Here is a 72,089-nt window from a genome sequence, read left to right as displayed (position 1 = left end):
TCCTTATTTACAGCCTAAATTTATCTGAACCAAAGTTCAAATTCTATCTCATCCAGAGATCCTTCCTATGATTTTTTGATAAGTTTTCAGTCAACCTTCAGAGCTGATGGTCAAGATGGAATGCCCACAACGTTACATTTTAATTCCCTCAATTGCAGATGAGCTTTGCAGGAGGGATTAAAAGGAAGTCAATGGCATAACCTTTAAGGGATCAGCAGGTAATACAGCAACCCAAGTATGTGAGGACTGTGCGGCAGGAACCCGTGATTTCCCCAAAGTCTCTCAGACAGTTACATCTTTTGTCCTGATGCATCTTCGTCCGAATGTTGCAGGATACCCGGTGGTTCTGTGCTGGTAAGAAACACAGCTCAGGTAGTTCGCTGAAACATCTAAAAGTGACTCTTACTTTGCAAAAGATTTCTGGAGTTAGACACCCTGAGATTCATGGCTGTCTCTCGGTCAGTGAGACTATTTGCTGAGGCAAAAACGTAGAACTTCTTCCTTAAATGCAGCACACCTGCAGGAAGACAGTGCACCCTCAGTCAGGTGATGTTACCTTGACCGTGCTGGAGGCATATGTCTTCAGCTACTAGGGGACTTTGTGATGTGTTACAAGTTTCACTGCTGAAGTGGCCGGGCCGCGTGTGCACAGAAGCTAAATGAGCCCTTTGTGTGTTACTCTCAAAGCCTTGTGGCAGTGCCGTGGCCTTACATTTTAATTCAGCAATGACATTTTCTTTTGCGATTGGAGAAAATTTTAGATGTAGCTTCGCCCTATCCTTCCACCCAATATTGTCAAATACTTAAGTATTACTTAAGCCTCGAGATGTAAAAACAACTTCATTTTGGAGGGTTTTTTTTTTCTCTTTTTCATCTAGAAAGCCTTATTTTTTTTTCCTCAGAGGCAAATCTCTTGTTGCCAGACATCACATTCAGAGGGGGGCACTTTGAAACTGGATCCCCGTGCCTCCCCGTCACCATGAGCCGTCTGACCTCTGCTACGCTTTTCTTTCTTGGGAATTCCTGGGGAAAAAAATGGTAATGGTTGATTCTGAAAATCTGAACCATCCAGTTTAATCATTGTAATCCTTCCACCAGTCATGGGTGCAATAGCAAGTGTTATTGAAAATGCACTAGCCTAAAAAATGTGTCACTGAGACGTAGACAGACCCTGGTCAAGGGGACTGTCCTCCCAAAACTCTCCACTGAGAGGGATGAAATCGTAGAGAGTGTGTACTTCAAAGCACAATTTTTCTGCACAATTTTTCAAATTTTAAACTTTCTGATTTTTAGATACATTATTAAACAGAGTATAAATAGAGCACAGAGCCTTCTATTAGTGTATCACTTGGATGAAATTAGTTTCCATTCACCTCGGTGTTTCTTCCTGACATGCTCTTAGTTCTGTTCTGATGCAAGGCTCCCTCAGGGCAATGGGTTCCCTAATGACAGTTAATGGATAGAACCAATGAAGTTGTGAAACGAAAACCATCATCATTTTTACCCCCATTCCAAAATACGTCCTCATTCAGCACGTGCAAATTGCTCGTGAGGTTCATTCCCTTCGTCCTGTGTCGCTGTAGTTCGCATTTCTTAGTGTTCCATTCCATTGAGTGGCATGTTCCATTCTTAACAAAAACATATAAAAGCCAAATATAAGTCAGTAAAATAAAACACATCTGTTATATCCCAAAGAAATTCCAGTCATTTATTTAAAACATAATTCTTGGATGGGGTCTTGAACAACAATGATGTAGATGTCATTGTGTTGTTTTGTCCGAGTCCTGAGATCAACTTCACATGCCTGCAGAGAAAGTGAATCTTGAATGGTGCTGATGACAAATGAAGGTCATTTTAAACAGGCTGGAAAACGGGGCTTCTCTCTCAGCAAGGCAACCATGCCAGAGCAGGAAGCTGCATTTCTCTGTAAGGAGAGTCACTGAGGAGCTGCGGGCAGGCTACAGAATTCCACCAAATGCTAGTAGTTTTGCTTTTAGCAAACAAAAAGACTGCAGCCTTCCCTTCATATTATAGAAGAAAGAGTAAGTACGGTCAGACTGAGGAAATAATTCAGATCTCATGGTGCCTACCTACTTCCTGATAAAGGATAGTAGCAAAAATCCATAGTGCCATATTTTTCCTTAGGGACCAGGAAAGGTCATGTATTCGTTCATTTTTATATTTGAAGAGGCAATATGGAATGCCTGCTACCTCTCAGATACCACGAAGGGTTAGAGGGACAGAGGAGCCTGGGTGGTGGATGTGAATGAACATGATGAAGACAAGACCTTGAGAAGTTCCCAGTAGGGTGGGGAAGAGAGCTGTGCATGTACATATAATAATTTGTAGCCACAAGTGTGATAGTAGAGCCCGGTGCTATGGGAGGAGGCATTTTGCCTGGGAGGCAGGGAGGGCTTATTGAGGATGTACGGCCATCTAGTAAGTCAATGGTGCAGTATATATAGCTCTTCTAGAATTTAAATTTCTCAAACTAATTCATTTTCATGCTATAGATGTGTTCTGCCTGCTCTGAATGGCCCCTAAATGGAGTCAGGAGTCAGAGGAGCAGCTGAAACTTGGCAATGCAAAAATAGGGGCTAGTACGCGGTGTGGGGTGAATGACCTTTAATTTCAAGTGTTCCATGAGTTCTGGTCTCTGGCAGCTGAAGTTAATTCCATGGCATAAGAGGGGTTTAAATGCACCAAAAGCTTGTCCTTTGGAAGTAGGCACAGTTTAACAAACAAAATTTCATCTGCATTCACAACTTCCTCTCCATCGTTATAGAGGTTTCTCGTGAGGTCACAGTGGCCGCCAAAGCAGGAAGGTCTGTGTGCATGTGTGTGTGTTTTATGTTCAACCTAGACCTCAACCAGGAGTTTGGGAGGTTTGGGAGCACTGGCCGGGAGAAGAGAAAGACAAGATGGAAAGTTAGTTTAAAAAGGGAAGGAGCAAGAGAACAGCTCGAGTGTAGAGCAGATTCTGTTCCTCTGGTCTTCCGCACTCCTCCTCCCTCCCAGTTTTGTGCTGCTCCCTGACGGTTTGTAACACCGGGCTTCCGGTCACAGCGCTGTAAAGAAGAGAGCGAACTTGAGTGGCTCTAGAGTGGAACCAGATTACATCTAAGTGGGAGTAGCTTGGAACAAAATTCGTTGGTTTTCTGACCTTCCTCTGTGAAGACCCTGAATAATCAATTGTATAGACAGAATTTTTTTAAAATGAATTTCTAAGTGACTCTCGTGTGCTTTAATGGGTTAATATATGACAGTCCTTTGTATTTTAAAAGCAACCTTGATATATGGATTTCAAAGTATTTTACCTAATAGCTAATGATAAAAATACTATCACATCTTACTAAACTCAGATAATTACTTTGACTTGTAATGTAAATGTTAAGTGTGTTCTTTACTTTCAAGGTGATAATGAATGACTTTTCTTGTTCTTTTTTAAAATTACTGTTAGGATATTGAGGTTGCTGTCTTTATGGATTTTTAAAATTTTTTAATTGAATTTATTGGGGTGACATTGGTTAATGAAATGATATAGATTTCCGGTGTACAATTCTATAACACGTCATCTGTGCACTGTATTGTGTGTTCTCCACCCCAATTCAAGTCTCCTTCCATCACCGTTTATCCCTCTTTACCCTCTTCTACCTTCCTCACCCCTCTTTCCCTCTGGGAATCAACATACTGTTGTCTGTGTCAATGAGGTGTTTTTTTGCTTAATCCCTTCACCTTTTTCACCCAGCCCCTCACCCGCCCCCTTGTGACAGCTGTCAGTCTGTTCTCTGTGTCTATGAGTGTGTTTCTATTTTGTTTGTTAGTTTATTTTGTTTATTAGATTCCACATATAAGTGAAATAATATGGTACTTATCTTTCTCTAACAGGCTTGTTTCACTTAGCATAATACTCTGTAGGTTCATTCTTGCTGTCACAAAGGTTAATATCTCCTTTTTTATGGCTGAATAGTATTCCGTTGTTTTTTTGTTTAATGATTAAGAAAGAGGCCCATGACCATGCAAATCAGATTTCTTACAGCCATCTACCTGTGTGCTTCCATCTGCTTTTGAATAAAGGGAACTCATTAAAAGGATGATCAAATTTTGTTTATTCAGAAATAAATTCATAAATCAGAAACATATTCTGTTGGACCACATATCCTGATTTTTCCCCCACAAAATTCTATCTGTGATTACAATAACAGAAAATGGCATAGCTTGGAAAATAATATAAAGAAAACTTTCTAGTGAGGTTTAAAATGTGGAACGGATATTATTTGAATGGTAGTCAGTCTCAGGGGTGTCACCCAAAAGGATTATGAAACATTAAAATATAGTTAAGGAACGAATGCAGTTGGGTAACACTTTCTGTAGAATTTGAAGTAAAGATGATCATATTCTTTCAACTTGATAATTTTGTCTTTGCTAAGATCTCAAGTTTTTAAATATCAATTTGCTTATAATATAAAATGAAAATCCCATGAAGGCAATCTTATAAAACCAGTTTGTTACTTTCTCTGTCTACAGTTAAGTTGTGGTTCAGGTGTTTACAACATCCAGGAACTTCCAGATCAGTATCTGCTTCTAGGAAATGAATAAAGAGCCCAGTTGGACCTCTAGTAAGTGTGCCTGGTTCAAGAGAGCTTGGTGATTACTCACAACAACCTTGAATATCACTTCTGTGCCCTGGCCCATGTGGCTCAGTTGGTTGGACGTCATCCCGCAAAGCGAAAGGTTGCTAGTATGATTCCTAGTCCGGGCACATTCCTGGGTTGCAGGTTCAGTCTGCAGTCAAGGTGTGTACAAGAGGCAGCTAATCAATGTTTCTCTCATCGATGTTCCTCTCCCTTTTTTTCTCCTTCCCTTCCAATCTCTCTAAATAAATAAATAAATAAATAAATAAATAAATAAAATCATGTTTAAAAGGAAAAAGAAAATCACTTCTGTGACAATGTAAACCATACTCTAACACTCAGAGGAAAAATATTTTTAATGAAATGATAAGAATTCAAGGGAGAGAAGTGGCTAAGACGGCATTTTGGCACACTCATCGTAAAGGTGAGACCTGGAAAAGCGTGTGGCATATGCCACTTTCCACCTGCTTTCAGATAACTGCGACATCCAAGACAGGTAGCATCCACTCAACACCTGGGCTCTGCTCATGCACATTTCCCTCCTTGTAGAATACCTAGAAGTAATCAGTTTTAATTCAGAGGAAATTTCTCATTTAGATTAAAACTGACAAGTTCACTTGAAGTCTGCCCCAAGTACCATACGCAAAAGCATATGGATGGGAGGAAGGCCAGGGAGGAGAAGAACCTGGAGCCCTTGCAGTCAGCTTCTTCAAGGTGCAGATTTTTATTCACAAAATGGGAATGATAATTTTATGTTGATTCACAAGGTTATAAGCATTAAGTGAGATAACACACCTGAAGCACTGAGCACACTGCCAGACCCCCAGCAAACGCCACACAGGAGAGAGCAGGTACTACCTGCTCGATATGGTTGTTTTCTTGCAGATTTTCCCCCTGCACCGACTCTCTCTTACCTATATTTCAGTAATGCGTTTGTATCTATGTGGAGGGGAATAAGGGCATTCCTTTGTCATGATGTAAGCTTTTCCTCAGAGAATACTCAGAACGAGGGCAATGCAAATGCATTATGAGAAGGCTCATTATGTATAAATGGTTCTCCCACTGTGGCAAAGACCAAAAGAACCTTGGCAGGGCGTGTTACTGTTTTCCTTGGTTTACTAGGCTTACGGGTGAATTCTCATGGTTAGAATTAGTACCATTCACATAGAATTACTATAATGGTTAGGGCTATCTCTGGAGAAAATTCTGCTCCCTGAGAGTGGGTACTTTGCCTTCCCAGTGAAAGAGAAGAAGATGGCTCTTTCTGTGACTCTCTAACCTAGCGACTCTATTCTACTCATCTTTGGTGTCTACGGAGGCTGGCCGGAAGTAGAGCGATGCCAGTTCCTTCCACACACAGCAGGAGCTGCGCTTTCTTTCTGGAACTCAGATGGATGACAGTACCGCATGTCTGAAACCCCCAGGAGCACATGGATGACACTTTCATGGCTCAGGGAATTTCAGTCTGTTTTTGGCACTGTCATCTTGCTGCATGTGGCACTTAATCAAACAATTCTCAGGCTTCCCTGAGCTTATGTTTTCTATCTGGTTGTCTTGGAACAAGTCCCTTTGTCTACTTACCAACCCAACAAATAGTAAAGAGTCAGGAACAAAAATGACCAGGATCCAGGTGCTAGAATGTATGTGTTTCTATGACATAATCCTGCTTTGTTCTGAGTTTTTTTCATAGCTCTGAAAACAACTACCACCATCCCAGTCCAACATAGGGCAGACTAAGGGAACAGGCTCCATGTATAGGTTATATGAGGTCTGTCCAGAAAAAGTCCAGCCATTGTTAATATAATGAGAATGGTTTGCACAACATCAATGTAATCTGGCAGCCAAAGAGAGTGGACTGGAATGCACATGGGTGAACAAGGAAGACTTCACTGTACTAGTCAGTGGGGGCAGTAGATGCCATTGAGTGACCATGTGTACAGTGTGGTCTGTCACATTCAAAATGACTGAGCGAGTAGAGCAACAAATCTGCATCAAATTTTGCATTAAGTTTGAACATTCCTCCATGAAAACTATGCAGATGATTCAGAAGGCCGCAGCTATGGGCAACTGGTGATTGGCAGCTTCATCACAACAACATGCCCACTCATACCTCATGTCTCATGCAGAGTTTTTTGGTGAAACATCAAATCATCCAGGTGACTCGGCCCCCCTACAGTGCAGATTTGGCAACTTGCAACATCTGGCTTTTCCCAAAACTAAAATCACCTTTGAAAGGGAAGAGATTTCAGACCATCAGTGAGATTCAGAAAAAAAGGATGGGGCAGCTGATGGCCATTGGGAGAACTGTGTGAGGACCCAAGGGGCCTACTTTGAAGGGGACCAAGGCATCACTGTCCTGTGTACAATGTTTCTCGTATCTTGTATCTTCTTCAATAAATGTCTCTATTTTCATACCACATGGATAGATACCTTCTGGACAGACCTCGTGTACTCTTACTTAAAACCACTTGTACTCAAACCCAAAAGATTTCTAACTCGATCAAGAGACTGTAGTGTTTGTTGTAGAGAAAACTTTTATACCTGAATCACAATATACAGATTTATAGCTCCATTTTCAGATATAGGACTGACTAGCACGTCATAGGCCCGAATATCAGAATTACATATTACACAGTCACCTTTAAGGTGAAAAACTTGGCTTATGTTATTCAAATCCATTAAATTAAAAGCCATATGATAATTGTGTTGTATGTTAAAAAGTAAGCAAAGGAGTAGTTTAGATCTCATAGAACAATAAATTACTAATAAAGTAGAGGAATGTAAAAACAACTTATCTGAGAATCTTCTGTTCCACTTCAGTCATCTTAATTTGACAGTTGAGAAACTGAGACAAAAGGAAGTTAAATGACATCTCAAAGTCACCCGTCAGTGAGGGGCAAAGCTGAGACCACAAGGCAGATCTCTCAATTTTAAGATCAGTGGTTTTCAGAATGTGTAATCAGATGATGTCTTCTCTTTAACATTATACAATTTAACAAGCCCCTACTATTTTCCCACACCAATACCCTCTAAAACACAGGGCTTTAAAGAGATTTCATGAAATGAAGCCAAATTTACCTTGTATTTTATTTTGGAAGTCATTCCCCCAAGAGTTATAGTTTATAGTTTACAAAACAAACTATATACATATACATAAAGTAGTTTAACATTTTATTCTGGGACAGCTGACTGGGGGACGGGCAAGCTCCCTCCGTGTATCACGTGGAATGAATCATACCACATGCCGTTGCCACGAGCCCCAGAGGTGAAATGCCCGGTACCCTCTACACACTTCATTCTGCACAGAAGTGTGCCAGGGCAACGCTTGTCAGTAGAAGCCGTTTCGTCTGTTCCTGACTAATCTGAGGGATGTGGGAGCAACTTGCTTCCTCTTATATCACGATCCTTGGGGATTGGGACTGTCACGTCTGTGTGTTCAGATGACTCAACAGTTAGACTCTGCCAAGTCAACTCATAAATACACGGTCTTACAGATATATTTACACTGCCAGCTACGCATCAGGCACCTCACCTGTGCTCCCCAGTCACACTAGGGTTTTCCTTTCATAGGCCCACATGCAAGTACAAAAAATTGTGATGAGCCAGGCTTGCTTTGAGGGATTAACCTGGTTCTGGGACTAACTTATTTGAAAGGGAGGGGAGGCACTGATTGAAAATATGGTAACAGGAAAAAAGGATGGAAAATTCACCCTCTATCTGGTCAAGTGTTAAAGTGCTAGGCGACCAGCCAATAGGTGGAATATCAGTAGATTTCAGGTAATAGCAGCAAGCAAATCATTCAAGATCACAGTATCCAAAGCAGAGCTCAGAAAAGCTTACCTGTGAGAGGTATCAGTACCTGAACCTGAGTGTGCGTGGGGAAATTAGCAGTTAGCATCCATGTGCATATCTAATTAAACAAATAAATCTACTGAAGTAGAAGTGATGAGCACTCCTGGGTCTATGTATCTTCAGCAGTTGTAGCCTGTTTCTTTTCCTTTATGCTCAAATAACTTACACTTACGTTTGGGAGTTCTAACTGGCTCTTCCCACCACTGGACCCTTCTCATGTCTTGCGTTCTCTCCCCCAAGGATCTGCACATCACGTCACCTGTCACAAGCTTAGAACTGATCAGACGAGTGTTTTCAACTGATTACTGTTCTCTGCTCTCCTCCAGTTACTGATATCTGAGCTGGGCCAAGTCAGTGGACTTGAGACTATGTGACAAATTGAATACACCACACAGTTCGGTTTCTGGCCGCTCAGTCCCTATGGTTCATTCATCTGTAGGTGTCTCTCTCTCTCGTTTAAAATAAATCTTCGGCGCTGTGATAGGCCATATTGCCACACTCTAAAAGCACGGTGATGTTGGCCGCTGCAGCCATGGGAGAGAAGTCTCTCTGACAGAATCTGACTACAGGAACCCAGTAAGAGCAGAGCATTGGTAGTTTGAGTTCCTGCTTTAAAAAGAACCTTTTTTTTTTTTTTTAATGTTTCTCTTCTCCGCTTAACACTTCAGAAATCTAGTGAACAATATTGGGAGTGTTGGGACAGTTACACAACATTCAAACTGCAGCCTTTGATGAGCTCTGATCTCTAGGAAAAGAAAAATAGAAAAGTCACTCCCAGCCATGTATGGTTCATGGACTTATAGCAAAATACATGAGTTCCATAAAGGAAATGGAAATACTCATCTTCAAAAAGTATAAGTAGGAGGATTTAATATCGTCAATTAAATCATGTTTTCTGTATAAAACACATGCTGATTTCCTTTTAGCTTGAGCAAACAGATATTGTTTGCATGCGGTATCCCTACGTGGTGTGTGTAAGCAAAGTTCCCAGGAAGGACCTGACATTGATTGATAGATAGATATTTACTTGTTTATATTTAAGGAAATGAAGAAAAACATCTTCTTAAATGTGGAAAAGTTTTAGAAGGTCTCTAACATTTCTACTTTCTTTAAAAGTATGGCAAATGAGTCCTGTTTAGCAGGTTTATTAGCATTAAGAATCCATTTCCTCTGGCTTGCTTTGTTTTTTTCATTGTAATCCTAGGACTGGCTCTTTCTCTGGGTTCTCATTTGTCATCCTGTCCAGACCAATACACGGCCTTTGTCCCTGGACGGAACAGTTTCTTGTTGCTTTTCTGTTTTTTGGCTTGCAGAAAAAATATCACGAGATTGAGACCTTCAGTGAATCTTTTAAAACTCAACTTTCTTTTATTTCCAGAAGTCTGCATCCATTCAATTCTATGGAGTTGGTGGGGTTTTATTCTCGTTTTAATCTTGGCTCTGTTTCTGGTTTGACATAAAAGAGGTTTTCTTAAGTGGCTATAAAACTAATGCATATTATTAACACAAAACATTCTCCGGGGCACAGGAAGTTTTGGAAATGACCTTTGGTGCTGGTTGTCCGAGCCAATTCCTCAGGAATCAGTTTGACCGTAGAAGGGATGTTTACAAGAAGATCTGCAGTGTGCATACGTGTGTGCATGCTTTATAGGTCGTTTTCCTGGATTAGCATTAACAATGTAATAAGAAAGACCAAGCACAATGTGGGTGTTCCTGTTACTTTGTATTTACATTGGATCCTTGTAAATCCTTTCCAAAGAGTGAGACTCCTAGACGGAGAAGATTCAGAACTCTGGACATTGTTGAAAAACCAGATGAGATATAGTGAAAAGCATTTGCTTTGGCTATTTTATGTAAGTGGACTAGTGTCACAGAATTGAGGGAAAACCCCACAGAATGATAACAAATTCCAACTTTAAATGAAACAAGAAAAGAACATTTCAAGGGTAAGAAATTGCTGGGTAAAATTTAAGAATGTATCACTAATAGATAGATGTGCTATAGGAATCCTGTGATTAACATCTGGAACAAATAGAAGAATTTAAAAACCAGAGCTAGACTAGACTTATTGGGATGATCACTTTGTAAAGTATGTAAATGTCTAATCACTTTGTTGTACATTTGAAACTAATATAATGTTGTATGCCAACTATAATTGAAAAATGAATTATAAAAAAAGTTTAAAACCAGAGGTAGTATAAAGATGGAAGATGAGCCCTGGCTGGTGTGGCTCAGTGGATTGAGTGTGGTCCTGAGAACCAAAGTGTCTCTGGTTCGATTCCCAATCAGGGCACATTCCTGGGTTGCAGGCCAGGTCCCCAGGATGGGGTGCACTAGAGGCAACCACACATCGCTGTTTCTCTCCCTCTCTCCCTCCCTTCCCCTTTCTCTAAAAATAAATAAATAAAATCTTTAAAAAAAGATGAAGATGAGCTGGAAGGATAATCTAATCAATAAGGCACTCCATCTTGTCAGAAGGAAAGAGGCTCTTGAATAAGTTCTTTGCCTTCACCATATTTACCGTCTCTCAGGATGAGAAGGTAAGTGGTATTATGAAGGACACATGAAAAATATAGAGGTAGAATGATTTACTATGTCAGCAAACACTGAACATCTGGAACTCACCATGGGGTCAACAAAAAGTTTAACTCTTCATTTGACTGTTTAGGTATTAAATAAGTATAACTTCAGTTTGGAAAGTACAAATTAGTTTTCCCGGGCATTTAACATACAAAGGAACAATTTGAACACAACCTGTGTTTGCTTGAATGTAAAGTATAATTTGAGCAAGCATCGTGTTTGCCCATATGTGACTTTGTCCACAAGATACACTAGGTGAATGAGAGAAGTGGCACCCAACTCAGCCGAGCTGCATGGGAATGCCCGAAACACACGTGCCCAGTCTCCGAAGAGCTGCTCAGCTCACTGCGTGTGTTAGGAGCTCCCTCACCTACACTTGCTGCTGCAACTTCCCATCGGATCTCAGACCAGCGTTCTACCACTTCACAGTAACTCACAAGCTGTCTTCTGATGCCCACCTCTACAAGTAAACCTCAGGCCTTTCCCAAGGTAAAGCGCCATATGTATTGTTGTACTTATGTATTCCTTAAGATCGTTCATGTATAAAACTATGCCATCCCTTTTAGCAGGTTCCTCTCTTTCTTAAAATTGTGCGTGTGTGTATATATACACACACGCATATATATGTATATTTCTGATGAAAATTTTGAGTGTTATGCTGCTAGCCCTATTTCCCCTGTAACTCCTATTTTCTTTTTCTAGATCATGCATAGCATGGCAATTTTTAAAACACATATGTCATATCATAGCAGAACTGCTTCACCACAGGGGAGAACTCATGGGTGATGGAGTGAATGTAAAGCACTGGCCACTTTATGTGCCCGGACTCCGAGTCCTGGAGGTTCTGTTTCCTACAGATGGCATCTGTTCGGTACCCTCAGTCATTGGCGAGGAAATCTGAACACGTGACTCTGTCTTCATTTTCAGACTTGCCCTCTGGTCCTTTCATTGCTAGTGCCCCACGGCTTAGCTTACCTAGGATGAACCTAACCAGTTGGCAGTGGCTCATACTCTGCGATGGGCTTTCCAAAGATCAAATGGACCATTTTGCTGCCTTTTCAAAGAGAGCCACACAGGAAGGAAAACAAGAAATTCAACTTTTAAGCTGGGCTATTCATGGCCTTTGCGAAATCCTGGCAAAGAATTGTGGTTTTTCATTACGATTCATCTCACTGATTTCCTAATGGAATGAACTGGTCTTTTTATTAAGACCCCGGGAAAGTAAAGTTGAGTTACCCAAGTCATTAAGTGTTGTTATCTGATGAGTGAAAAATGAATTCATTTCAATATGCATTTGGAGATTCCTATGTGTTTTTCCACTGGGTTCTATTGTGTGAAAATTGGTCCAAGGGAAAGCAGAAGGTCAGTCTTGCATACTCTGCTCTGCTAGAACAATGTATGCCTTTCTGCTCTGTGCGCAGGCAAAATAACACAGATGAGCCCGGTAACTGAAGATGTAGTAGGAACAGTTCTATTTCCCACTTGCAAGAGATCCCAGCCACTTCACCCTCTCTAGAATATTCTATCCCTACAACCAACAAGTGTGTTATTTTTTGCTTTCTTAGCTTTTCACTGAGAGCACACACACACACACACTTGCATGCATAGAAACATTTCTTTTTCCTACTAACCCCAACTCCATTGAGACATCCCTTTGTATAAGGGAGAATGAAAGAGAATATATATTAGTGTTTAGCAATCTGTTGGTGAACTACATAGATCGAGATAAGAGAAATCATTATTGCAAAGTAAGATTTCTGGAGTACTCATACGCAGAGGTTTGCCTACATAATTCTGCTAAATTTTGACTCCATTCTTCTTCCTTATGTATAAAGCAAAGCAAATAGTTGAAATGTGAAATATGCTGCTTTCTAGGCTGAATGTGGTTTACAAGGTATTGAAAAACTGGGCAATATAATATAGTCAATATATTGCAGAAAAATATTTCAAGATGTATTTTATCTTCAGACAGCATTGTACAAACCCAAAACCAAATGCCAGATTTCAGAGCCTGTGAAATCTCTCAGTAACTACCTCCACATCAGCCTTCGCTAGGTCTGTATTCTATACTCTGCAGTAATGCAACCTATAGAGGTGGCAATGGAAATAAGAAATGTACAGAAATGTATAGGGATCTTCTATTTTGAAGACTAATAATTGCTGGGAACATTTACATGAGAGCAATAGCAAATAACTTTTAAGATTATAAGACTATATATATGACTATATTTTTTGTGTGTCAAATAGAATCTTTCCACATGAATCAAACTCAGCCACTTACACTGAAACTTCAAATGACTGCTTTGATTTAAAAAAAAAATCAAACAAATTGAATTGTTTTGTCCCTTTGCCTTGATATGAACACATAATCTTCTGTTGATTCATTCATTCGATTATTAAACGTGTGTTTATTGAGCACATGTTATGGGCCAGGTACTATGTTGAGCATTGAGTAAGCAGCAAGGAACAAAAAAAGACATAATGCCTGTTTTTATTTAAGTAGCTTCATTTCACTATTATATGGGCAGATGGAAAAATAAAGTGATATACCTAGAAGAGATAATAGAACCAAACAACTCGTTTATTTCATGTACTTAAAAACTAAGTTTCAAAGGAAGAAAGTATCTAGACAAGGGGCATCCCCCTGATTAATTGCCAGTCCAAAAGCAGAATCTGATTTTCTGACTTTTTCTTTAGTGATGTTGTCCCTACAATAAACTACTTATACTTAGTTGGTGAATATTCTTCTCTTTAAGCAATGAAGAATCTTCAGAAAAATGCCCACCACATACTCAGATAATGAAAATTCAGTATTTATCTTTGACTCCTAATTTCTTCTCTATTGCTTGTTTTTATCAGCTGCTAAATAGCATAAAGGCAAGCTATTCCATTTATGTCTGCCTCATTCTATCTCTGTCTGCTAACCTCAACGCTCATTACTAACTTATTCTTTCTCATTTATTTTTCCCTTTTGTACTCCCAACCCCCACCGGTCTTTTTCCACTCAAACTGAGCCACCTATGGGCCAGATTCACAATTCTGACCCTGGCCTTCAGGGGCTCACCATTGCCTACCAAATCAAGTACATGAGTCCCATCTGGTGATCTAGCCCCCGTCACTGTTTTCTGTCTGCTTCGTAATAGGCGTCCCAAACCATGAGCAATCTGCAGCACCATGCTTTCTCCAATCGTTTCTCTGTTTTGTCTTTGTTCCTGCTTTTCTTTAGGTTCAGAGTGCATTCATAAGCTTCTCAACCTCTTGAAAGTTTATTGGCTCATTGTGAAATTACCACTTGCGTGGAACTTTTGCTGATTTCCATCAGTGGATGGAATTATCCTTACTCTGGTTGCATAGCAAATGGTTTGTGCTTCTTTCAATCATTCCTATTACCTAAAATCCAGCAGTTTTGTTGTTTTTTTTAAATACTTATTTTATTGTCCTACTAAACTAGTAACTCCCTGAGGGCAGACTGGGAGCTACGTCTTCTCCAAGTTTGCAGCTGTGATGTTTAGCATATTCCGTGGATTACAGCAGGTGCTTCGTCAATGTATTTAAATCAAATTCTAATGTATGTATACATATCCGGGCCTAAATTTTAAAAGATGAGGATCCTTTCCTATCTCCTTCCCTTCCTGTTCCTTTTCCCTGCTCCCTCCCTCCATCCTCCCTGCCTTTCTATCTCTTGTAGAAAAATGCAGAAATTCTAATTCTGTATCTACTCTACTACATAACAGATGTAAGGATCAGTGAAATACTTCAAGGAGTTGCTGTAGTTTAGCGATGTTTGATTTTTGCTGTGTGACTGACCCACACATCCTAGTAATTTGAGTGTACTTGAACAAGTTCATTAAAAAAATAGGCAGAATGGACTTGCTTCTAGGAAGAAGATGCATAGTATGAAACAGTCAGGGGCTGACAGGACCAGGAAGAAGGAGATGGCAGTCAGTGGTCTTCGCATCAGATCTATTGGAAAGTCCAGAGCTCAGGCGAGGACATACACCACTGTGAGTACAGCAGAACGGGTTGGGGCGGGGGCCCTGAAAGACAGGGAGCATTCTGAGTGGGGCAGATACCTTAAGCACACACGAAATAGTCATACAAGATATTACACCAAGAAATAAAGTTACTAGATGTATTTGTTTGGCACCGAGCTCTACATCGGTCAAAAAGAGACATTGTTGGAGCTTCCTGGGTGAAATTGGAAACTGGGCCCCATAAACAATGGGCAGGGAGATACTGAAGGAAGAGGCAGGCCGCTCCAGAATGGTAGGCAGCAGGTTTAGTAAGCAAGAGAGCTTGCTTACAGGCTTGGCTAGGGTGCCACAAGACAAATAGTCTCCCTGCACTGGCCGGCCACGTCTTAAAAGTTGGCATAGAGGCCCTAAAGTTAGTATAGAGTGGTCAGTCCCATAGCCAGTCCAGAGAGTTGCCTCGCCACATTTTTGTCTCCTGGCTGTGTCCTTGGGTAGTTTCCAGCTCGGGGAAGGCAAGTGGAACACCCAGGTCCGGCTTGAGGGTCAAACTGGTGGCCACATCTCCCTGATGACCTTACCCAATAGGTGAAATCTAAACTTCAGATTTTGAGATTTTCATATAATTTAGTTGTATTTAGTTATTTCATTAGCTGATGTTATTAGGAACTAGAGGAGCCCAAATTAATCTGTCGTTGCCATAGTTTGAAATGGTTTTGCTTTTGCTTGGGGGTTGATGAAATTCAGTCTGGGGCTCTTTGGCGATATCTAGTCAAGACAATACATACCATTAGACCAAGGACAGATTTGTTTGGCTGACACGCAGGCAAAAACGAGTGGTGGTGAGCTCTGGTTCAGCAGCCGGACCACCTGGGTTCATATCCTGGGGCCATTATTTGTTAGACGTGGGGCCTTGGGCAGATAACATAAGATGCTTGTCCCTGACTCAGTTTCTCCATTGGTTAGAGATGAAAAAATGAGTGAGGATACATAAAAAGTGTCTAAAACAGTATCTGCTCCTAGTATACACTCAGTAAGTGTTTCTTGTTGTTTTTATTTAGGTTCTAATTTAATCACCACAGTAAAATTATACAGTTGGAAAATTTCAGAAAAAATCTACTTCAGTTTTTTAGTTACTTATACGGAAACTAGCATGATGCAGTAGACATCATCTTAATTTAATTGTCTCATTTCAAATGACACCAACTTACACATATACATTTGATTCACATTTTGTACGAATCACCACCTTTAAGAAACTGTAATTTCATCATTTAAAAAATAATTTACTGCAATATTGTGCATTATCTTTCTTATGAAAGTGCTGAACTGGATTACTGTTTGAGGAAGCAAATTCAAGTTGATTCCTTTCCCCCTGCTTTTTATCATATACATTCTGGTGGACTCGGAACGTCATAATATGCAGAGAGCCCTTGAGTATTTAAACAGAAAAGAAAGGAGGAAACAAAGGCAGGCAGGCAGGCAGGCAGGCAAAAGACAGTTGAGCAGAAACTTTGAGTCGGAGTTGTAGTTATTATGATATGGGGCTTTTTGATTTGTGGTTTGAGAGACTAGCTGTGTGAACTTGATCTTTACCAAGGAAAAATCCCATCTGCATAAGCAAAGGCATCACATTTCAGTTATATTTCCTTAGGAGATTCAAAAGTTCTCAAGTTCTCCCTTCTCCAAATACAAACATCAGCCCAGTCAGGTTTCTCCTCCGCACAGGAGAAGTGGAAGAACACGTGACTCCGCTAGACAAAACAAGAAGCTATACAGACTCCTGGAAATGTCTAGATTTTGAAAAGTACCTGATGTGGAAAAAAATTAGAAGAGACATAGGAATGGAAAATTCCTTTGCTGGCTTCCTGTTCTCCTTCCTGCTAAGGTGGGATTAGTTACCAGCTGTCAAAAGAAATATCACTTTTAATTCTTATTGGGGTGGGGGAAAGGAAAGTGTTAGGGGAAAAAAAAAATCTCTTGGCAGAAAGGGAGGCAACAAGGGCCTCCCTTTTTACCATTTATCCCTGTAGTTTGAAAGAGTCTAAGAGGGGCAAAAGGAGGAGAGGATTATGCCTCCATATGAACATTGAAGAAGAATTGAAAAACTTATGCAGGAAAATTAATCTCCCTCAAGTGTTTCCTCATGAAGTCTTCAGTGTGGTAATGTAGTAAGTTAGGGGTTTGGGGCTTGACCTATTAAGGTAAAGATAGAATTAAAAGTAACATAGTCTTTCAAAAGAGGGCACCTTTTACATTTTTTAGAAGTATTTCAATTACTGCTTGCACTCAGTGTTATTTTATATTAGTTTCAGGTGTACAGCATAGTGGTTAGGCAATCATATTCTTTCCAAAGTGGCCCCCCAGACATTTCCAGCACCCACCCGGCACCACACACAGTTATTACTACATTCCCTATGCTGTGCTTTCCGTCCCCATGACCATTTTGTAACTGCCAATCTGTACTTCTCAGTCCCTTCATCCTTTTGCCCAGTCCCCCAATTTCCCTCCCCTCTGACAGCTGTCAGTCTGTTCTCTGTGTCTATGAGTCCATTCCTGTTTTGTTTGTTCACCTACATTGTTCTTTAGATTCCACAAATAAGTGAAATCGTATGGTATTTGTCTTTCTCCTACTGATGTATTGCTTGGCCATAAAAAGGGCATCTTGGCATTTGTGACCGTGTGGATGGACCTGGAGGGGGCCATGCACAGTGAAATCGGTCAGTCCAAGGGCAGCTTCTGAAATCCAGTCAGCCACCTTCGGTGCCTCTCCCGTTCCCTGGAAAAGATACTTCCTTCAGGAGGGTGGCAACTTTTCAATGTACAAGCGCTTCTTACAGAGGACTGGGACATGTACCGAATGTTTAGACACCCCTTTCAGTGTCTCATCACACCTGTGGCATGCTTGACAGTTCATAGAGCTCTCTTAAGGCACGGTTTTGGGTCACGACCATATGGTGAATCACACCAGGCAATGGGGGTGGGTTGGGGCAGGGGGACTCAGAAGCCAGCCCTCAGGCTTCCTGAGACCCACTGGGCTGGAGTGTCTTAGAGGCTGGCAGTTCCATGGGGAAGGATATTACCCTGGGAAGGACAATGCAGCTCTCGACTGTTGCAGGCAGCACGGTTCATTCAGTGGATCAAGCTCTTTCCAATGACACCATCAGTTTGATCATTTTTATTTAAGTAATTTGTGGAAATATTGTGCATCAGCTTATGAAAATGCTAGACTGGACTGCTCCTTGAGGAAGTAAATTCTAGTTAACTTTTTTTTCCCCTTTGCTTCTTACCATGCATGTTCTGAGGGGCTTGGAACACTGTGAAACACAGAGTTGTTCAAGGGGAAATGAGACCCAGTGAAGGAGAATTTTGAGAGCTGGGGTGATAGACAGAGGAAAAACTCTGATGTTGTGTGGAGTCTCTGGGCAGCAAGAGGGTTGTGGGCTCTCGGAGGGTGAGAGATGGACAAGGAATGTAGGGAGCGCAGTGAGACCGTGAACTGGAGGAAACGGTCAGGACAGTGAGAAATAGTAAGTGTTTTGTGTACTTGCTTAATTAAGAAAAGCATTTACTTCTTAGTATCTCCTGTACTACAGCTTTCTGCTAGACATCTCATCAGATTCAAACATGAATACGCCTCAGTCAGTTCTTACCCACTGGTGTTTAAACTTCAGTGAAGGAGACGGCACATGCCACAAGGAGCCACACAATGCAGATTGAAAGGGAGAGTGCCTTTGAAAGTTTGTTTCTTTAAAAATTATTTTAAAAATAACTATAAATTGGTGTTTAGAGAAGGCAAGGAAGGAAGGAGTTAGTGAAAGGAAACTTGAAGGAAAGATAGGATTTTTTAGGAGTTTAGTTTTTCAAGCAGTTTTAGATTTACAGAGAAATTGAGGGAAGGTATAGAGATGCCCCATGTACCCCCTGCTCCCACACATGGACCACCTCCTTCATCACCAACGTCATTCACCAGAATAATACATTTTTGAGCAGGGATGAATCCACCTGGACTCCTCATCATCACCCAAAGTCCATAGTGTTCCTTAGGCTTCCCCCTTGGGTTTGGACAAATCTATAGGAACCGTATGCATCATTATAACACCATGCAGGGTCTGCACTACTCTAAAAACCCTCTGTGCCCTGCCTGTGCCTCACTCCCTCTATCGGCCCTCCGCCACCCCCTGATCTTTTTATTGTGTCCCTAAGTTCACCTTTTCCGGAAGTTGTAGAGCAATACAGGGTGGGATAAAAGTAGGTTCACAGTTGTGAGTGCGAAACACAGAGTTTACTCTTGTATTATTATTTATGGGTTATTGTGTTATTTTCCCATATGAACAACTGTAAACCTACTTTTGCCCCTCCCTGTACCTATGTCTACATGCTTTTCATGGCTCGATAGCTCATGTCTTCCTCAGCACTGAATAATATTCCACTTTCTGGATACACCACGGTGTATTCACCCGCTGAAGGAAGACGTTTTGTTTTGGCAGTTAGGAATGAAGCTGCTATAAACATCCACGAGCAGGTATTTGTGTGGACATAAACTTTTAACTCTTTCGGGCGAAGACCAAGGAGCGTGACTGCTGGATTGTACGTAGAAAGCTAGGTTTTTACGTGATAGAAATTCGACTGACCTGAAGTTCCCCATATGATAATCATTAATCAGAAAGGAGGAACATGGTCTTGAAGAACAGTGAATTGTATGACTTACGAAGCTCAGGGACTGGCGAGCAGTTTTCTGTAAAGGGCCACACACTGGATATCTTAGGTTTTGAGGGCCACGTGGACTCTGTGGACACTCTGAAGGTCTCTGTTTTTCCACTTGCATGTGTGTATGGGTGTGTCAGATATTCTGGGAATTTACTTCAAACAAAGGGATGAAGCCACACTGTGATGACATGACTTGGCTGGAGTTGGGAAGCCGTCCAGTTTCCCCGTCTTGCTTCCTGCGCTGCCTTCTCCGTGGTCTTTTTCATGTTGTACAGTTCAGATGCCTCATCTCCTCAGGTCAGTCCGAGCACTCACCCAAACACAGCCACCTTCCCTGAAACCGACCTAGCAGAGCAGAGGGAGTTGTGTGCATCACTGTGTTCTTTTCAACGCCCTCTTGGATGGAATACTGATAAAGGGAGCTCAGCTCTCCAGCAAGCCAGTAATTAAGCAGAGTAATTGATCATACTAAAGTATCAAGTCAGGCTTATTATAGATAAACCATAATGAAAGTTGCTGTAATTAGTATGAAAATGTAGACATCTCTCCAGTGTTCAAATGTCTTGGCAGAAAAGTTAGCCTCGGGGTCCAGTACTTTACTGCCATTTATGGGTGATTGACAAGATTGGTCCCTCCGCGGGTTCAAAGTGTCCCCCCCCCCCCCGCCCCGTTACTAACAGGCTGCATTTTGTGTGTCCGTCAGGGTGTCAAAGCCTGAGCCACAGCTGCCAGGTCTGGAGCACTAAGGGTTTGCCTTAGGCTGGTGTTTGTGTTGTCGTTGTTGTTGTCATTATCTGTCCCCTTCTACAGGTGAAGAAACTGGGGTGCACACAGGCTAAGCAGCTCCCAAAGTTGCAAAACTAATAAATAACAACACCAATGTTGAAATCCAATCTTGTTCCTCCAGTGTTCATATTTTTAAAAATGGAAACACGAAGCAGACAACCCCCAAACAGCAACTTTGGTCAGCACCTAGAAATGGCCCCCTCAGTTTGGAGGGTCAGCCAAACTGGATGGGGCTCCCAGCTCCCCTGGTTACCGGTGCTCTTTGGAGAAAAGAAAAAATACTAATTCCTTGCCCAGCACATTACCACTTTTGAGGGCTCCTGGATACAGCTGCCCCAGGGCTGGAATTGCTTAGAATTATTACTTAGTTTCTGGTGACCGCCTTTCACATTTTTAGGAACTTTCTCTTGATGCTCCCATTGTAAAACCAGCTCTACACTTACCCGTTCAATTTCCTGACTTCTAGTCAGCCACCTCACCTGCATGACCCCCGCCACCTTCCTTTTCACCCCTGAGGACTGGGGCTGGGGTGGAGAGCTGTCTGCGCACAGACTACACGTTCTCACGTAGCCCACAGCCAGTCTCGTGTTTATCTTCTCCATCTCAAGGGATTCTGGGCTTGGGAGAGGGGGGGACCCTCCAGCCTTATCTCTCTCTCCTATTTCTCAGGGCTTCTTTGGAACTGGGCAGCACTTGGTAAATAATCATTAAAGGCATGTTGAATAAAAGCAGGGATGGACACTTAGTTATTTCTGGTTGTCTTGTCTCAGTTTTCATTGGCATGCGATCTCAATTCTCACCTGCTAATAAGATGCAGACAAAGAGTTCTGGTTAAAAAGAGTTTCTTTGCATTGCTCAAAGCCTGAAAGCCGGCAGGGAGAGTTACCTAGGTGAGCTCCCAGCACCCCCGTTTGTAAATATTTGAGTCATTTACTGGCATGGTGAGCATATTTCTGGCCCAGAAAAATCTTCCTCCTTTGTATCCCTGACCGAGTGAAAACTTAGTCAGAGTTTGCTTGAATGACCTTCACGCTGTACCTTCTCCAGAGGTACAGAGGTGGGGAGGTAACCTCAGTCTCAGTTGACTGGCTATCGTCCACTTTATAAGATGCCAAGGGCTCCCTATGTAGATTCCCTGGGTGGAATTGTAGGAACAAACAATGTCAATGGTTAACCCAGGTTCTTGGTGTCTGGACCTTTTCTTTCCTTTATTATTAACCAGAGAACGTTTTTTACCAGTGCTCAGCTGTGAGCACCCAGCTCACAGATCTTCTGTGGGGAGAGTGAATAAAGGTAAGCTTTGTTCTATTTTTGTTATGGTACAGGGTCGTGCAGCCTGCGGTTTGTTCATGCTGGATTCTGTTTAGGGAGCAGCAGTGCTTAGTCCAGCAGTGTAAATACAAATGTTGAGTTAAATGCGATAAAGGTAATTTCGTTTCCCATCCAAGTGCTTCAGGTAGGTAGGAGTCAATGTGTTATCTCTTGAGTGCTTTGAAGATTTTGTCAAAAGTTGTTTCAAATTGGTCTTTCCAGAATTTATTAACACTCTTTGTGCCATTATATGTGTAGTGTCTAAAAGTGACTTCATCATATTCCATATTCAATACCAGATGGAGTATTCTATAATTCCTTTCAGAAGCAAATTATTACATCCTGTCTTATGAATATAGAGCTTCAAGCATTGAAATATGCATCTACATACCACCTAAAAAAACTTCAAGAAAAATTGGTTAATTTTTCTGAGAATTGTATGTAATGATATGAGGGAATAAAAACATCCACTTTCTAGACTGATTTTAACATAAATCAGAAGTAAAGAATTTTTTTCTGTTGTAATCACTTTCCTCTCTCTACAGCTTTTTTTCTTGTCCATTAAAATTGTAGAACTTCTTCCCTGGGTATTTATTCAGACAAGTATAGATCTTTCGATCCCTTCTCCCTGGCTACCATGACTTCTGTAATGTATATAATTGAGCTGTGTCCCTTGTTGGTGGGTAAAGGTGGTAAGTAAGAATTTTACTACAAATAGGATGATTTCAATCATGTGCTTTACACTCTTATGTGTCATATGAACAGAAAGAGCTTCATGAAAAAGGGACTGGCATGTCTCTGCTGAATATTAGCCTTATAGCTACAAGAGTCTGCTGAATATTAGCTACAAGAGTCAGACCCTTAGGAAGAAGGAAAACATGAATGTATCTTTGCCATTTTCCTTTGGGGAGTGTAAACAAACCATTCTCTGTGTTGGATTTTAAGCAATAAAGTGACATGGAGTGTAGTGTCTATACCATAGCTGTTTTGTAGAATACCATGTAAGGGGTTCTTAAATGAAGCCAAAAAGAAGTTTAAGGGTGAACTCGGTGTAGAGTTCAATTCAGTTCACATTAGGAGAAGAGAGAGACAGAAACAGAGAGGCAGAGACAGACGGACAGCAAGGGAACTAGAGTAACTGGTGAAATTCCTGCTTGACTTTATTTTTAGAACATGAGGATATGCGAATTGTGGTAAATCTGAGACATTAGTCTCATACAAAACAAGCCCGTGACAACATTTGACACTGGAGGAAAAGAATGTAGTGGGCGGGGCACTCAATAAGGTATTTTAATGCATTTTCCTAAATTAGCACTTTGGGACTTGCAAGGGAACAAGTTTTCAAGGACTTTGAAAAATATGTTTCTTTCATTACACATGTTAATGGTGAGTTCAAGTTAAGGCTTGGATATATATTAGTTGAAAATTATGACTTGGCAAAAAGTGCAGTTGTGTGGAAAACAATATAAAACAGATATATAAAGGGTATTCAGAGTAAATATTTTGTACCAAAACAACCCATATAGTTAGTGGAACCTTCTCTTTTTTGCATTTGAAAAACCCACCATTTGAACAAACTCTTCACTTTTTGTCTCATATGAGTTTTTACCTGAGTATTCTGTTGCTTCCTTGTTCCAGGAAAAGTGGCCTCAACCCTAACGCTGGGAATACAGGATGGAAAATGTCATGATTTTAGGCATCAGATAGATTATAACTTTTTGTGTGGCGAGATGAAGAGATAAGCATTTTTGTGCTTACTATGTTCTGGGTGCTTAAATACTCTATTCATTGGATCTTCATCTCAACTTTGAGAAGAGCTATTGCATTCATTTTACAGAGCAAGCTTAGATTTTCCACTTTGTGGCTGTGTAGTCCTGGAAAAGTCATGTAACTTCTTCAAGTCTAAGATTCAGACTCAGTCTTGTCTGAATTCCAAATGCGATTTGGGCAAAAGGGAAGTGACTTCTTTCCACTGAGGCAAAGAGCAGGTCAGTGTAAAGGGCTCCCACGGGACAGCCTTCTAGTGGCATTGTCTCCCCTTCCATTGGCTTTGCTTCCTCTGCCATGTACTCAGGCTCTCCTGTATTCTCTCATGTACTTTTATGTAGTTTATTTTTTATGTGTCTGAGTCCTGCCTGCAAATAATCATCTTCACAATAGCAGCAATTAGCCGGGAGCTAGGAGGAGCCACGAGATGCACATGGCTGACGCGGATCCCGGCCCACAGGATCCGGTGTTGTGGCGGCAATAGACAAATACACACGGACTCCAGAAATCCTGTGGAGGAAAAGGGACGGCATGGCCACTGTCTAAGTGAGAGAGGGTGAGAGGGCTAGAGAGAGCCCAAGAGAGACAGCCGACCCCTGCCTGGACAGGCTTTTATTGCTTTTCTGGGCACATTACATGTAGGATGGCCCTCATTTACTATGCACGGGTTCACCACAGGTGATTACCTTTTAAGGATAACAAAGGACAATACTGCTAATTACTTAAAAGAGAAAGATGTTACAGCTCAAGGGGGAAACTGGTCACATTCCATACTTGGGTGGTTTAGCACAGACTTTAGAAGTTAAAGATACTCAGTAAACATTTGCTGCCTCAATTCAGGGTGAGGGAGTTTTAGCAAAAGCAAGTCTCATAGCAGCCTAGGTACAATGCAGGCCTGATTTCCCACTGGAGAACCTATCCATGGACGTGGGTCCTGCCCGCTAACCTCGCTCCCCACTGGCTTTTCTGAGTGGGGGCTGAGCCACATTTCCCATGCTGGGAATGATTCCCCACACATGGCATGCCTTTTGGAAGCATTTACTTAACAATTTGGATGGAAAAGAAGAAGAATTAAATAATTTAACTGATAAGCAGTTTCAATAATTATTTTTGTAATGAAGGTATTCTGATATATATACACGCACATGTATATGTATACATGTGCATGTATATACATATACATTCTGATATATGCCCACATGTGTGCACACGTGTGGATATATGTGTGCATATATGTATATATGTTTACATTATATACACATATGTATGTTTGCACACATATATATACATATATAATGTCAGAATTCAAAAGTAGCATACATTGAGAGAAAACACTCTTAATACTGGAATATTTTGAACTTGGGGTATAGTTCTTTGTCTTATATTCTTTATCTCCCAGGGTTTTGGGTAGAGACAAAGATTATAGGTGCATTTCTCTTCTGTTTTCTCACTTTTTTATGGAAAATTTTGAGAAGCTCTATTAAAGGATGATTTTTGTGAGACTAAATTCTTGGGTTAGATTACTACTTGGTTAGTTAGTTGGCTGTGCCCCAGGAAAACATCTGCTCACCCACAAACATGGCCAATCTTTTCAAAAATCTGTACTCTTCCCATCCCACGTGAGACTGTTCCAACAATGGGCAGTTCAGCACATTCTGTCTCTGCATTGGGATAAGTGTTCCAAGGTAACTTCACAAAACAAGGCACCTGGCATAATGGCTGGACCACAGAAATTGTTCAGTCAGCCTCTGATTCAAGGTTCTCCTGTGCAGAAGCCAGAAGAACATTGAGTCAGCTGAACAATAGCGTAATAGCTCTCACCAACCAGCACTTGCCTACAAGTCACGCTCAATCATCTTACAGCGTTCTCATGATGTGCCGTTGGATTCTATTTATAGACGGCACTGTAAAATCCTTCCGCAGACATGCAACTAACATTTGAAAAGGTGCCAGAACATTAGAGACTGTAATTAGACACCAGGCTTGTCACATCAAGAAGCTTGCTCCTTTGTGTGTTTACTTGCCTTTTGTTACGGTCAGAATTGAACCAACTTTGTGGGTGGTTAGAGAACACTCACGGGAAAGTGTATGACTAATTTGAACGAATTACCTAAGACTTATGAGTTACACATATTTAAATTTAGGCTTTGTGGGAATAGGAGGTTGTGTCATTTCCTTATGACTAAAGTTTTATTTAACTGTATTAGATAGCAATATTGAGCTGATGATAAGATTACACCATTGGCCTCAGGAGTTTAAAAGCTAAAGAAATATTATGAGAAATAACACTGAACAAGGCAAAATCACAAACAAGCAGACTTGTACAAAACCAAACAGAAGCAAACATGCTGTGATTTATGCTCATGGGAAGGAAGTACAATAGAAATCAGGACAATATTTCCCTGCACTATGCTGTCCTAAGAAGAACATGTTTCGTGTGCTTCGCCTGCACAAGTCCATCTTCCTGGTGTGAAGGGTGGATACCGTTTCTCCAGTTGTGCATGGAATTTGTGATCTGTTGGAGCAGCTTTTGCAGCAGAAGCACAGGAATACAGAGTGAGCAAAGCCAGGAGGTGAGAAGAAGTCCAAAACAGGTCCTGTAGACACTAGCTGTTTAGAATGCCCATGCTTCCTTTTGTGTGGAAAGTAAGTGACTCTTAATTATGAACAAAGTAATATCCTGAGAATCACTATACCATTATTTCCATATTGTACACCTGGTTATTTTAGGGCATCAAAATAAGAGCCTTCAGTGACCCCACTAACATCTAGTAGACAGACTGTTGGTGACCTGAACAAATGGCAGGTCCTTTCTTTAAGTAGGTGTGAAATACTCATCCCATTTGGCGCTAGATATATAAGACCAAGCCACCAGTTCCTTGCCATTGGGAAAGTCGGTGCCTAGCAAAGGAGGACATGAGCAGAAATTCTAGCCATGCCTGGGGAATTGAGGGAGATCTTACAGTGGAAGTCACACTTGTATTTTAGAAGAAAGGAGAGATGTCCATCTGGTTTATAAAAAACCTAATGTGTTTGGGAAGATGTGAGAAGTTCCATGTGGCTGGTGTGCGGGGTTCTTGGTGTGAGGGTGAAGGCAGAGTAGTAACAAGCGGGTTAAAGGAGCGAGTAAGACCTAGGTAGTAGCTTACATGAAAGGCTGCTTATAGTGTTCACCCGTACACCCCCAAATTACTCAGGACTGTAGTTCTAAAACTGAGCTAGTTCCCCATTACCTGGGACAGATTCTGGCAAAGGAAGTGAATTCAACAGGAAGTATGGAGAGTGGGGAAGAGATCAAAGAAGTGAATTAGTGATGTTTTCCTACTTTACAGAGGACATTTTGGTTCCAATGCCAGGTACATTCTTCCAATGAATACAACTGTCTCTAACACAAAGAACTTGGTCATTGCTTATCAGGGCTCTATTTCCTTTGAAGTCATTCATTCCCCGGATTTTATTGTCCCAAACTGTATTACTGTTAACTTGGTGCCACTCTGTTGTGGAGTAGATGCTCAGAATATCTTTGCACACCTGAATGGAGTGTTTTAGATGGTTTTAGGAATTTGCCTACAAAGGCTCATTTCCTCTATATACCGAGTGATAAGTGGGTAGACCGAAAGACACATCACAGTGCAGCAGTAATAACCATCCATAGTCAGTTTCCTCATCTATATAATAAACGTGACATTTCCTATTGGTTCTGCTTCACTAATGAAGCCCCAATGATTAAGCCTATTAATATATATTTATCACAGGATTATGATAAAATTTGACCTTGTATAATGGGTCACACAATCTATGTAAAGCTGTTGCTTCTGTGTCTGGCGCTGGGCCTGAAGCTCTGAGGCAGGTAGTTGGAAGAACAGATGGATGCAAAGTGGAGAGAGGCAACAAGTGGGAACTAGGAAAGATTGGCCAGGGCCACCAGGGTGAAATGGAGCCCCTGTCCGAATCCTTGAGCCTCCAATTAGTTAATGGGGGTGGCCAGCAGGGGAAGCCAACAGGAGTGCCCTCCATCATGAAACCCAGCAGTCATAAGAACTGAAGGAGGAGACCCAGTGGGGACCATGACTCACTCACCAGCGGCCCTGGGCCAACAGTATGATCCAACAGTCAGCGACAACCTGCATGAGCGGCCACACTCTGCCTCTTGCCCTTCGCTGACCTGATGTAAAAAGAATGTGGCTATTAGGTCACTTCTGCCTTATGTCATGCAAAATGTCTCCATGGCCCAGGCTAACCTGGAACTGTGAAGGGAATGGAATTCTGGGACGTGCAGTCCTAGTTGAGCTAAAATAAAGCAATACAAATCTATCACCTCTGACACCTGCCATTCAGGATATGAACCAAACGATTCAGACATAGTTCCTGCCTCCAAAGCTACCTGTGTGGTGGGAGAGAGCCTTGACCCCCCTGACGTGCATTATTGATAGAACTGCTTTGCCACTTTTACAGGATGAATGCACATGAACGAGCTTTGGCAGCGTTGAAGTTTTAATAGTTTTTCAGAGTCGCATGTTGGCTATTTGACATTAGATTACCTCTGTTTTTAAAAGTAAACACTGGAAATAAGTTCATTCTAGATATTTAAAGAGCTTAGATTCCCTGAGGCCCCTTGGTTTTTGTGTATTTTGCTTGGGAAAGAGGTGGTGCTGAACGGATAGCAACCAAATGCCCCGGGCAGCCCAGTCCTTCCTTCGTCCCTGCAACCACGCCTGTGCGTGTGTCGCCAGCCATTCTTCCAGAGATGGCGTTTGTCCTGCTCAAGCATAACTGGCTCCTCTTTAAGCTGAGAAAAATAACAGATACACTGATGGTAGCAAAATTCGTCATCCACTATTTTTTTAAAAAGCATCAAAAATAGGAAATAGCCTCAAAATATTATGCCAAAGCTGTACTGTGAAAGCTGCCTGTGTACCTGCATTGCCTTGCGTAGGTTTTCCCTGCCATTTCTTTGTAGGGTTATGTCTGAGTACCTCTCTCTCCTTAATCTTCTGCCTCGGTTTCCCATCAGTGCTGTCTGAAGGGCAGACTTGGCGTAGTTCAAAGACTTCACGTGTTCTCCATCTCGGGAAGACAGTGTCTGGAGGATGAGCAGCCTCTTCGTTTCATCGAAGGTTTGCCTCCACATCGCAAATGTTCTGTTGCCAAAGTCAAGAAAAGAGGATATTTTTGGTGATTATTCCATGACTTACATGAGGCTATAGGGAGAAACTTAGGAAGACATTCCTCTATCAGTGACAGAAGTGCCACTTCACAGCAGAGACATTTTCAGTGTACTGACTGATATTTATTTAACAAGCACAGGGCGCTAACTCCCTGCTGTGCCTCATCCTCGGTGCTTTACAAATATTCATTCTTCATCCCCATGAAGGTTTCAAGAAAACAGAGAGGGCATGTTATATTTTCAGGGTCACACAGCTGGAAAATGGCATTGCTAATTTTGGACCAGTCAGTCTTTCTCTATAATATGTGTTTTTAACCACTAATGTATGCTTTTTAAAGAACCACAGTTCCCCATAAATTCTTATTTGTTTTATTATTAGATATCTTAAGTTATATTAACATATAATTTGGATTATACGCCCACCAGTCACGAAACCCGTGTACACAACTCCAAGTGAAAGGCTGAGAAGTGTTCAGTCATTGAAACAAGACAGAATCAAACCGCTGAACCCTGCTCTCTGAAATCCCATTATTGATTTCTGTGTAGTATTCTATTTTGCACACCAAGCATTAAATTGTACTTTCTTTATGAAGACATGGAAAGAGTAAATTCCAGCAAATCAGAAAGAGAAAAGATTTATGCAGTTTGTCGAACAGGCGGAACCCCAGCTGCACCAGCAGAGATTTGTCATTTTTATCAACAGCTTACAAGCACGGACAGAACTTTAAACGTGTAAATCAATACAGACTTCACTTCCCTGAGCAAGTATAACCCCAGTCCAAGGCAAGTAACGTTTCATGAATGGGGAGCGTGCACTCACCCTGTATGGTCCTCCTCACACAGGGAAGTCTGTTGGCTTCAATACCAAATACTGAACTAATACCGAGTAAGCCATTTGTAAGTGACAGCAGAGCCCTGTGGTTCTTGACAGATTTCTTAGTTTAGTAAAAAGGCTCTTCTTGTTTAACCTGATCTAAAATAGCCCCGTTTCTTCGTGCCAGTGCATATTAACTTGGCTAGTTAGAAATTCCTGTTTGGTAATGCAGGTATTTAGAATGAAAGTTTTCATGGAGGAAGAAGTCTTAACTATATATTTTTTTTTACTTTTCAACTGTTACTATTCAAAAAATAACTACATTAGAATACTTGTTGAGTAATCCTTTTTCAAATATTCATCAAAAGAATGTCTCTTGACGAAAGAGGATGTTTACTTTTTCAGCTGAAAAAAAACCCTACTGGGAAAATGTGTCAGTGGCCCTCCTCTGAAAAGCGCTGGGGCCTTCACCTTTGAGAGGACTGAGCTGGAGCCCCTCACAGGCTTCTTTATTGTGTCTGGCATTTCCTTTTACGTAGTCTCAGCTCTTAAACTAAAGACCAGATCGCTCTCTGACATATTTTTGGTTTTTGTTGTTGTGTTCATCTTTACTCTCCTTCTGCCCTGATGCCTAATAAAGTAGCAAACAACATGTGTGGCCGTACGTCCGGGCTTAGCCAATTCTTTTACGGTGGTTCTGTCACTTTGCATCTTCAGACAGCTCAGTGGGGTTGGTGAGGGTGATGGCAGTGGAATTCTTTCTTCAGTGATGAAAATACGAAGGATCAGGTCAATTGAGTGACGTGCTGGTACATGGCGGAGAGGGGGATTCCATTCCAAGTTGTTGACTGCAGATTCATTCCCTCTGCAGGTACTGTGGTGCCTGCTCTCCTTTTCCATCTCTGCTGCAGAGAAATCTCAAGAGGGTAACAGGTTCCTTCTCAGTGTGGCAGTGGTGTACGTGTTCGAATCGGACAGACCTGGGTTTTAATCTGGGCTTGGTCACTTAGGACTTACGTGATTTAGGCTAGTGCTTCTTAAAGTGTGGCGTGGGGCCAGCAGCATCGGAGTCACCTGGGAACTTGTAGTAAAACATGCAAGTTCTCAGGCTCCACCTCAGACCTACCGAAAGAGCAACTCCGGGGATGGAGCCCAGCATGTCTGTTTCTGACCAGCCCTCCGGCTGACTGTGATGAACATGAAGGTTTGAAAACCAGTGGTCCAGGCCAAGGCACTTCCCACGATAGAAGTTCCATTTCTCTTCCATTTGGGTCAGTGGCAGCTATGATACACAGTTCTTACAAGGATTGGGGCAATGATTGTGAAACAACTAACACACAGCAGGTGGGCACCTTCGAAATGCTGACATTCCCAGGGGACGGAATTTTATTGCAAGGGTACATTCCAACTCATGCACTAAGTGCGGGCCTCTAGGAGAGCAGAAGTGGTCACCTCCCTTGGATGCAACACTGTTTCTGAATGTGGGAGAGATGACTATTTCTAACTTGCGAGGCAACCGGACGGTGCACTTGGCGGTACTCAGCGTAGTTAGTGGCTGCCATGGAAAAGAAATTGAATGAAGCCAAGTGACAGTTTTCCACCCAGGAACTTGCAAGAAATCAGGGCAGGGGCATGACCTCTGTTTTTGTCACCACCACTTTACTTGTTCCTGTGATTCTGGCAGTGGAGTCGCGATAGCTGTGTCCAATGGCCACATTCAGTTCCATAGTTTGAATTGCTTACAATTTTTATATCTAAATGCGGCTCAGTATTTTGAAAGCCCTTAGCTTAAACAAATCTGTAAATTCTATTTAAAAACTTATTGAAAAAATGTCCAACCTGCGTTCATCAAAACATTTGAAAGCTGGTTTTCAGTGGCTCCGTGCAATGCAGGGCTGTGAGCAAGCAAATTACGCCGGTTTCTGCTTCTGACTCCCAGTTTGTCCTCCTGCTGGCCCTACGGATGTAGGGACCCCTTGTTAAATACCCGCCACGTGTCAGGTGCCCTGCTGTGTGCATGGGGCCACCCTGTCATTTGTTTGCATTTATTGAGGGGGAGGCTGGGAGGTGCTTTGTAACAGAATTGGGGGATTTAAACCACATCACTTAGCCACCTAAGTTTTTGTTTCTAGATTGAATTAAGATTCTTGCATAATCTGTACATGAATTTTAACTACCAGGAAGGACAGCAATGTTATGCCTGCTTTTAATAAACACTCGACATCCCCAGGTTCCGGAAGTTTAAAGAGAAACAACAGGCAAAAGCCATGTCCTTTATTGTTTGTTGCAATAGTTCCCAAAGGTGGGATTCCTGACTTGGGAGGAGGCAGGGACAGAAAAACAATACCTCATGGCACTTAAGGGTAAAAGTACGGGGTTTCCATAATTGTGGTCGTCTGTAACGAGAGGGCACTCCGATAAAATCACCTTCACTCACCAGGAAGAGAGGGAAATGTTTAGCTATAAACTAGACTTACAACCTCATGTAGCATGTTTTTGAAAGGTTACCATATCTCTGTTTACCAAATTTGTCTGTAGATAAAAAAGTTCAAAGCTGATCACTCCAGTGTTGACATAGAACACAGGGCTCTGACTGCCTCTGTTTAGAATCTCTAGTTACATCACCCTCCAGATGAAGGCAGAATGTGATGTGCTGGCCCTTCCTCACCCTGGGCCTAGCCCTCAGGCATCGCCACTTTAGGAAGGAGACCTCGACTGGTGGGACTGGAGTGGTCCGCTTCTGTCCAGCCTCAGCGGTCTCCCTGCACTGCAAGAGAGCTGTTCAATCATTTGCTCAAGCATTTATTTTTTTAGGCTCCGCATCTGATTTAATCACTGACTTACCTTCCCGTGAAAGTATTTGTGCTGGTTAAACAGGGCAACTCAATCTAGGCAGAACCTGCTCTTTCTGCTTCTGTTCCAGGGGTCAGCGTAGAAGAAGGGCTGATCACAGGGATTTTATCATTGAATGGGGTCATTGTCCCAGGTTTTTTGTTTTTCCCTTGAAAAAAATTCTACAGGCCTGAAAGCTCTCAGATAAGGGGGAAATCTACCTGAAAACACTGTGTTTCTTCTCACAGACCCTTCGTTTGTTGAAAACAGATTATCTTTGTTACACTTTGGCTGGGTAAAATGGCACATATGATCTGGGTAATTGAGGTCAATGGCAACACTTGGACTTTATTTTCCCAGGGCTGAATCAGGGACCTAATTTAGCCACGTGGCCTTACTTTCAGACTGAGTTGCCAGTGCACTGGGGGCGTTTAGCATGTTCCTACTCCCCCTCTGATGTTTTTTGTTTCATCTGTGCTGTTGGCTGCAGGTCTGGTTCTTTGTTGTGGCCCTGGGGGCTCTTCAGTTTCCCGCTCTTACCCAGGTAGACCTTTATAAGACACTTGGGGCTCCTTGGCTTGCCCGTAGCCTATCCTGAGCTGCTATTCCACAGAGTCCCTTCTCCCTTACTGTACCCTCTCACGTCATATTCACATTTACTCTGAGACTCTTGAGTGCATCGGCCCATGCACTGAAATAATGTCAGTATGTTGAATGCTGTGATGTCCTTGGTGGGGGTGGGTGCTCACTTGCACTGTTTAAGCAGAGCCTCATTCATAGGCCAAGCGAACAGGCGTTAGACAATACCAAATAGTCTAAAATTGGGTCTGCACCCTAAATAACAGAGTGCAGAATATCAATTTAAAAGCACATTTGAGTGAACCATAGTGGGATTTTAATTTTTTTAATTTAGTTTTTATTGCTTTATCAGTCTCAGCTTCCACATAGGATCAAAATAACTTTCAACAACATCTTCTAAAGGTGAGCTTGCTGCTTCAGCCAGTATTTCAGAATCACAGAACAAACTCACCCTTACAGCCTGCAAATCTGCATCTAGTGATCTGGAGTTACCAGGAAAAGTTGAAGCACAACTTTTAAGATTTTCATCACCTCTTGGTAATGCGATATATTCCAATATAAGAGTAAGCTTAGCCCCTGGAAGGGCATTTTGGGAAAACAAATTCAGAACCTGACTTTTGTCAGGCAGCTAGTTTCACAGTTGGAAAGAATTGATCTACTCGCTAGTCCGTAAATTTTTAAAAGTTGAAAGGTAGTAAAAGATTCCTCAGGGATGAAGAAATAGAAGAAAATTCTAAAAGATATAAAATAACCTTTCAGAGGCAAATATGGATGTTTGTATTTGTTTCCTCTGGCTGCCTTAATAGGGTGGCTTAAAACAACAGATCCAGAGGCTGGGAGTCTGAAATCAAGGCCACCCTGCCCCCAAAGCCCATAGAGGAGGCCCCTCCCTTGCTTCTTCAGCTTCTAGGGGCCCCAGGTGTTTTTTGGCTTGTGGCCACATCACTCCCATCTCTGCCTTCATCTTCTCATGGCCTCCTTCTCTCTCTCTTTCTCTCGCCTGTGTCTGTGTGTGTCATATTGGATTAGGACCCACCCTAATGATCTCATCTTAACTCGATGACATCTGCCAATACCGTATTTCTAAATAAAGTCACATTCACAGGTACCAGAGGTTAGGGCTTCAAAATATCTCTTGAGGGAGAACACGGTTCAACCCATAACAGGTGGTGATGGCAAAGAGATGAGAAACTCCATACTTTCCTTACAAAATAATATAGAAACACAATAAAATTAAAAAAAAAAAGACTTCCTTTCCTTTTCTTAACAATTATCCTTGTGTTTTTATTTGGCCATTGTGAAATGGTAAGATAATACGGCATGTAAACATTTATCTTTCTACTTATTGCTTTGAATCTTTCATCCCTTTGCAGAGGCATGGCCAGACTCGTTCTTTTGTAATTGGCCCTGAATTTGCCGAGCTGTGAGTAAGCAGGCAACCTTAATGCTGATAATAAACAAAATGGGAGAATGTGTTTCACAAAGAGGAGAGAGTTCAAATAAAAGGAGGAAAGAAAAGGAACAACTCACTCTGGACTGAGGAAAGGTGAAGGACATGAAGTATTTTCAGAAACGGTTATCCTATAAACACGGAGAAAATAGAGATGTGGGTATTGACGCAAGAGCTCATGACTCAGATTTTCTTCCATAACTTTTCTTGCGCCCCAGACAACCATGTGTTCTGAAGCTTCCACTATATTTTCCAGACTTCCTAGCCTAAAGAGAAATAACAATAGTAACATTTGCATTTACTTAAGGCTTAGAAAAACATCAAAGTGCAAATCATAGTAACCTTCAAGGAGTGTCTGCCTGGAAGAACTGAGTCAACCATTTTGGCCAAGGCCGTCTTTTGGTCCTTATTTTCATGGCAGCGATAACGATGTATGCAAGGAGGGTGGAAAGGTGGGAGTGTCAGATGGATCTACCTGTGAACAAAAGCATCTCAGTGGTGAAAAGACTATTGAATAGTGAATGTTGCCTTTGCGAATTTGAGAAAGCTGCAGAAGCTAAAAGAACTTGAGCTGCTAACAATTAGCGATACACAGGCACCATCTAGATTGAAAGGACGGGTTGGCGAAATATTGAAATTACCACATCCATCCACGGTGCTTTATTAGCCAAGGAGGTAATAAGCCAGAGAAATGTAGCCAGCAGAAAAGGTGGGGGGAGTGGTAAAATACATTTACCTCACTTTTTGTGACTGAGGCAGATTTGAATTAGTAGATTCGACCAAGACAAAATGTATTATGCACTATCACCCCTAGGTTTAAAATAATTTGGACTGTGAAAATAGGGTCGCACTTGAGAGTAAATGCAAAGTGGGCAAAATGCCACGTTTCCAAAAACACGATGCCTCCAACGTGCCGAGTGTGCCAGTCCTGAGAGATGGTAGGAACTGTTTTCCTCGAGACCCTCCACTGGAAGGCTATGCAATTTCTCCCCAGAAAAACCATTATCTTTGAGAATTTCCTAGTATAATTTTCATTAAGATCAGAAAGACTCAATTACAGTTTTATCAATCCAGCTTAAAATATTGGCTCACAGATAATTAGGGTTCTAAGAAAACTAAGCTGCCATAAAAAAAAGCATGAATGATTAAATTCATTTTTAACTGATATCACAGAAGACTCTGAATAATTTATTTGGGGGGTTTATTCATGAATAGCTCAATGTATTAGTATTGGTGTGGAGGCTATAGGCTCAAAATTATATTCATGTAAGGCTGCTGTCCCACATTTCATTTACCACCGTATTGTGGTGTTTATATTGAGAGGCTGAACGTACAAAGGAACAATGGCCAAGACCATATATGACAATACAACTCTGACCCACAACCTCTACAGCAAATTGCTCAGAAGACAAACCACAATGTTCACCGCAATGCGCCCCAAATGGTCAAGACTTGGTCATTGACTTCCAGCTCTCCTAATTTTTGCCCCTGCTTCTAACTTAGAACCAATGAGAGAAAGCCAGATATGCCTCTGCACAGCACTTACGCGGGATGCCTGTATCTAGTAACCTGAGTCCAGCTTCTCGTGCCCGCAGCCAGCAGCCACTGGGGAGGGCAGACCTGACACCCTCCTTCCTCACTGGGAACTTCTCTTTCTCTGCCTCCCTCTGAGTCGCTGCTAAACACAAGTGACACTAGCTGGCTCCCTTGCTGTAGCAAACTCTGAAGGGTGTCCACATCTGTTGTAATTTGGGTGGTCTTTGCTTATTTCTACAATGTTTACTATAATTTCTATATAGAAACCTTTAAGTGGCAAGATGAACCTGCCAAAGTTTAGATATCATTTAGGGCCACTGGATAGTAGTGCCCATCATTTTGAAAGCCAGAAACATTGTTAGAACTGGTTCAAACTTGGGTCAACATCCCTTTGTTAAATCTGTGATAATTTGGCGTTTGTATCACTCAGTTCTCTTTCCAAGTCATCACAGCCAAGGTCTCCCTGCTCGTGAGTCTCCTGTGCAGTCTGGTTTGGAGGGTGGTTTCCCTTGTGGGGCTGCTTGGGGATAATGGGGTATTCACCTGTGATGAGCTCGAATGGGTTCTATTTCTTTAAGAAGGTCTGTTTTTGCCTTTGTTAACTGAGAAATGTGAGGTCTTTCATAGTAGGAGGTGTTAATTCTAATCCTGATGGTAACTTTTATTCATAAGAAGATTTGGAGAGTCTATTGACCTATTTAAGTCTTATTTAAAAATTGCTAGTAACATTAGTTCCTATCTTATAGGTTGCTTAACATTTAAAACAGGTAATTTCTGTAAAACAGTTACGAAAGTCCTAATATATAACATGTATTCAATAAATAATAACTGTAGTTATTACAACAAAACAGGTGTTCCTATTTCCAAGTGAATAATCTTTTCATATCTGACATGACAACACAGAACATTTGCAGCCAAGATTTAGAAATTGCAGGTGACTTGCTAGTTTGCACACTGAGGTATCAGACAAGCTCTGCTCTAAGACGATACATGCATTACATCATGTGGAGAATAGAGGCCACCGTCTTCATAATTCAGGTGCTGGGCACCGGCTGTACTGAAGACCGAGCCTCTCAGAACTGGGATGATCTGGAGTCAGGCAAGCTGGAATAAGTAGTGACCTCAGTGGCCTCTACTGGCTGAGCAGGTCACACCTAGCAACTTGATGAAGGTTTGTGGACATTGACTTTACTTCTTAGAGTGTAGACATTCCTACTCTGTAAACACATGCCTGCAGAAGCGCCGCAAGATCCATGACCCAGCCTGCTGAAGAAGCCAGCGTGTCCCCTATTCTCCTTTGCGTCTGACACGGTGAGATGCTCGTTGTGCAGACGTGACGTGTGTAAGCTTAATTTCTGAATCAAAGGAAAAATTCCTGGGCATTTTATGTGCATTTTTCTTAATATGATCACAGAATCAGAGTTAGCTATTTAATCCCAAACGAGACGTGACCTCACTGGGGTTTGCCCCTGGACTAGATTCCGGAGTTCCACCCCAGGACAGCGTCGATTGCGCTGCCTATGAGCTTCGTCTCCTCCCTGATGTCACGGATGTGTTTGGAAGGAGGGGGCGTCTCTAGCGAATGTTTTCCAAACAAGTATTTTGTGGGAATTTCACTAAAAGCCATTTAGTGGTCAATCTGGAAACCAAGAACGGAACAAGTTATCTTGTTAAAATTCTTCAATCAAAAGGTATTTGTTTTGTTCGGTGGGTTTCATTAGAAATGAGAGGAACAGGTCATTAGAGGGAAGTGGGAAGACCTATCAGGAGCACCTGGAACACTTTTTCAGAGACACACATTCAATTAGATGCTTGAGAAATGTTACTAAGAATAGGCCTTGAATGCAGCCTCAATAATATATTCTGCAACTTCCCGACAGTGACTATTCCAAATGTTTTCCATTCCCTTGAAATCGCTGTTCCTGTCTCTTCTGCTCTCCATCCCTTTATTTAACAGGGAAATAAAACCGCCACTTCTTGCCACCCAACCTGTAGACCTGATTGCAGCTGTACAGGTTCTTTCCTTGGAATCCTCCTGGACGGTTCTTCATCCCTCCTTCTTTTCCTCCTCCCCTCCGATAGATTCCGATGATAGCAGATTCAGACTTCCAGATATCTCTTGAGTCTCCTTCCTGTGCTTTAGTCCCCTAAGTTATGCAACATCTTTTTCACTGCACCCCCATCTGTTGTCTGGACAATCCATTCTCACCACCACTGCCAGAATGCATTCTTTTAAGTGCTAATCTTATTGCCTTACTCCCTTGGTGGAAGCCCTTTAATCCCTCCTTAGAACAATCAGTATTCTTTAACCTGATCTACCAGATGCCGGCTCACCACTCCAACTCTATCTCATACTTTTGCTACCTCCAGTTCAGGGCTGACATGGTTTGTCCTAACCAGTTGCATTCAATATGAATAGAATAAAGTTATAAATTACACCTTTTGGGAAATGTGACTCATGAGTAACTATTGCAGAATGGATTCACTGAAGACCAACAACAAACACATCCACGGTTTCTAAGAGGGTAGGAACCTATCCAAGAGTGAAAAAAGGCTAAATGTGAAAACAAGTTTATTCATTAGTAGAGCTTTAAGTTGAATATTTACAGTTCCCTCAATATCTGATAAGGACTTAAGTGCTTACTAAATTATATGGGAACATTTAAAAGTCTAAATCATTTTTCAGAGTATCCCTCTTAAAAAGCCAGCAATTTCAAACCCGTTTCTTTCCATGCCATTCAACAAATGACAACTTTAATAAGGCATAGTGGTATATTTAATTTAATGAGAATATACCCTACTATATCAAGTAAAGACCAATTTTTTCCCTTATCCAAACATTAGGAACAAGAGGCTTTCTCTCTACCTGCCACCCCCATTCATAGATACTTTGAAGTTGAATGTTGATGGAATTAGGCCTTTGAAGTGGCATTGTAAGTGGAATCTAGACTGATTATGAGCTGCACATAAAAACGAGGCACGCAGAGGAGAACAACCAGGACATTGAGCGAACCCTAGGCTAGGACTCATCACACAGGGCCGTGCTGAGCACTCATGTCAGCTCCCATGAGCCAACCATGCTCACCTCTTACCAGGCCCCACGTTCTGAGACATCACACTAGCAATGCGAAATCAGCCATGTGTGGAGTAACCACAGAAACTGACAAACTCTACCAGTCAGCCCTCTGTCCCCCTCAGAGAGCCCACTGTTAAAGTTTTCTGGCACACCACTGCTTCTGAGTTCAGTTGACCAAATGTCCCAGCAGCCCTGGTGGACTCCTGTCGCCTTGGTAACTCAGCATTTAGCATTTGCCCATATCCTCTTCTCTCTCAAAAGTGACAAATTAAATAATCAGTAGGCATACCAGGAATAGTAGGATGCTTCATAAATTTTTCACTGGAAAAAGTAAAGACTTGGGTAAGTTAGGAGGTAAGAAGCAGCCATAAGATTCTTAACTCTTTTTTTTTGTCTGAAGAACTGGCTGTTTAAAGTAGTACCAGACGCGTTTTACAGAGGGACGAGGGACGGCGTGAGGACAGGAAAGACTTGTGAATGCTGCAGGGAGACATATTTTCATCTGAGTGTCAGGAAGGACTTCTCCCTGGTAGAGCTGAGTCATCCTCAAACAGGAACAGAGCACGTGGCGGGGGCGGGGGCAGTGCGACCCTTGTCAATGAAAATGCTGAAGCAGAGACTGAGGGCCCACTTGGGGGGATACTGTTGAGGGACTCAGGCGATGAATTCTTGTTGTATCGCTACTCTCCTGAGGATTCACACTTTGTGTGGAACCTGACGAGACATTTTGGCAGTTCCCACAGGGTCATTGCTTGGTAATGAGTGTGTTTGGGAGTCGGTACAACCAGCCAGAAAACCAGTCCATTCAAATTCAGAAGAAAAAAAAAAAAACCCAAACAGAGAGTCTTATTAATCCTCGCTGTTCAGTTTTAAAATTAAATAATTTGAGAGGAAGTACATGCTAACGAACTTACTACTGATTCCAGATTTTGAAATCTACTAGGGTAATCTATTCCACTGTAGCACAGTTTGGCCAAAGAGAAGAAAATAAGTCAGTGAGTTTCAACTAACTTTAGAATCACAAGTAGTGGGAGAGAGTTTTATAAATAGCGGGAAAAGAACACATTGTTTAGTAGTGAGGACTTCAGTCCCTTCCTCCGCATCCTGGGGTGGCCAGGCAGTCAGAATGATAGGAAGCCTGCTGGCCTGCAAAGACGGGGCCTGTGAAGCTGGTTCGGGTCTCTCGGGAGGCACGGTGTTGGCAGTGGCTGGGCCTGTGTGAAACAACTTAAAATTCCTCCTTGGGTATGGCAAGTCCGGGTACAATAAACAGTTCCGTCCGATAGCTAGTATCTTTATTGTGCAGCGTGCAGGACTGTTTTTCTCTATTTAAAATGACTTTATTCAATTAATCAGTTTGTTTATCTTGTGGATTCTGTAGTGAAACCATGAGATCAAACAGGACACCTTCCTCAGCCCCACCAAAAATACTTATTTTTTTAATAGAAATGACACACAAGAGTAATTGAGGGACATTTACTTAATTAAAAAGTTGATAACGTAGCAACATCTTATCTGATGAATTGTAACATCTCACACTAAAACAACACAAAATAAAAAGCCCTCTTCATGAAAACAATACCCTCTTGACCCCCATATTCCTTCCCATCTATCACTGTGTTTTTCTACTCCATTTGTCAGCAGACCTCCCAACAAGTGAGATGTACGTGGTGTTCCCTTCCGCTCACCCCGTTCCCCTTGTTCTGGTCCAATCAGGCATTTGACTTCCTAACTCTACTGGGACGTGTTTCATCAAGGTCACCAGTGACATCACATTACCATATCCAATGGTCAATTCTCAGTCCTCATCTTGACCTATCGTTCATTTCTGGACAGACGACCAGTTCCTTTTTCTTGTCACACTTCCCTCATTTCATACCACGCATCATCGTTTTCCTTCAGTTTCAAGCAATTCTCTTTGTTGGATCCTCTCATCTTCCCAACCTCAGACGGGATGCCCCAGAGCTTCGTCACTGGAACCTCCCTTCTAACTATTCTCACTCTGTGAGATCCCATCCATCCCTGTTCATAGTTTCAGTTACCGCGTGTGCTGATGACTCCCCCTCTTACACCTCCATTCTGCATCTCTTCTTTCAACTCCAAAATACTGGACCATCTACCTGACACTCTTACTTGGTTGTCAGAGTGCATATCCAGTTGCCGCAGCCAGACCTCGGCTACGGAGACCCCTCTTCAAACTTCCTTCTCTCCCAGTTCTATCATCTCAGCAAACGACACCAGCGTTCACTCCATTTCTTATAAATGCCCACATTTCCATGACACTTTCACCCAAATTGTAAAACTTCCTTATAGGTGAAAAATGGACACTGAGCAAGAAGCGTAGGCCCTCCCTTAGCCCGAACTTAGAGGAGGCAAACAAACAAGCCATAAAACAAAACCAACTCAGAAAAACATCTAAACCCTTTACCCGAAACCACTGCTGAGGTCGTCACTGGTGTTCTGGGAGCACACCCTCCCTCGGAACCCAAGTGAGATGATGTTGGGCAAGAAGCCGTGTGCCATAGGTGTAGGGTTACATGGTCAGGGTGTGTGTTGACACAGAAAAATCTTTATAATGACAGTAACAGAGCACCTACATTTAAGAAAGACGCTCGGAAGGAGTTGTACAAGTCCTGGAGGTATTCGTAAGAGAAAGTCCAGGTTTCCGGGACAGTAATAAGTTTGGGGGCCATTTTGTGACTTGGGGAGATCCTTGTAACTGAATAAGCTCACAAGGGTTTGATCGAGAGGGATGTAGATGGGCAGGGGGGAAGGCTGTTTCTCCTTGAGTCTTGCTTTCTGTAAGCCACCACTGGCAAGACTGTCCACTACGTGTAGGCATGGGAACCAGTTAAAGAAAGTGTTGATTCACCAGAGAGAAGCTGAGAACTCAGGGGCCTTTGTGTGTGTGAATGTGTCCGGAAAGGCAAAGAAGAGTGAGATTCTCCCGTGGGCTTTCTCATCTCCATGGCGGGAGGTGCTGGCAGCCTGGGAGAGAGCTTGAAGGAGCAGACAGCAAAGACCCCTGAGGTGTCTAGCTGCAGTGCTCTCAGAAGATGAAAAGGATACAGGGTTTGGACCTGAACTTCATTATCTGTTACTAAGGTAAGACCGTTTAGTGGGTTACAAAGTGATTCAAGCCGGAGCCAATTGCTCACCTGCTCTCTTAAGCCGGTTTTTTTTTTTTTTTTTTTTTTTTTGTAGAACGCCTGCAAATGGGCACCTGCCTGATGCTTCCTTTGGCCCAGTAGGCATGCTTTATCGCTCTACTGTCTGTGGCTGGGAATAGTCTGTCTTTCTCTCATATAATCTCTGGGGAGTGCTGAACCAAACAGATTAAGAATGTGCGTGCCATTTATAGATCAGTTAAGGGAAGTAACATTCAGGGACAAGGAGACTAAAAGCGTGATGAATTAGCCGAACATGACTTACTGACATGGGGCAATGTGGAAAAGGATGAGTCTTTAATTTCCTGTGGAAACAATCATTCATAAAACCAGCTCTTTTTATGTCTTTGTCACTCTTCTACTGATCCAAAGGGACAACAAAGTGGCATTAAGAATTTGAAACTGTGTGATAAAATATGCTGTCATTAGTTTAAAATTAATTGCATCTATACAACTAAAAATATAGACAGAAACACTGTAATGACTCATTAGGAAAAAAAAGCCCTGCTGAAAGGTAACTGCCATAAATAGTGAGCTCCTCGAGCGCTGAAGTCTGACTAGGCATAAAAGCACTGGGTTTTCTCAGGTTTAATGTTCTCCTTCTCCTCCTTGCTGCCCTTTCGATTTGCACTCGGGACAGTTGCTATGGAGCAAATAACACCCAGTGTGAGCCAGGCCTTCAGGTCCCCGTGTCACTAGTGGAAGGAGCGGAGGCTGAAATAACGCAGCCTGTCTACTCGTAAGTTCCAGGACTGTGTGGGTGCTTGGCCATGGGTTTAGCCATAACCACGTTTTATTTATAAAACTCTCTAAGCTTTTTTTTTTTTAAATAAAAGCAACCCCCTTCTTTTACTTTCTTATGAGCTTGAAATAATCCTGAGAATTCAGAAGGCGCTAAGGGGCAATGTTTCCAGAGGGTCTGAAAGCCTGTAACCCTGTGGAGCCCAGACTGGCTCCTTGTTAGCAGCGTGGCCCTCCCAAGTTCCTTAGCTTCTCTCTGCCTCCTTTTCAGAAGCCACTAATAATCTCCACCTCTTAGGTATTATTGAATCTCATTTGATAGGGTACCTGGAGCATAGAAAGAACAAACGAAGTGGAAACAGTAATAACTAGTTCTGTTCCAGAGAGGAGGGAAACTCTGCTGTATTCAGGATGTGGGTTAATAGCCAAGCTGGGAATACTGTCTCAAATGACTCAACCCCAAGAAACATACCTCTTGTTCTCAGGTTTGTGAAAATACCAAGCGATTGCGATTTTGTAATGAGGAAGGTGGGATACTGTTACAATATCAAAGGCAGTTCTGGCCAGGCACGCCAGCCCTGACCTGCTTCTGATGTGGTTTTCGGGACCAGCGGTGTTCAGCTTTCCGATTTCAGACCTCCACATTCCATCCCTGGCCTCGCCCCTCTGATGAGCCCAGTCTCTGCAGGCCAGCGATGCCACTGGGGTCAGGGAAGATATGTTGGGATGGGCTGGCCTGAGGGGTAATGAGGTTCAAAAAGAGAGTTAGGGCCAGGGACATTCTTTTGTGTATACATAGTTTAATACAGACAAGTCTGTCATTTCACATCGTGAAATCAAATCAAAACATCTGCCTCTGTCATTGGCATCGTGGCTGTTTCAAATCAGCTAAGGCAAAGCTGCTGTTTTGTCGAAGTGATAAGCTTCCCGTGAAAACCACTGACATTCACAGGGCACCTGCTACTTACTATGTAGGGTTACCTGAGTGGACTCTCATCATTACCCTTTTCAAAGGGATGGGGATCCAAGTCATAAAATAACCGGTCTGAATTCACGGTAAGTGGTAGGGATGAGATTCAAACGGAAATCAGTCTGACTCCAAAAATCAAATCTAAGTGATAAAAGTAAATGCTTATTTTGTTTGCGTTATACACATATCATCTCTGCAATGACTGGTTGTGATAAGAACCTGGTAAGACCTTCCTGGGACCCAGGTCATCAAAACCTAAATTTGGTTCACCTTCAAGAGATGGTGTGTCCAAACTCACAGTGGGAATCGGGGCTACCCTGATCTAGAGCCCTCTCCCTAACCTTGGAAACTTCCCTGTCAGCCATTGTTCTGGGATGTCCCTAATTTTTCACCAAGAAAATCTATGGTTCAGTGTGAGAGGAGGTTTTGTTTTGTTTTGTTTTGTTTCTTTTAAGTTTCGGACATATACAGAGGTACAAAGTTAAAATGAAAACAGATGAGCTAAAATTGAACGAAGGCACGGATCATACAAAAACACGGGTCAGTGTGATCTTTCTGTTGGCATGACAATATGGCTCATAATTATTTTTTAAAAATAGGAAAAAACTCAAGTGTTTTTATTTCGATGAGAAGATGAGGCCTTTCTGGCACCGTTTATTTTTAATCCTCTTGGATATTCTTTCACCACCCTTCATCTCGTAAGATTGGGGTTAATGCTATTTACTAGTTAACGAAAAATAACACGACCTAAACCTTTATATCTTCATGTGAAAGGAGACCTTCAAAGGTATCTAGGTCAGCCATGTACCTACTCAGGAAATTCTTCCCTGTATTCTTCAAGTTGACCATCCAAATTCTGAGCAAAGAGTCCCAATTTTCACTAGATTGCTAGAAATACTAATAATAAAATCATTCTTCTGGACACAGATACTAAATCAACCCCTCTAAGGTCTTGGAGCTGGAGTGTAGCCTCCAAACCACAAAGATGACAAAATGAAGATTTCCAAGCCTAATGACTCAGAGGCAGAATTAAAAGACCATCATTTAAAGGCCCCAGGTTTCTGTGATGAGTGTCCCTATATTATAATTGTGAAAGTGAAAGGAAGGGGGAGTGCTCATAATTTACCATGAAAACATCACAGCTATTAGAACACTGATTTTTTAAAAAATGATTTGTGTATCTTGCACAATTTTAGAGCACAATGAATTTTATTTTCAGTGTATGTCCCTTAATCAATGGGACCTTTTTATTAAATAAATCTCCCTCGCCATAAATCCCATCCACGTTTCCTGGTTGCACGCTCTGTAATCACACAGCCAGACTGCTTTCTGACTGTGTGAAGACACAGTTGAGAGTGGTGACCAACCTGGAGCGGCGTCATGTCTCACTTAACTCACTCAGCGTGTCCACATCACGGCACCGGAAATATAGCTGCTGCTCAAGAAGCTATATTGAGTTTCAAATGCATATGTGTATGTTTCCTTTAATAGTTTCTCCTTCAGTTCTTTTTCCTAGGCTATCTTCAGCGCCACTCCACCGTTATAGTGACTTCTCTTAAAAAGCATGTCATCCAGAATTGAACTTTAGATATGAAACACCCACAATTAAACAAACTTTTACTACTTGCCCTCGAAATTCTGTGGATGAAAAAACTGCTTTTGTGGGAACCTTTGCCTTGGCTGTCTGGGACAGTTATACTTTTAAGCTCACTTGCTGCTCCTCCCATTCTCGCTGCTCCTCTTTGCTGGTCTTCTGGGCCTGATACTGCTCAGCTTTTAGTGGAATAAATTGCCTCAGTTTCCCTGCTGTGGATTTCTCCCATTCGTGGAGCTAAGAGCATTCGACCTCACCCTCTGCTCCTGGCTTTTAGACGGGTCAGTGCATAGAGCACCCAGGTGGCTCTAAAGCATCTCAGGGGCTCAGCCACCGCCTCTTGTGGTTGTTTCTTCTCGGAACCCGTGCCCCAGTCGTAGTGACTGGGTTTCCTCTTTTTCCTGAGATCAGTTTGCAAAACCCACCTCACCGTGGTTCTGGTTGCAACAGCTCTTCTTCTTATCACAGCTTTGAACCATGAGATGAGTCTCTTGTTCTCCCTTTTCCCCAACTTTCACTACCTGCGTAACCCTGGATAACTCTACCAAACTAGTGAAGCTCCAGTTCCTCTTCCTTAAAATGTGGGTGATATTAATACCCAGGTCTTGGGTTTTGTGGTAAAATTAAACACATTCATGCATGTCAAGTGAGTGACACTTAACAAGGCTGAAGATGGCATCCAACCCTTATTCTCTCTCAGTCTGGAGCCCACACCCAGGGCCTGATCATTTTGGTCACATGTCTTTGATGCGGAATGCTTGCCTGCCTGAATAGCTACATGCAGGCTGCTCTCCCCTCTGTCAAGCTCCCAGCTCTGTGTTTCCCTTCCTTCCTGTTCCATGGCCTCTTACCCGGTGGCTGGTAAGCTGATTAACTACAGCCATATCACCCTTTCCTTCTACACTGTCCTCCAGTAGCTTAACTGAACTTCTGCCCTCCACAGTCATACCTGCACCTGCCTCTACACACGGCAGATGCCCCATTCCAGGTCAGTCCCAAGTTCTTGGCCTTTGACCTTAGGTGTCTGGCTGGTATATTGCCTGTTAGGCCACATATATCAGATTTGATACTTAGAAAGGAATTACTATCTTCTTGCCAGATCAGTGCTCCACGCCATTGGGGTGACTGTCTCAGGTCCCCAGGCCCACAGGCTACAGAGTGAAAAGCTACAAGTGGTGTACTCTACAACCAGCCGCTACACCAGCCTTAGCGCTGATCTCCCGTCTCCGGAGGCTGAAACACTCACAATGCCAGCTGCCCTCTGTCTGCAGTGTTACCACTTAAGCAAATTCTAGACTCTCAGGATAGTACATTTTTACCTATGTGCAGTTTCTTTTAAATGAAGAGAGAAATGTGGGGTTTTTTCCATCCCAACCTGAGGTGGTTTTGTATTCTTTCATGAGAGAGTCAGTCAGGCGTGGCCATGAGAGGAGACGGCATCAAGGCTCAGGAAAACACAGAGTTTATTATACTCACAGGCCTTCGAGCCAGGAGACACAGCACGCCACATGGGAAGACCACATGGGAAGACACCAGGGTGGCCAGGAGGCAGGTGGCAGGAGTGAGGGGAAAGTCTAGGTCACGGCCCTGTCAGGGTTTCCTCGGAAAAGGGAAGGCAGGGCAGGACCTATGGTCTATAATTGGCCAGTGTGGATAACTTTTGGCAGGCTTCGGACTCTAGGGGTGGTCCCTAGTTGCTTGGTACCTGGCCCTGGGATGATTAAGGCAGAAGGATATTGCCTCTTTAGATACACAGGCCAGACAGAGGAGGTAAGGCTCTGTACAGGAAAAGCATGCTCCAGGTGGGATCCTTCGCTATGTCTAAGAATTGGTCAGCCCTCCTAGAACAACGCTGGGCAGTCTTTCCCCAGCCAGAGCCGGGACCAGAACCACCATTACTATTGGATGAGAAGGCATATTTCTGATCACAGTTGGCCAGTGTCCTTGAGGAGAGCACTGTTTTCTGTCTACCTCAGTAAAAATGGCCTTTGCCTAGTTGCAATGATTTCCTAAACAACCTGCCACATGTGTGGGGGAGAGGGGAGAGGATGATTCTCTAACTCCCATATCAGCAACCAGATTACATACACACACACCCCACCCTTCTCTCCAGCACTGAGCCTTTATGATTAAGACTAATCCTCCATAAGAGTCAGCTTTCTGGCTGCAGAAGGAATTAATGCCAAACTAAGTGTGTACTTTGGATCCAAACAGTAGGAAGCTTTATCCTTGCTGATTTCCTCAGGATGCTCTATGACATCATCCACACTCCATTGTTTTTCCCTTTGTGTTCAGACACTTTGGCTCAATTCCAAAAAGTGTCCAAAGGCAACAAGTCTTCCCTCCAGGCCACGCATTGGCGGTGTAATCTTATAATAGGAAACATTCTTCTCCATGAAAAGGCATCAACCAATTAGCTCTTTTTGAACACTTCCTTTAGCCTTTTTCCTTGCTGACAGTTTTTTTAGATTCTTAACGGTTCTATCAGGTGGGCTTTGGCTGGTGGACAGTCAGCTGTGCTTGTGTGAACCAGTTTGCACTTCCAGAGCTGGTCTTGTCAGTAAACTGGGGAGACCTATCTCAAGGAGGCTTGACAAGAACCACCAATACCAAAATATCGCCCTGCGATCCTGGTGTTTGGAGTTACAGGAATAGCTTATAATCATAATTCTAGAATCCGGTTGGAGCCTTAACTACAAAAAATATGCACACCCAAGAACATGACATTAACCTTTATTCACCATTTATAATCCAGTCGCAGAGACATGAAATGCAATCCCAGTTCTTTCAGTTTCCAACTCGATGATGACATACAGTGAAGACTTCATTTCCTTAAGACTTAGTTTGTGAGTGTACAGGACATGAACGATATACTAAAGCCTACTTTTCAGGAGTGTTGTTAGGATTAGGGGCGAGTGACACAGCACTGAGGCTCTGAAAGAAGAGGTCCCGCTGGACTGAGGGGCAGATGCCCCTGAAAGTGGAAGCTGGGGGCTCACAGAGAGACCTTGATGAGTGTCACGAATCGCCTGTGAGCCAGACCTCAAGGCTGCACCACACTGAACTCCTGGTGATACGTTTCGATTTCCTGGCCGTCGCTGTTGAGGTGGCTGAGATTTCCGTAGTGCATTCTGTTGCACTGACAGTGAAATCTCCTCGGGCGAAGGGCCTTCAGAAATATGCCCCCGGTGGGGCAAGATCACAAACCCCAGTGTGTGCTTCTGTACCAAGAACGTTCTTCGAGTTGAATGACAAGGATGAGGGTCATGAACAGCCCTGCTGGGGAGAGGAAGTGGAGACCAGCTGTGCTTGACGCACAGGCATCGCTACTGTATTTTCACGCCCAGCCAAACGCGAGAGGAAGTCTGAGTGGAAACTCTGGGCTGGTGGCGCTGGGGAGTGAGGAGCGGCATCTTGCGTTTCGGTTTTCACAAGTTCTGGGCGCCATTTAGCCAAATATGAATATGCATGGCTATTACATCTCCTCTTTTAAGTGTTTGTGGATATAGAAGCTTGCGTTGGATACTCACAAACTGTTGAAAATCTGATTTGAGAATTCATTTCTAAATTTTTTTCAATGAAGCCACCCCATTTATCTTTCTATAGGGAAGTTACATGAGATGTGGAAATTCAAATGCCAATAATATTTACATTTCTCAGTTAAAAAGCCAATATTTCTTCCTCTGGTCCAAAACTTGAAGAATGGAAAAAGCTATTTTAGTTCACAGCATATTCTTTCCGTTAAGATTTTAAATTTCTGCAGTATTGCCAAGGCTCATCTGTTGAATGAATTTTTCATAAATGTTATCTTCCCTACATGGGGGCAAAGTGGCATTTTGATTAAGTTGAAACAAAAGGTAATTTTATTACCTTTTCTCTGCATCCCCTTCTCTAGTCAGTCTCAAATAAAAGGCCAGGCTGGCTGCTTTTATAATGGTTAGGAATTACTTGTAATAAAATCAGTAGCTAAAAAATGTTGAATTTTAAAAATATATTAGAAATCTTTCTCCATATTGCTACGTTCTTGGCCAGGAATGAATTTTGATTTCAATATGGGAAATCTATTTGTTCAAGCCAAGCACCACTCACATTTCCATACACAGATTATCTGCTGGATGAATTAGCCCATGGGATTAAAAATAAAAACCCCTAAACTGCCTTTTGCTCAACTACCCAGAATGTTCCCCTTGATTACATCCTGCCTGTCTGACAGCTTGAATTCAGGGAACAGAAAATCATTTCAATAGCATGCAATGCACGGAAATGGGGCATTCTTTCCAAAGCAAATGATTTATTCCAAGCCAGATGCAAATCGATTTCTGACTGCTTCCCTTCTGTGGCTTGTCTATGGCACCATCTTCCATCATTAGTCTAGAAACTCAAGAATTAACCACAAAAGCAGAATGCTGGGGAAGCACCTTTGCACTGCGGGGGAGGAACAAACTACCCCCGAGGCCTAATAATCAAACAGACATGAGACAGATTAGCAAAAGAAAATAATCAAATTTAACACATACATATGTACAGGAAACCTGTGTACGTGAGAGTCAGAGGCCCCCCATGCAGACATTGTTCAGAGACAGAATGGGAACAGGAGTGTGTAAGCCATCCTGAGCTAGGGATGAGGCCAGGTGGCTTGGGGCCCTCACAGGGCCATTGCAGGGTGATAAATTTGTCCCGCCTACCAGTAGGTCAAAAGAGGTTATCTCTGATCATCTCTTCCTTCAGGCAAGGCCCCTAATTCAAGTTCTTCTTTGTAGTTAAGGGAGGGACAGAAGTTTGTCTTGAGCCTGTGGCTAAAGTTGCCTTTAGCTCAAAAGAAACTGCGTACCACAGAGGCATGCCGTGGGGTGATTTGTTCTGAACCCCCACAGCACTGTAAATGCGGGGAAAGATCTCAAACGTAACCCCTTCCTTTGGTTCCTGCAGCATCGTGCTGCTTTGATGTTATTCTGCCATAGAGCACATGTGCGCTCTTGGCAGTCTGTCTCGGTAGACTGTCTGTAGTATTCTTGGCGACACGAGCTCCCCAAGAGCAACAGTAGTCCTCATAATCCTCAGTAACAGTCCGCATGGTGCCTCAGGCATGTTTAAATGTGGGCTGAATTGAAGAGTGCACAAAGGCTGTTTCCATGCTCTTTTACAGGCATTGGTATATTTAGCTAAGTGATCCAGTGTCTCACAGTGAAGGTTTAAACACCTCACCACCAGGTTTAAGGGCAAAGTGCCATCTGCCCCACACTGAACTCCCCAGTGTCTGTCCCAATGACTAGTCCAGCCCAAGAAATGCCGGGAACAGTGTCCCTTCTCTTTTTAAGAGGAGTATCACTAACTTGGGCCACCTCTGCTTATATTAGGCATCCATAGATGATGCAACGAGACCCTCCAACTCAGGTAGGATGACTCATTCTTCCTGCAGAGCACCGCAGTGGAGGCACAAGTGCATGTGGTCAAGCAAGTATAGGAAATGAAATGTGTGGAAACTCCAGAGTATGAAATACACTAACTTCCATCAGTTATTGTCTGCAGTCAGTGGCAATGGTTTAGTGCCGAGTGCCCTTGGACAGGCGCAGGCTAATAGAAAGCTGATCTCCCGTGATAAAGCAGCGCCCTGCTTAAGGTATTGTCTCAGTAGGCTATCTGTCTGGATCTTCCTAGGGAGATCTTTTGTCCTGTATTTTAAGGCCTTTTCAATTTGTCTGTATCCACAAGGGAAAAGGAGAATTAAGATAACAGCCAATAACAGTTACTTTATTTTCCTCCGCAATAAAGCTGTCCTGAGTTTTCATTTTGACAGCTTAACACAGAAACTCAATCATTTAAAGGTCAAAGAAGTTGTAGACACTGTCCAGGGGGTTCCTGGTCTACTAGCGAATTACATTTGTGAGTTCAGTGATTCCCAGTGGATTGAATACCGATAAATAAATAGACTCTCTGCACACTGTCAAAGAGGACAGTTTGCAGGTAGTTCTCACAAAATGGGAAAACAGCAAGATAGGACTCAGTTTTCTGTTGGAATATCATAAATACCAACCTTGGAGAAGGTCAAAAGCCACGCCACATATGCTTCCCATACATGACAGTTGTTTGGGAAGAGACAGTTAGATTCAAGCAAAGCTGCTGCCAAATCAAACTATACAGGAGCTACCGGAGGTCAGTCATAGGTAACTGGGCCTCTAGAAAGCAAAGCGGGTGACCAGTACAAAGTGATGCCCCTTCTTCATGATACCTATGGCTTTCCTGGGCAGCTCTGCCATGTCTCCCTGAAGGTGATGTCGTGGCACTCAGGTCTAGAAGGGACTTTTCAAACAAGTCTGAGAAATCGGCAATCAGTAATTCATGGTGAAGAAAACTGGCGGATTCTCTCTCTCTCTCCCCTCGCTTGGATCTACATTTGAATGAACTGTAGTCATAGCTACAAGCATTGCAATTGCATATGTATTAAACACAAGTTACTATGAAAGGGGGGTTGGAAACAGCTTCATTTAACCCTCCCATGCAATCCTAGGGTCTGCATTTTTCAGATGGACAATTGGAGGCTCAAAGCGATGAACTTACGCAGACGTGCAGTTAGTCTTACTAGTGATCAAGCAGGAGTCTCAATTCGGTCTCATGCCTACCTGACCCAGAGTCTCAATTCTGGAAACTTTAAAGCAGAAGATCTTGAGGACGTATAAGAATTGACTGGGTTGGGGCAGGCAGTCAGAATGCTTGGGGTGACATCCAAGGATCTGCAGGTGTCCCCTGCCCCCCACCCCAGGATTTCAGAAGCAGGTTGTTAGTAGACTGTGCTTTGAAAAACACTGTCATTCTGTACTGCTTATAGGGGGCAAATAGTATCCAAATAAAGTTTTGAAGTTCATGAATATGAATTATTAAGAACTGGCTAGGGCCAGCTATTTAGGCAAGTCTACATCATGAATATTTAATTGCCCTCCTCAAATTTATCCATTTCAAAGAACCATTTCCTTGGGTCTTAAAAATCTGTTAACCCCTGCAGTCGGTGTGGCTTAGTTGGTTGGAGCATCATTCTGTATGCCAAAGGATTGAGGGTTTGATTCCCTTTCAGGGCACATGCCAGGGTTGTAGGTTCAGTCCCTGGTCGGAACTGATCGATGTTTCTCTCTCACATCGATGTCTGTCTCTCTCTCTTTCCCTTCCTCTTCTCTAAAATCAATACATATTTAAAAAAAATAAAGTCTATTAACATAGACCTTAGAGCATTAATGTTGAAAAATAACACAATTTTAAACATTTTCTTTCCAAAGTTATCAAAAAATATTAAGATAAAAGGAAGATTCCTAAAACAGACTTTGGTATACCAAGCCAAGAAAGGACGGTATTAACAGTTTAACGTGTTTGGAATGGGGAAGGGAGGAGGGGGCGCTGAGAGGGGAGAGCTGCGTGTGATGCCTGTTTAATTTTAACCCCGCTCTGTGGGCTCCGATCTGTTCCCAGCTGCTTTCATGGTTTCTCCAATTGGTCTCCAGTGGCCACATCTGACCCTGCTCCCTCTAACCCCCCTTCCTTGTTTTAAATGAGATCTGGTTTTACTTAGATGAATTAAATGTCACTATATTTGTTTCTGTGAATTGTTCCAGCAAAAATTACAGCATCCATGTCTGACTTGAAACGTCTGTAAGACTGTCTGCCTCTCTGGGCTATTTATAGTTGCCTTTTAAACGCTCTAATAAATGCTTTTCGATTGCTATTGGTTTGCTTTTCCTTTATGCAGCCTGAGAATCAGTCCACTTCAACAGTCCCGGTTGAAAATACCTGTTTTTTCTTTTTTGCAAAAGTAATGCATGTTCATTGTAAACTATCAGAAAATATAAATAGGCAAACAGAAAAAAAAGGAGAACAATTATCATACCAAAGCGAGAAAGCCGCAATTGACACTTTGTATGCCACCGTGTCTTTTCTCCATGCTTAGATATATTACAACTTAAAAATGTATATGTACCTGCTGTTTCATAGTCCCATTTTATTTTTTCCATCAAACAATGTTTTCATTTTTCCTGTCATTTTGTTTTTACTCTGTCGCTTTTAATGACTGCACTGAAAGTACTGAGTAGTGACACAAAGCAATCCCACGCGTATCGATGGCGAGGCCGTAGCCGGTATTTGCCGCTACAGATAGTCCTGCAAAGTAGCCGTGGCTCTGTGCTCATCCACGGTCGTTTCTTCAGAGTAAATTGCACCCACAGGGACTGATGGATCAGGGGCTGTACCAAACTCGTGGGCTGTGTTCACAAAGAACCGACTCACCTCCAGAAGTAGTTCAAATTAAATCGATGTGCATCTATTTGCCTGAGTCTGTAAAATACAAGTATGATAACCTGCCGTAGTATAAGGAGAACCACATTTCTAATAATTTAATCACTGCTTTAACAAATTTTATGAAACACTTTTTAGTGCTAAGCACTTTTTCCCCGATTTCCAGAGAGTTCTGCAGCAGAGTGACAAGCAGTTTTCTTTAAAAAAATAAAATAAAATAAATAGAAGCTCCATATGAACTGGCTGCTTGGACAGGGTTGAGGCGAGGTAACCGGAAAGAACTGGGAGCTGACGTCTGAAGAACCGTGAGCACGGATGCTTTTACAGTACCAGCAATGTTCATGCTCTTAGTAGGACCGAAGCCCCTGAAACTATGGAACTGCTCAATCTGTATTGTTTGATGATTTATTAATTCATTCCTTCGAAGTATAATTAACGAGTGCCTACCTGCCACATACTTCTATAGCTGGTGGGGATACAGAGGTAAATAAGACAAGGGGACTTTTTGTCACGGAGCTTACAATTTGGTCCGTGGGCAATCCAGCCAAAAAATAAGTAATTCAGTCGGTAGTGGTGTTTTAAAATGAATAAAGCGTGTTGCCCTGACCAGTGTGGCTCAGCGGATTGGGCATCATTCCGGGAAGCAAAAGGTTGCTGGTTTGATTCCCGGTCAGGGCACATGCCTGGGTTGCGGGCCAGGTGGCTGGTTGGGGCCTGTGTGAGAGGTAACCAATTGATGTTTCTCCTACACATTGATGTTTCTCTCCCTGTCTTTCTCTCTCCCCTTCCATCTCTCTAAAAAGTAAATAAATAAAATCTTTTAAAAAATGAATAAAGCATGTTAATGAGACACAAAACTATGGCGTGAAAGGTTTTAGTTTACATCCTCCTCAGTCATGCCCTCCTTAAAAAGATGACATCAAAGATAAGACTTCAGTGATAATAAGAAGTTTTGCAGGCAGAAAAGGAAAAGGACCTGGGGCAAGAACCTCCTTATAAGATAGAGTGGAGTTTAGCAAACTTCCTCTGTCAAGATTCAGATAGTGAATAAGCTGGGCTGTGAGGATCAGGGGTCTCTGTGCGACTACTCAAGTCCGCAGCATAGCTGGACAGTAAGTAGCTGTAGACAATATGTACACAGTGGTCTGCATGGGTTCCAATAACATTTATTTACAAAAGCAGTGGACCAGATTTGGCCCTTAGGCTATAGTTTTCTGACCCCTGTGTTAGTGAAAAAGACAGACACAGTGAACAGTGAGAATAGTAGGGGATGATTTCCAGAGATGGGCTGAGGTCAGATGTATGCGATCTGTATAAAATACAGATCGTGCAATTCACTCTAATTGCAGTGGAAAGATACTGGGTGGTTTTAAGCAGGGGAGTGGCATATTTTGAGTTTAGTTTTTAGAACAATAGATTCAAGTATAGCAGGGGCAGAAAGAGCTCTTTCAGGAGGCCGTGGCCCTTTGAAGACCTGGTCCACTGAAGACCGGGGGTTTTACTGTGATGATGCGTGATTGGAATGAAGTTGGACCAACGGGACTTGCTCCTAGTTTACATGATAGGAGTAAAGGAGAGTGACTCGACCATACTCATCCATATTAAACTGAATTTTAACTTCATTTTCTCTGTTTCAAGCAAAAACCCCACTAGCCTTTGTTACCACAAGCAGAAGAAAATATTATTGAAAAGGTATGGGGTAGCCTATAGCCTCAGAGGAAGTATGACGAGAAAGAACCTGATCTGAGCACAAATAAGAGGCAAGGCAAACTCTTATCTCAGGACTGTCTCTCTAGGAGCTGTGACTTGTATGCTTCCCGGGGAGACTTGGCTGTGCCACCACACCACTGGCCTCTTGAGTCCTCGTAGATGCGTGGAACGACAGGGTCCAGAACCCCGTGCCACTTCCTCAAGAAGCAAAGTCTTGCTCCTGAAGTTCTTATTGGCCACTCCAAGCTAATGTGACCCTGCTCCAGATGCAGGGTGAAGAAACACTACATGGCAGGCAGCTTCTGCCACCTCCACTGGTGTCATCCTAATCCCAGCCACCATCACCTCTTACCTGGTCACTGAAATACCTTCCTGGCTTATCTCTACCACGTCTGCTCTAAATTTCTCCAGCCAGCTTCCCACTGGACAGTCAGAGTGATCTTTCAAAAATGCAGACTTTATCGTGCTGTGCCCTTGGTTAGGATGCTCCCATTGCTTTCACTGTTCTTGGGAGAGAGACCCAAGTCTGTTACTCTACCTGTAGGTCATTTATGTCCTGCTCTTATCTCCCTTTCCAGGTTTGGCTTCAGCTGAAGCCCACCCTTTGCCTCAATTTCAGTTCTTTGGAAAACATTCTCTCTGCCTCTGTGAGTCACAGAGCCTTTGCAAACGCTGTTCCTCTGCTTGGGAAACTCTTTTTCTTCTTGTTTAATTAAGTCCTATCAGTCTTCCAGATGTGGCTCAGATATCCATCTCTCCCAGACTAGGTAGAAACAGAACAGAAATATGTATTCAAATTGAGAGGTAAAGGAAGACTATACATAATGAGAGTTCTCAGGGTGCTAGCCTTTTTACCCCCTTATATTATTCGTTATTCCTTGCAGAAACCTTTGAGATGCCAACTATTGTCCCTATGTTTTAAATAAATACGGAGAAGCTTAAAGATATCATTAAGATGCTGATATCATACAGCTAAGATCTGAGGGTTTGGATTTCCATGTTCCCACCCTTTAACCATGGGATTATAGGACCGGGTGGAGCTTGGCCTGCTCCTCTTGGTAGCAAGAGGCTTGTCTACGTTTCAGGTTAAAATAATCACTCTTGAATGAAAGTGGCAAGAAAGGAGTTAGAAGGCTATTCTATAAACCAGGGAAAACCAGGTTTTCATCTGATCAGGAGAGGCTGGATTCAGTGATAAAATGCAGATGAGTTCCTGTAATGATTGGTTCTTGTGAGAACCAGGCCTTAAAATTAGCTTAGAACAAAGGACGGAGCAGCCAAATCACACCTATAAATAGAGAGCGCCTTAACAACCAGCTAGTGACTGTGCCTCCCACAAACAAACAGGACGGAGCACCAGGCCAGAGCTGAGAGTGTTCACCCAAGGCTGGAGCCAAGAAAAGTGAAGGCTGGGCTTGACTGTCAGGTCCTGGGCTGAACTTCCCCTGACCGCCCTTGTTAAGCGGCCCCCTCAGCCCCGCTCCGGCTCTTCTCCACATCACTACTTCATTTGCTTTCTCCTGGGCACTTACTGTGATCAGCAATGATCTCATTGTATTGTTTTCATGTGTATTGGTGCCCAACTCTCAAATGCAGATTCCATACAGGTGGGACTCTGTTCACCGATTCCTAAAGATGGGTGGGCCTGGCACGTAATAGGAGCTCCATTTTTAAAAACGAACAAAAACCAAACAAGTAAACAATCAGTAATAAATTCTCCACTGGACAATTTTAGAAGCCTTTGGGGGAAAGTACTTTCCTTACACAACAAAGGGAAATTGAGCTCTGGTCTCTTAACAGGACCTGAGATCTCGTGGCATTTAGCTTCTGCACCAGCCCAGATTCAGCGCCAGGTAAATTCTCAGCAGCTGGGGCCGGCATGCCTCCAAGACAGGGATGGGCAGGCTGATTTTCAAGATAAGAAAAGAGAAACCTTCAGAGCCATCTTAGTACAAAATGTACATGGCTTTTAAGACAAAGAATAAGCATGATGATGTGGACGTAAGAAATGTGCAAATGTTTTTATGAGTTTCTTTGAGCCAAACTGACGATATATGCAGGGGAGCCAGATCTCAAACGCCCCAGAGAGTAACAGTTCTGCAGCTTCTTTTCGTTGCTTGAAATTAAGGAGGGAATTTACATGGATGTGGGAGAAAGCAAGGCAGGCATTAGATTACAGGATGGTTAGTGGTTAACAAGATCATGTGTTCTCATGAGGGTTAATACCTCCTCCTGGGGCTATTACTTCTGGCATCGCAAAGGTGTGTTAACCCAGATGCACGAGAACAATAGACAGGGCTGGCTTAAGGTAAAAATAGACCTTTTACCAAAACATTTTGGGCCCGGGACGTGACTACTCACCATGACCTGCCCAGTTAGGAATTTGTGATCAGACCACCCTGTGACGTTACTTTCCATAGGTCCATTTTTCCACCCACAATAATTACCTTGTGAATTTCTTTAACTTCTCAAATCTGCCAAGTGTCAGTCTTGCTCCTTTTAGGCTGGTTGCTCAGAGTAAATAGCAATAAAATTATTATTTTTGCAATACAATTCTTAAACTAAGTTGAAAGTGCATGTGTGTGTGGTGCCTGCCTGTATGCTGGGAGCAAGGAATAGGGGATGTCTTATTTGTTAACAATTGTGAAAAGGAAAGAAAAATGACCCCGTCCCTGGGGGTTAGGGGAAGGAGTGGAAGGACAGACAAGTAGCCCGGTGTGCAGTGGCAGGAAACAGTGATGCCACCCCTGAACTTAAATAAAAATATCTATGGGGAACCACATAGTTTGTGCCTTGCTGCCACGCAAGTGGAAAGCTCTTCAAGAGGGTTAAAACAGAAGCTGTGATGTTTTACAGAGGGGGAAACCGAGTCCTCATGGGACTCACATTTGAGGAAAATTTATTGAGTAACGACTACGAGCTCAGCACAGCGAAAGATGGCTTCCCACTAATTATCTCGTGCAGCCTCCCAGCACCTAAGAGATGTAGGTGTCATCCCCGTTTCATGGAGGAAGACACGGAGGAGACAAGCCACCTGACACAGCCGCTCAGGACAGTGAGGACCGACCTGGACCTGGAGTCTGCTTCCCAGCGCGTGGGTTCTGTACAAAACCAAAACACAAAAAACCCATTTTATTTCGGACTATTTCTTATTAAGGTAATTGAATGTGGACCAGAATAATTTAGTATCATAATTCATGTTACTTTGGTACTATCTTGACATCCGGAAAATGAAGAAACATCATCCCGGCCTCCACATTTCTCCTCCTTTTTAAAACGCAGTGTCGTCTGGGGGGAGGCAGGGTTCACAATTGGGATGCAACTATTACTTCGGGAAAAGCTGGTTCCTAAAAGGATCTCCAGATAAAGGTCCTGGCAACTTGGGGCCTCACTTCTCCTTCCCAGCACCAGCTGCCAGTCTGGTTTGCTCATAACATATTATACATTCATCCTTTCCTATCATTAAGTGGCACAAAACTTTCTGACATTGCTTGAGAAGGAGAAATGATAAGGTTATATCAGGAAAAAGGTAAAATCCATGGTCACTGGTAAAATCCAAGGCCTGCTCTGGGGATAGCAGTAGCTGAGAAGGACATGTGAGAACTCCATGCATTTGTCAGCAATGGAGAAATTGTGTGCAGTTCAGGAGACAGAGTACTTGGAGAAGTCTGGACAGCAGGTGCGGGTGAAGCAGGTGTTCGTGGCTGAATGGCGGGCCCCACCTAAGTGTGTCTGAATGTCTCAGGAGGATTCCAGGCAAGACAAGGCTCAGGCGTAATTCCAAGGCAACAAGCAGTAGGACGAGTTTTGAGCAAAATAACCTAACTTGTTTGGGTTCTGTTGCATCTCATTAACACCCCCTTTCTTCCCTGCTCAGCAACCAGAGCCCACCCCTACGTGCCACCTGACCACGCCTTCTCTCTGATTCTTGAGTCCTCCTCCCCACACACCACAAAGCTCCACCCAAGCCTGTCCTCAAGGACAGTGACCTGCCCTTGGAATTTAGGCCACCTTTTCTGCTCTCTACCCCATCAGCTCTCAAGTTCCCACTACAATCTATCTGACCTAATAGTCGCCAGGCAAGTTACTTGATTACCAGTGATGACTTCACATACGTCATTTGCATTATAAAAAAATACTGGTTAATCTGAAAGGCTGTTGGTGTCATAAAATGAATTTACCAAAGATACTTAAGGCCATTATTTGTGGTTACTGTGACCGTGTTTATATTAAGTAGATTTAGAGACAAGATCAAATTTTATTATCAATGTGACAGAAGATTATAAAGTCTTAACCATTGTGTTGTGCCCACAACATAGTAATGAAAAGCTTAAGCTTGAAGAATTATCCACAAGAGTAGCCTGCTTGGTAAATAGCTGAATTTGAGAAGCTGGGGCAAAACGGCAGAGACATTGCTTCAAAACTGGTGAGTCCATTAGAGGCGCTTTTGCACAGCGAGAGTCGGAAACAGATACACAGGGTGCCACTTACTTGTTTTGGTGAAAATGTTCCCTGTCATGTGAATAGCACATTTGAAATACACTGATCAGTAAAGGCTTCTCCTGGAAGTCATACCAAGATGTGGGAAACTGAGGACAAATTTCTGATCTCACCAGTCAAAGTACATTAAGGAACTTTTTTTTTTTTTTGATGTCTGAACTTAACACAAGGAAGAACTTCCGAGGAAAGTGACTGTCAGGATGGGGGTGGCAGTCTCCTCTAACTTCCTCTGTGTCAGGTGTCCCTGTGAGTGGCAGTGAATGGGGTCATCTTGCCGAAGCGCCATCCTAAGCGTCTTTGCAAATTATCCTGAGCTTCTGTGGCCTTCCCAGGAAGCCCCGCCCCCTGACTGCGCTCTGTCTCTTGCTCTGGCCGCACTGAGAAGAGAACTCCTGTCAAGGCCAAGAAATTGCGCTCCTTTTTCTACCTTTGCCATTAATCACCTGGAGAAACAGTTTGAACCTGGTGCAGAAGGGGGACCTTACCCAATTCAGCATTTACTTTTGAACTCTATTCTCCACAATTTTGAAATTACAGTGATCATACTTCCATTTTTTTTTTTTTTAAGAATTTACAACCAGTGCAACAGCCACCATCTGTTTCTGGAGAGCAAGGAGCACAAAATACAGAAAAGAAATTCAGCAATAAGAATGTTGCAAATGCTTTTCCATGATGGAATGGAAGGTGATTATGGAAGTGTTAAGGAACTTTGAAAGCTGAGTTTTAATCCTGAGAAACACGAACATTGTAGACTGCCAGCCAATCAACAAGCCTTTTCTTCTATTATTTAATGGTAAACAATTGGAAAACTGCTCTAATCAGTGTAATATGTGAAACAAGAGGTTAATAACTACTTATTTTGTCTAGCCATTTTGACAAAAGGACCACCATAAACTTCTTTACTCATCAGGTAGCCTGAAAAATGGTTAAGACTGAAGAAAATTATTTGCTTATAATCTATCACTTAGCTTAAAAACTATGGGCTTTTAGAAAAATGCGTCCTTTATATGGTTGGCAAATCTAAGAATGGGGGAATGAAGTGCATGCTCCTAACCCAAATCCCCAAACGTTTCTCCGGAAAGTGGAAAGGAACAACCCCAGTAATGAACCACAGCAGAGGACGTGGTGCGTTTGGGGCGGAGTTCTCACAGCCAAAACTTGTATCCCTGAAATTGTTACATGATTCAGAAACTTTCCACATCCTCAAATTTCCTCACTTGTCGCTTGTCTTAATTGAAGATTCATTTGCCAATTAGCATACTAATGCAGGTGTTTTTCAACTGGCTTATTTATAAAAGTGGTTGGCATCGCTGGAATTGAAAATGATGCCAACCAAATGCCATTTCAAATAAAAATCGTTTTTCTGTTGGCAGCAGAAAAGATCACAGTCACACAGTAGCTCTTGATTTATGGACTGTGCTTTCCTCATTCTCGCACTCCCACGGTCAGGGCAGGCCCCTTTAAGGAACTGGGTTGGAAGCGTTCAGTAAGAAAACAATCCTATCTCCAAATACGCTTTTGAGTTTCAAATCATATGGGTCTTTGATTATACTTGGCTCCATTCTCCTGCCTCCAATGACCAGGTGAGAGAGTGGAGACTGGGAAGTCAGCCTGGAACCTACAAGGAATGATATATGTTGTGGACAAAATTCGTGGAAATATCTTCTATTCAACATTCCAGTAAGCATTTTCTCAGACTTGGGTCACATCCTGAAATTATACGATTGTCACCCCAAAACACGATGAAGGGCTGACAAAGGAGAGGGCAACTACTCAAAATCAGACCTGGAGGAGGGTGGGCGACGTGGCCCCTGGCAAGGAGCTGGGCAGAGAGAAACTCCTACGTGCCCTGCGGGATTTTTTGGCCGAGTGTCCATCCTCACAGTGGTCCACCAAACAAAGTGTTTATTGTAACGTGGTCTGATCCCTGGAGAGGAGGAAAAATGATGCCTTCTGACTAGAGGGAAATTAACTATTTCCTCTCTTCTGCAGCTGGAAGGCAGGCTGGGTAAGTATTTAGTGATCAGTGTCCTGGTTGGTTTCACATGTAGGGGGTGGTCTCAATGTCAGGAACAGTAATTATTCCGACTTCATTGTTCAGTGCCCCAGAGTCGCAGGATCCTCTGAAGTGTCACCTTCTTCTCATACTCCCTTCCCTCACCCAACGCAGGTAGACTGTGTAGAAAACATACTTGAATAATTACTAAGCCATTAATACTGGGCTGCAGTGACTTCTTAATTTTGCATAGAAGTAACTAAAGATCGTTTAACATTGATTTTTTAAAACTTGCTTTCAGACTTGAGCCTAGACCATGATATGCTAAAAGCATTAAGAACTGTATGTTCTGCCTTAATTTTTTTAAAGACTGAATTTGGAGGGACAGAGAGGGCTTTGCCTCGGGATGGCTGTGAAAAAATCAGGAACATAACTGAAAAGCAGAAGGGAGGGGTCCACTGGAAGTATGCTCCCTTTAAGAGGGCAATAAGATTAGCAACTTTGGCAAATTTTGGGGCTTCTATTCAGAAGGACAGAGAAGAGCTTCCAGTGCCAAAAAAGAAAGAAAGAAAGAAAGAAAAGATGGATGTTATGAGACAAAGGCACAAGCAATTTTATACCTTACTGACAGCCTAACTGGGAGTGGTTTTAACTCCTCTGGGGTTAAGAGAGATTTTTTTTTCCTCTCTAGACTAAAGGTAGAGCTAGGGTAAAGGAGTTGAATCTGAAATAGTGTTCGAATCAGTTCTGCTCGGTCCTGGGAAGTGCACAAGGAAGAACAAGCTCCGTGGAAGAGAGAGGAAGCAACAGGTGCTAAGGGCAACGGACTACATCATAGCAACCAGTGTGTAAGTTACATTTTCACGTGAAGACAGAAACTTTTACATGTCTCTTTCTTTTAAAGAAAACGATCTATTTAAACAGAAAGGTGATAAGACTGCTAGACAAATATCTGAATTATATTCTGCCTTTTTATATTATAGATTATTTTGTTTTCTAAATGCTTTCATGCCAGAAGAGTCTACAAAAAAACAAGACAATTCTTTTTTAGGTCAGTTCAGAAACAGTAGTGATGCTTCATTTGGGATAATCATAGTGTTTACTCAGGCTTCATGCATTTATAAAAATGTTATTTTCCCTAATTCATATTTTGTTCCCATAATGACTGAGTTGAATCCTGAACCGAAATGAGTAATCAATAGTGAGAGCCCCTGTCATTCCAGTGAAGTCAGCTATTTCAAATGGCGTACAATTGCTTCGCATTCAGCAAATTGCTATTAAGATGGAAATGAAAGCTAAAGTGAGTTTAATTTTCTTTTTTTTTTCAGGTTTTAACTGGAAACCCAAACCAACAGAAAGCAAGGCTCAGAGATCTATTTCAGTTTCAGAAGTCAGCTGGATGCCCGCAGGGCGCAGGAAGGAATGAGCTACTACGGCAGCAGCTATCCCATCGTGAACGTGGACCCCAAATACCCGGGGTACCCCCCGGAGCACCTCATCGCGGAGAAGCGGCGAGCCCGCAGGCGCCTGCTGCACAAAGACGGCAGCTGCAACGTGTACTTCAAGCACATTTTTGGAGAATGGGGGAGCTACGTGGTCGACATTTTCACCACTCTCGTGGACACCAAGTGGCGCCACATGTTTGTGATCTTCTCCTTGTCCTACGTGCTCTCCTGGTTGATATTTGGCTCGATCTTTTGGCTCATAGCCTTTCACCACGGAGACCTGTTGAACAACCCAGACATCACGCCCTGCGTGGACAACGTGCACTCTTTCACAGGGGCCTTTCTGTTCTCCCTGGAGACCCAGACCACCATCGGCTACGGGTCCCGCTGCGTCACGGAGGAGTGCTCGGTGGCCGTGCTCACGGTGATCCTGCAGTCCATCCTCGGCTGCGTCATCAACACCTTCATCATCGGGGCCGCGCTGGCCAAAATGGCAACCGCCCGCAAAAGAGCCCAGACCATTCGCTTCAGCTACTTCGCGCTCGTGGGCATGAGGGACGGGAAGCTCTGCCTCATGTGGCGCATCGGGGACTTCCGCCCCAACCACGTGGTGGAGGGCACCGTGCGCGCCCAGCTCCTCCGCTACTCGGAGGACAGCGACGGGCGCATGACCATGGCCTTCAAAGACCTGAAGCTGGTCAACGACCAGATCATCCTCGTCACGCCCGTGACTATTGTTCACGAAATTGACCACGAGAGCCCGCTGTATGCCCTGGACCGGAAGGCAGTGGCCAAAGATAACTTTGAGATTTTGGTGACATTTATCTATACCGGCGACTCCACGGGGACTTCCCACCAGTCCAGGAGTTCCTACATCCCCCGGGAAATCCTCTGGGGCCACAGGTTCAATGACGTCTTGGAGGTGAAGAGAAAGTACTACAAAGTGAACTGCTTACAGTTTGAGGGCAGCGTGGAGGTATATGCGCCCTTTTGCAGTGCCAAACAACTGGACTGGAAAGACCAGCAGCTCCACAACATGGAAAAGGCTCCCCCAGTCCGAGGATCTGGCGGCGCGTCAGAAACCAAGGTCAGAAGAAGGTCATTCAGTGCAGTTGCCATCGTCAACAGCTGTGAAGGCCCAGAGGAGACGGCCACCTCTGCCGTCGATGAGTGTAAGGAAGCACCTTACCAGAAAGCTCTCCTGACCTTAAACAGAATCTCCGTAGAATCCCAAATGTAGCCACACACTGTAATTGCACTTAATCATTTTACTATCTAATAATTACCTTAGGGCGAGTATTAGTTATAAAAGGGGCTTTAAGAGAATGTTATAGTTCTGTTTGATGCTGATGAAGAATCAGAAGAACAGGTAAAACTTGATGAAAGATAATCTAAAAATGACATAGTACCCATCATTTAAACTTTACTTGCTAGCAAATTTTGTACTAGGGATGCTACTAATATAATTCATAAGAGTCTAATTGACTCATGAATTTCACCTCCTTTTATTATTTCATATGCTTGCATCTTGAATTGGAGGTGTAATATTCAATAAGGGGAAAGAAAGGTAGGATGCTGGAATACATAAAAAATAGAATAGGCAATCAGCATCAATAATAATTTTAATGTACCAAAATTGATAGTGTAACGAGTGGCTTCCTATAAAAAAGTTATATCATCTAACCAAGATATGCAAGGCATGCGTTCAGTAGATTGCAATGTTGAGATACTGAAGTGTGACATCAGTTTTTTCATTTGAGTCCCTTTGTGTGCCCTCATTGTGTCTTGGCATCAGAAAAAAGAGTTAGTGACTGTGAGAAATAGACAATGCCACCAATTCAGATGGCTCCTCCACAGCCACTTGCCCAGGTAATGGTCAGTGAGTGCTAGGAGCCATTTTTCCTCTAACCCAGGAGGCAGAAAAACAGATGGTGTTATTATTTAGAGCAGTATTTCTCTCAGGTGCCTTGGTTGACTCCAACTAGAAAGGGCAGAAATAAGGCAACCTTGACCTTGGTAGGTTTTCTGACAAGCAGGTATTTTATACCCACCTCCCACCTTCCCCAAGGTCAAGGTGAGGGAACAGGATCATGGAGATGGGGGAGGGAGCGGACAGCAGCCATAAACATACTGGGACCCCTTGGGAAGAAAGGCATGGGGTGTGCTGAAGTATAGCAGCTTTGGCTGGCTCCATGGGGAAGGAATCTTTGCCCCCTCGGGGGCGGGGGAGGCAGGGGAAGGTATGTATTTGTACCCAGGAGCAGGTGTGAGTGCTGTCAGTCTTGGTCACCTTACAAAACATGAGCACCTGGAGCTGTGGATTTTAAGAAATTTTTCTATGGAATTTAGAACAATCATTTAAATTGAGGATTTTGTAAAATATAATTAAAGGAATTTCATGCACATTATTAAACGGAGAAGCTGAGGGTTATCAAATTGCTTAAATTTGAAGGCATGGGGTACATCTGTACACTTGCTTTCCAGGTTAAAAGATGTTAATCGTGACTACTTTAAATACAGATTCAATCACCTGTGATGAAGAGTCACTTTGCCTTGTGAGTTGGAGTTATTAGCTACGTTCAGAAGTATCTGTATTTTTTGACATTGTTTTTGAGTTGGCAATCAATATACGCCATAGATTTTTATTTATTTTATTTAAATACATATACACACATAGTTCTGGCTTTTTGAAATCTTCCCTTCTCTTTCTATTTAAATTAAAGCACACAAGTAAATTGAACTATATTACATACTTCAAGATGACCAATAAAAAAAGTCAAATACGTAGGTATAAAAAGTGTTTTCTTTTGTTTTTCTTCTTTTTTCTCTTTTTTCCTTCCTCTGTCCTCTCTTCCTCCCTTCCTTCATTCCCCGCATTCTTCCTTTTGCCTGTGAGCAGCAAAGTTACTTTGTAACTGAACACGTGCAAATTTTTTATTTCTGTTTTTTCATGGATGAGAGATTTGTTCAGGTCACAAGTTGCAAAACTGTCTTGAAGCTTAACGTTGGAGAGACAAATAATGCTTTTTTTTTTTTTTTGCCTACTACCATCTACTAGTGTTGTTTCACTTTCCTTTGCTTCCTGGACTCTGTCTACCCATGACCTTGCTTTGTGAGCACTGCAATAGAGACATCGATGTTCAACAAATATATTCTGTTGTCAAATTCCCTTACCCAGAATAGAATGTAAACTTGGCATTCCCATGTAACATCTATCTCTAATTTTCTGTTTAGAGTTTATAACATGCTTTGACACCCCGAGCAGATACTCAATAATAAAGATCTCAAAAATAACACAGAAAGTGCGCACGTGTGCCTGTGTTCCAGGTGGTGTGAGCTCCGCCGCTGAGGTCGGCAGCGGGTGTGACGCACAGCGATGCCATCCTTTTCTCACAGAATTGGAACTCAGGCGGAACCGCCAGCCGTCCTCCTGGGTTTGGGACAGCTTGTCGAACAGCTGTATCTGAATTGCAGTTAAGTGCTCTGTCCGCATTGCAAGAAGGCGCTGTGCAAAATGGCCTTTCCAGCTTCAAATGCTGGGTCAGTGATGAGAAGTAGGTCAACTATTTTTTCTTAATTTCTCCCTACAGATGAAAGTATTCAGTGAACTTAGATGGAAAACCAACTGTGGCATCAAGGCATTGGCTTCACTCCGTGCTGTAGCCTGTCCACAGGCTACAGGGGGGAGCCCGGGGAAGGAGAAGCACGGGAGGGAGAAGCAAGTGCCATTTTCACGGACCACCAACCCATTCACCGAGCTCTGTGAGGTCTTCGCACAGATACTTAATCCTGGTGGCAAAACAGTGGGGGGATATTTTTAATTTTCAGGCCATCAAGTATCTCATTCTGTGCGTCTTTCTAACAACATCCCAGTTGGAGCTGCAATGTGCCCAGGTTAAAAAAAATCAACTTTGCTTTTCAGTCTTCCTCTCGCCTGTGGGGTTGCGCGTGTTTGAGGTTTCTATGGCGTGGTTTTGGCCCTCGAGGTGTCAGCAGAACTCTGGATGTGACCTTTCAGAAAGGCTGACTTAGTGGCACGTCCCCTTTATTCCCTGCATCCATCCTTCTGAACTTCACACTTGGTAGTTGCAGCTTCTATGGGACTCTTGTGAGAATGGGAATGAGGACATGCCTTCCAAGGGAGGCTGGAAAAGGAGGAGAACGGGGTGCACCCCGAGATTGTGTAGCTCCAGACTTCTGCAGGAGCGAACATGAATACGATTTCTTCCTGACACAGTGAGTGAGGTTTCTAAAGGCAATTCCGCAGGGAACAAAGGCTGGCGAGGAAAAGATGATGTTCACATTAGGGCCAACTTGTACATGACATTTGATGGACAGGGTCTCTGTGGAAACCACGTAGTTTCTGGGAAGTTGAGGAAATGCCACTATTACTGTCAAACACAAAAGAATTACTTTGGCCTGGAAATCCCTCTGAGGCACCTAGGGCTGAGTGACCTTGATAAAAGGACTGCCTGGCCTGCTGTCCTTTAGCTCCTTCCTTCCCTTTCCCAGAGTGACACTCTGTGTTTTAATGAGACTGTCACTGGGGCTAGGGACCTGAAATCCACCGAGACTCAGGCTGCAAAGCAGAACTCTGTTGGGACTGTGTTTCCCACCCCCAGGGAGGCCCACTGCATCAATTTATTCAATTGTATAAACATCTACCAAGAAATCTAGATCCTTTCTGGAGATATTTGTATTTCATTTGTGCAAAGTAGATTCTCTGGGCTGCACCTATTTAAAAGATTAGAAACCAAATTCTCCGTTTAAAGCAGGCTGTTAGCTCCCCTGACTGTAAGCATTGCTTCTTCTGCTCTGAACGTTCTGCAAGCCCTTTTGTGTGTGTGTGTGTGTGTGTGTGTCTAAATAAACTTTGCCTGTGAACTTCTAGAAACGACCCTGGGTCCTCTGTCAATCACGGAGCCCTGCCTCAGTTCTAAATTTGGTGTGGCCTCTCTCTCTCACTTTCACTTTTAAAGGAGCAACATGACCCATTTGCTGGAGAAAGTAACTTTGGGCCCCACACACAGAATGTCAGTAGGGGTAATTCAGACACACAGAGGAAACAGTGGGGAGGCGCTTGGCAAGTTCCCTGCAAAGGTTCTCCTGGCTTTGAGGTCTCTGAAAACGAAAGCTTGTCCTAGAGACTCCGCTGAGATACATCTGTGGGCAGAGAACAAGCAAGGCCTCCCACAGGGGCCTTTTCCCCGGAGAGACAAAATCATAGTGTTGCCAGGAAACCAGGCCTGGTCGGCACTGCTTTGCAGCTTTTCTTTAGGAAGAAAAACGTCATGTCCCAGTGAAGCCCCAAGTTCTTTCCCTGTGCCCGGTTGATGAAACCAACTTCACGTGGTCCTCTTACAACTGTTGTTGGGTCATGACATTTGGCTGGGGACAAATGGCATCTTGTCCTGTCATGTCACCCTGTGCTCCTTTCCTTAGGAATGTTGGGGGTCTTTAGGGTAGAGTTCGGAGACTTAATCGACATGGCTACATGTTTCCAAGTTCATTCGTCTCCTGGTTGCTGAGTACCTAACAAGGAAAATGTAAAAGTAAATACACTATTGCCCTTTGCTGTTTGGACCCACTGGTTCACACTGCAAAGTAAAAGAATGCTGGATCTCGAGTCTGTCATCCCAAGAAAAAGCAGCTGGACTGAGGTGGAGGGGCTTCTAAGTAAACACGATACCGTAACCTGAGCGGGGTAATCACTGAAGTCAGACCGTCCTTGGGAACTCCGGCGCCTCAGTGGGCCGCGGAGAAACAGGTTAATCATGTAACATTTTCAGCGAGCTGGGAGGATGAAAACCCAAACAGATAGATTAAGTCTTGCTAAATTACACAGCCAAAGAATTCTTTCTCTCTCTATGCTATAATTTACCACAGGGGCCTATAAAACATCCTTAATCACTATCTGAGAAACTTGAACTTGAGACACAAAGAGCCCCAAGAGGTTCAGACCCTGTGAAAACTTCTTTACAGAAAGTTATCAGAAACCTTCAAATTTCCACATAAAATACTTGGATCACAAGCACTGGGCACCATGGGTAAAGGCTCTTTATTTGAATTAGAAGCACATGTTTCAGATCAATTATTTATTGTGCTGCCTGTTGATTCTATCTGATACCAGTTTGCCTGGCGAGGGGAGGCTAGCTAGCCCTAGGGGCCAGGGTAAAAAGAGAGCTAGCCAATTCCAGAACCAAAGATGTTTTCAAACATTAGCTCATTTAATCAGAGTTCATTTTACATAGGAGGATCCCTCCAACTTAGAGGAGTTAGGTGCCCAAAGAGACACAGCCGTGGAGGGTCCACTGAGGAACCAAGGGCTTTGAATCTCCATGGACAATAAGTAGTTCTGATGCTGCCCGAGGTTGAGATGTTTTTATTCTGCAATTATTAATTGGGAAAAGGCACTCATTTCAAGACCCTTTATGAAATAAAAGCCTGTTATTTTCTAGAAGTGCTTTTTGAACTGAACTGTTAATTTATCATTAATTATGTAGACAGGCTAGAGTGTAGGCAAGGAAAAGAAATGTGGAAAACAGCTGTTAAGAGCAATGAGGATAATCTCATCCGAAATGTACACAAAAAGTATTGAATTCAAAAGGAAAAGGTTTGCCTTTTTTCAGGGCTATGCTAATGCACGGTGGACTCGGGAGCTGGAACACGTCGTCCGTGGCAGGGCCAGCCTCAGGGAACCAGCAAACACTGTGAGGAGCGGGGCTCTTCTTGTACTACGTGGACGTGGTCCATTCTTGAGGCAGGACCTGCAAGGAAAAGAGCCCAACCTGAGACAGTCCCATAGACTGGGCGGACCACAGCTGCTCATCTTATCAATTGTGCGTCCTGGAGTAACTTAGCTTCTGATGCTTGGTTCTCACCACTATGGTTTTCTTGTTGTATGAAGCCACGATCATGAAAGCAGGCTTAGGAACCAGACTGCCTAGGCGTGGGTCCTATTTCTACTGTTTTCCTTCTGTGTGACTCTGGGCAATTTACTTAACCTCTCTGTGCCCCAGTTTTCTCAACTGTGAAGTGAGAGAAATAATAGCATCATTCCACACACACATTGTTGTAAGGATTAAGTGAGAGAACATATGCAAAGTGTTTAGAACAGTACCAGGCACATATGAGGCCTGATAAAGTGCAAGGTGTTATTACCAGCAGCAAACTCTGCATCTCTTTTAGAGTTTTGGCTGTTAATTTACATTCCATAACTTTCAAGCTATGACTTGAAAGGTATATAAATTATTCCCACCCAAACATAAATGATTTGTGTACTGTCTTACCGAAACCACGTTGGATTATGTAAACCACACTTCCTCTCCATTGCACAAGGCATCAGGATTCAGCAAAAATGGTGCTTTGAGAACAAAAACTCAACTCAGAAGCACAGGAGGCCTAGTGAATAGTAGCAGACCAAGGAGAATTAGATTGCATGTCATGTAGGAGACCCCCCGTTGTAAACTACCTACTGGGCATTCAATTCAAGCTGTTTCAAAAAGTACTTGGCAACTTTATGTCATAATACCATTCATTCTGTGCAAGCTTCTGAACATGTTCCGGCAAATTAAAGGGGTCCTGGGAGGGCGGGCTCATTAGCCAAACATGGCCCATCACAACCCGAACAGGCTAGTTGGCTGCGAGCTGAGCCTGGGTAAGCTTGCTGGTCTGTGATGTTCCTGCAGACCCCCCAGAGGACTCAGAGCCACCCCCTCCATGTGCCAGGAGGGTATCGAACGCATCTGGCAGCTGTGTGATCTTGGGCAATTTTGTCATTGTCACTGAGCCTCAGTTTCTTTATGAATATAAATGGCGATAATATTTACCTTGTGGGCTATCCCAGGATACCCACCCCCACACATGCCTATGCATACAATCTGCCCTTGGTATCGAGCAGGGATTGGTTCCAGGACCCCACCCTCACCCCTGGGATACCAAAATCTGAGGTGCTCAAGTCCCTTACAGAAAATGGTAGTTGTTTGTGTGTAACCTATGCATGTCCTCCTGTGTGCTTGGAATCATCTCTAGATGGCTTCTAATGCCTCATATAATATAAATGCTGTGTAAGCAGCTGTTTACAGTGTTATAATACACTGTTCAGGAAGTAATGACAAGAAAGAGGCCTGCGCATGCTCAGATGCAGCCATCGTAGGCCTGACTACAGAGTACACATCAGCTACAGTAACACATTTTGTTTGGAGTATTTTCTGTCCATGACCGATTGAATCCCTGTATGTGGGGGCCATGGATATGGAAGGCAGGCTGTATATGTGTGTGGAGATATATATATATATGCACACACACACACAACTCCGGCGCATAGGAGTTGCATGATAAAGAAATATTCCGTGTTTTCCTTCTACATATCGCTAGTAGCGTGTTGCAAAGGAATCTGAAAGCAAAAGCATTCTTAGCTATAGGGTGCTACTGCTCTGCTAATGATCACAAAATTATTTTTTTTCCTAAATACCTGTGCTTTCACCTGGACGTCTGAGGCCAGTTCTCTAAGTGTATTCTCTTCCCTCTCCCAGGAGTCATTGGTTCTGTCCCCAGCACTGTCACTGAGAAGCTACTCGACCTCTCTGGCCCACTGTTTCTACCCACGTCACGGCCTGCATGTC

At 42.9% G+C, this 72,089-nt stretch overlaps 1 protein-coding gene across 7 annotated transcripts; it reads left to right on the top strand.

The window, feature by feature from the left end:
• The first annotated feature begins 21,634 nt into the window (after positions 1–21,634).
• Positions 21,635–66,764, top strand: KCNJ16 (potassium inwardly rectifying channel subfamily J member 16). 7 transcript variants are annotated; one of them, XM_053911548.2, is made up of 4 exons: positions 21,636–21,826; positions 58,489–58,681; positions 62,712–62,868; positions 63,349–66,764. In XM_053911548.2, the coding sequence occupies exon 4, from the start codon at positions 63,443–63,445 to the stop codon at positions 64,703–64,705; it is 1,263 nt and encodes a 420-aa protein (XP_053767523.1). In that variant the 5' UTR covers positions 21,636–21,826; positions 58,489–58,681; positions 62,712–62,868; positions 63,349–63,442; the 3' UTR covers positions 64,706–66,764. The 7 variants fall into 7 exon arrangements, with proteins under 7 accessions (XP_024429064.1, XP_053767523.1, XP_045038373.1 ...); XM_045182438.3 differs by lacking the exon at positions 58,489–58,681; XM_053911549.2 differs by lacking the exons at positions 21,636–21,826; positions 58,489–58,681 and adding an exon at positions 41,680–42,170.
• Positions 66,765–72,089: the final 5,325 nt, after the last annotated feature.

The sequence above is a fragment of the Desmodus rotundus genome, chromosome 9 (assembly GCF_022682495.2).
Source record: "Desmodus rotundus isolate HL8 chromosome 9, HLdesRot8A.1, whole genome shotgun sequence".
Taxonomy (NCBI): Eukaryota; Metazoa; Chordata; class Mammalia; order Chiroptera; family Phyllostomidae; genus Desmodus; species Desmodus rotundus.
Note: the sequence above shows the minus strand (reverse complement) of the source record. Positions and strands in the feature narration are given on the sequence as shown.

What these genes read in the sequence shown, in the direction of transcription:
- KCNJ16 (XM_024573296.4), top strand. Translation starts at nt 63,443, where the DNA reads ATGAGCTACTACGGCAGCAGCTATCCCATCGTGAACGTGGACCCCAAA.